The 62982-nt window shown below is 33.5% G+C and overlaps 3 protein-coding genes across 3 annotated transcripts; 1 reads left to right on the top strand and 2 right to left on the bottom strand.

Moving 5' to 3' along the window:
* Positions 1 to 4067: 4067 nt before the first annotated feature.
* On the bottom strand, positions 4068 to 20540 carry LOC139863453 (uncharacterized). Its single transcript, XM_071852088.1, has 4 exons — positions 20351 to 20540; positions 18625 to 20251; positions 7940 to 9702; positions 4068 to 4237 (listed from the first exon to the last, which is right to left on the bottom strand). Exons 1-4 carry the CDS (start codon positions 20538 to 20540, stop codon positions 4068 to 4070), a joined length of 3750 nt encoding a protein of 1249 aa, XP_071708189.1.
* Positions 20541 to 23531: 2991 nt separating this feature from the next.
* LOC139861984 (uncharacterized) lies at positions 23532 to 26329 on the bottom strand. Its single transcript, XM_071850521.1, has 2 exons — positions 25629 to 26329; positions 23532 to 24200 (listed from the first exon to the last, which is right to left on the bottom strand). The coding sequence occupies exons 1-2, from the start codon at positions 26322 to 26324 to the stop codon at positions 23745 to 23747; spliced, it is 1152 nt and encodes a 383-aa protein (XP_071706622.1). The 5' UTR covers positions 26325 to 26329; the 3' UTR covers positions 23532 to 23744.
* Positions 26330 to 45052: 18723 nt separating this feature from the next.
* On the top strand, positions 45053 to 46639 carry LOC139863452 (uncharacterized). Its single transcript, XM_071852087.1, has one exon. The coding sequence runs from the start codon at positions 45053 to 45055 to the stop codon at positions 46637 to 46639; it is 1587 nt and encodes a 528-aa protein (XP_071708188.1).
* The last annotated feature ends 16343 nt before the right edge of the window (positions 46640 to 62982 follow it).

Below are 62982 nucleotides of genomic sequence, written 5' to 3'. Positions count from 1 at the left end.
AATTTTTTGAAGTAGCCATAATAGTTTTAATCGAATGGTATGTCACCGGCGCAACTCGAAGGAGATTATATAATCGAACGAACTGCAATTGAAGGTGAAATATAAACTGAAGGAGATGATAGCATGTAATGGGATGCAATCAACTGATCGATTTTCTCGGATTGTTGTCTGGTGGAATCGTTTGAGGTTTAGGGTTTATAGTAGATGGGTGGTAGAGCCGCTGCAGGAGAAGAGAGCGTATTAATGTTTTGGGCGTATTAATTAGTTTTAATTGTGATTATGTTAGAGATTAACACGTCAGAATACAAGATTAAGAGGAGATTATGGAGTGACACATCAGCATAATCTTCACGATTTATATAGAAGATAGAATAGATAGATAGAATAATAGAATATATATATATATATATATATATATATATATATATATATATATATATATATATATATATATATATATATATAGTGAAAGGATCCTAGAGAACTAGAGTATGTAGAGAACCTATAGAACTCATAGATTGAACTTCAATCTATGTGGAGATTGAGCTTCAATCTATGAAAAAAAATACAATCTGGAAAAAAAACTGCAAAAAAAAAAACAGCGAATCTGCACAGAAAAAAAAAGTGAATCTGCAAAAAAAAAAAACTGCAAAAAAACGTCAATCTGCACGCAGATTGACTCAATCTGCACAAAAAAAAAGTCAAATCTGCACAGAAAAAAGTCGATCTGCAAAAAAAAAAAAAAACTGCAAAAAAAAAAAAACGCAGATTGACTCAATCTGCATAAAAAAACTGAAAAAAGTCGATCTGTAAAAAAAAATTAATAAAAACTGGAAAAAATCGTCAATCTGCACGCAGATTGACTGAATCTGCAAAAAAAAAATCTGAACAGAAAAAAATCTAAAAAAATAAAAAAATATGTGAATCTGCACGCAGATTTAGTGAATCTGCACGAGTTCCATGAGTTCTCTACTACCATGAGTTCTCCATGGATCCTCACCATATATATATATATATATATATATATATATATATATATATATATATATATATATATATATATATATATGGGATTCTGATCTCACAAACTGATCAAACATCCTTTTATTCAAAATGCGATTTATGTAGGGAATTAGTTATTTACTCTACATAAATGTTGTAACTTGTATCTAGATTAAACTTATCGAGGGTGGTAAAAAGGTGATTAAAACACCCATTTAATAAGACGAAGTCTGACTGAGGGAACATGGAGGTTGTAATACTATTTGACGTCATCTCTAGAAGTTATCCTTTTATAAATTGAGAATAGTTAATTATAGAATTTTAGTTGAAAAAATGAGATACGATGTCACAAACTATGGTATTAAATAGAGGGACTTAAAACTGAGAAGGTGGAAAAACTACAGCAACTTTAGATTTTCATATAAATAAATCTCAAATTCTCAATGCACAAAACTTGAGTCTATATGTTCTTAACCACATATAAATAAATTATAATTATCATAATTATAAAGATCCAATGGTTAATGAATCTATGACTTCGCAAAATATTATGAAATTGGACGAATGTTTTCTTGATTTTTTTGGATTAACTTTTTATAGTGGTGCGGTCTATTCAAGCAAATGTAAAAGAGAATTGTATATTCGCGGATAGGGACGTGGTGAAAAGAAATGAAAGACATAAATTAGAAGGTTAGAGAACTTGACTCTGATACCATGTAAAATAATATGAATCGTGTGAATTGTACGGTATTTTTTTATTTTATTTTTTTGAAAAGCATTGTATTGTATTATTAATCAACTATATTGTCACTTAATTATTTATCGATTACAAAATGATTAAATGGCTCAAGTAGATCCATCTTTTTAATTAAAAAGCAAGTGATCTATTAAATTAATATAAAGTTGTTACAATGAGTACACTAGAAATTCAATTATTACGGAGTACAATAATAGTATATGGCTATACTATAGCCAAACCAAACATACGCAAACTCTAAATCAATAATACATGTCCACGAAAACTCAAGTGTATCCATTGCAATATGGATAGACATCTGATCGCGGGTCGGATTGAATTATTATCGACCTTTAATAATTTTGGCACAAATGATCAATTTAAAGATAGCATAATCATTCGTTTATTGATATTGTGTTATACATAAGTATAGTTGTGACATAGGTGAGTGTTAATAAATTTTGGTTAGGGCATGTTACATAACAATCGACTCATATATGCACATATACATTACATTCCATTAAAGGTTACAAAATAAAAGTGTGTATGATTTTGGAACATAGCAGGGCCCTGAAGTGGAATGAATGAAGAAAGAAGCAAGGTGTATCTAGATGGAACAGTACAAATATACATATATATCTGCAATGTATGATCTGAAGCTGCTATATATGCATTGACATGACATATCATTGCAATTTGCAAAACATCCCTTTTGACCCATCCACCTACAACCAACCCATGTATCCACTTTCCCCTGTATCCCCTGACCTATCTATCCATCACACACATTTATAATTTTTACTTTTATTCAAAAAATTATTCAAAAAATCATGAAACTATTTGACATCAAATATCTAATACAATGTGTGTAATGCAAATAAATATTAAAATGTATAAAACTATTTGTAATACAAGTATTAATACTTGTATTTTTTTAAAGCTTATTTTATTAATCTGCAAAATGACCAGTTATATTTAAATACTCCAAAGGCCCACAAGATGAAGGCCTTACAATAGATTACTCCAAAGTAAATTTTTTTTAACAATATTGATATATGGGGTTGATACGTACACAACCAATTTTTATATGTACACAATCAAATATGTTTTACAGGTTGTACTGTACAACACTGTAAAGCAAATTTGGTTGTGTACATATAAAAATTGGTTATGTACATATCATTACCCTTGATATATACTTGTATACAAACTTATTTAAGATGGTGGTTGCAGAAAATATCTTAAATATTAATATCTCTATGGTTATAGAGTAAGTATCTTTATTCTATATTTGAATGACTTTTTTATTATTATGTATGATGTATAATGAATAAGTACCCATATAAAAATGTAGATCGTCAGAGATACCTTAACCTTGTGGTACATATTAATTGAAACCCACCAAGATCACCCAGTTTGGGATAGGGATGGCATCGGGCCGGGTTTGGGTCGGGTTTGAGTAATCCCGGACCCGGACCCGATAAGGAAAACTAGTCCCAAACCCGGATCAAATACCCGACGGGTAAACGGGTTTACTAACTAGCGGGTAAACGGGTTTACCCGCGGGTAAACGGGTACCCGTTTACTTTTTTTTCTAGCAAATAAATACATTACCAAAAGCATATATAAATCTATAACTCTGTAAATTATCTGCTTTATTTATATGTGTATATTTGTACAGTATATATTATTTTCTATTTCCAATTATTATCACTATCAATTTTTAAATATTTTTATAAATCAGATTCTTGATTTGAATGCAGATGAAAATGTGAAGTTGATAGATGATAAATAAATATATAAATTCATATTGACCTTGTAATCAACATATTTTTTAATTTAATTTTTGTTATTATTCATTTTTAATTATTATTGTTATTATTATTATTATTATTATGCGGGTATACGGGCCGGGTAAACGGGCCGAGTAGACGGTTGTTTATTTAAACCCAGACTCGAACCCGAACCCGAACCCGAATATTTTTTGAAAATCAATCCCATACCCGGCCCGAGACCCGTAGACCCGAACCAGACCCGGCCCAATTATGTCGGGTTTCGATTTTCCCCGTCAGGTTCGGGCTTTTTTGCCATCCCTAGTTTGGGATTGATGCCTATAAAATAGTCAAAATTCATATGCATAATACAATAAACTTCTGGAATAGCAGAAAACTTCAACTATTAGCCAAAATTACACAATCCTTAATCAGAGAACAAATCAAAATAAATCTCAAGATGTTTGAGATTTAAGAATACACAATCAAAGACTGATAAGAATGAAGTAAAACTGAAACAGAAGAATCAAAAGAACTGATTCTTCACAAAGTATGAACTAGGGTTTTCCTTTGAGAGAGAATAATGAAGCAGATGATGAAATCGTAAAAACTGTTGAAACCCTAATCATATTCTCTTCTATAATGAAGAAAATAGCTGATACATCCTTGAATCTTCTTTGCACAACCTCAGCAATCCCTCTACTTTTGATAATGTCAAAACTAGTCCCTTGAGAATCATAAGAATGTTAAAGCCTGCATAAAATACTAGAAAACACCACAAATAAGGCAAAATAACATAAACATACCAAAAATAAGTTTGATTGTTAATAAATTTAACACCCTCCCTCAAACTTATTTTTGGTACATATCATATAAACCAAGTATACTAGAAAGAAAGCCATGTTGAGTGACACTTAATGAAATGTCCCGTTCATATTGATTATAAACGTTCCATATTAATTGATTTCGTCGCGAGGTTTTGACCTCTATATGAGACGTTTTTCAAAGACTGCATTCATTTTTAAAACAACCGTAACCTTTATTTTATCGATAAAGGTTTAAAAAGCATTACGTAGATTATCAAATAATGATAATCTAAAATATACCGTTTACACACGACCATTACATAATGGTTTACAATAAGAATATATTACATCAAAAATAAGTTTCTTGAATGCAGTTTTTACATAATATCATACAAGCATGGACTCCAAATCTTGTCTTTATTTTAGTATGCAACAGCGGAAGCTCTTAATAATCACCTGAGAATAAACATGCTTAAAACGTCAACAAAAATGTTGGTGAGTTATAGGTTTAACCTATATATTATCAAATCATAATAATAGACCACAAGATTTCATATTTCAATATACATCCCATACATAGAGATAAAATTCATTCATATGGTGAACACCTGGTAACCGACATTAACAAGATGCATATAAGAATATCCCCTATCATTCCGGGAAATCCTTCGGACATGATAAAAACAACATCGAAGTACTAAAGCATCCGGTACTTTGGATGGGGTTCGTTAGGCCTAATAGATCTATCTTTAGGATTCGCGTCAATTAGTAGATCGGTTTACTAATTCTTAGGCTACCAAGCAAAAGGGGCATATTCGGCTTCGATCATTCACCCATATAATGTAGTTTCATTTACTTGTGTCTATTTCGTAAAACATTTATAAAACTGCATGTATTCTCATCCCAAAATATTAGATTTTAAAAGTGGGACTATAACTCACTTTCACAGATTTTTACTTCGTCGGGAAGTAAGACTTGGCCACTAGTCGATTCACGAACCTATAACAAATATGTACATATATATATCAAAGTATGTTCAAAATATATTTACACCATTTTTAATACGTTTTAATGTTTTAAGTTTATTAAGTCAGCTGTCCTCGTTAGTAACCTACAACTAGTTGTCCACAATTAGATGTACAGAAATAAATCGATATATATTATCTTGAATCAATCCACGACCCAGTGTATACACGTCTCAGGCTAGATCACAACTCAAAGTATATATATTTTTGGAATCAACCTCAACCCTGTATAGCTAACTCCAACATTACTGCATATAGAGTGTCTATGGTTGTTCCAAATAATATATATACATGGGTCGATATGATATGTCAAAACATTTGCATACGTGTCTATGGTATCCCAAGATTACATTAGAATACATGTATAATACAATATAAGTTAGCTAGGATATGATTTGTATAGAATTGTTACAATATTTCCCATAGCTACAACAATAAAAAAAAATCCAATCTTGTTTTACCCATAACTTCTTCGTTTTAAATCCGATTTGAGTGAATCAAATTGCTATGGTTTCATATTGAACTCTATTTTATGAATATAAACAGAAAAATTATAGGTTTATAGTCGGAAATATAAGTTACAAGTCGTTTTTGTAAGAGGTAGTCATTTCAGTCGAAAAAATGACGTATTGATGACCATTTTGAAAAACATACTTCCACTTTGAGTTTAACCATGATTTTTGGATATAGTTTCATGTTCATAAGAAAAATCATTTTCCCAGAAGAACAACTTTTAAATCAAAGTTTATCATAGTTTTTAATTAACTAACCCAAAACAGCCCGCGGTGTTACTACGACGGCGTATATCCGGTTTTACGGTGTTTTTCGTGTTTTCCGGTTTTAAATCATTAAGTTAGCATATCAAATAGATATAGAACATGTGTTTAGTTGATTTTAAAAGTCAAGTTAGAAGGATTAACTTTTGTTTGCGAACAAGTTTAGAATTAACTAAACTATGTTCTAGTGATTACATGTTCAAATCTTCAAATAAGATAGTTTTATATGTATGAATCGAATGATGTTATGAACATCATTACTACCTCTAGTTTAGTAGGTAAAACTACTAGAAGTGACAATAAATGATCTAGCTTCAAAGGATCTTGGATGGCTTGAAAGTTCTTGAAGTAGAATCATGACACGAAAACAAGTTCAAGTAAGATTATCACTCGAATTAAGATAGTTATAGTTATAGGAATTGAATCAAAGTTTGTATATGAGTATTACGTTGATTTGGAATGATATCTTACTGTAAACAACAAGGATTTCTTGAGGTTGGATGATCACTTTACAAGATTGGAAGTGAGCTAGTAAACTTGGAAGTATTCTTGATTTTATGAAACTAGAACTTGTAGAATTTATGAAGAACACTTAGAACTTGAAGATGAAACTTGAGAGAGATCAATTAGATGAATAAAATTGAAGAATGAAAGTGTTTGTAGGTGTTTTTGGTCGTTGGTATATGGATTAGATATAAAGGATATGTAATTTTGTTTTCATGTAAATAAGTCATGAATGATTACTAATATTTTTGTAATTTTGTGAGATATTTCATGCTAGTTGCCAAATGATGGTTCCCATATGTGTTAGGTGACTCACATGGGCTGCTAAGAGCTGATCATTGGAGTGTATATACCAATAGTACATACATCTAAAAGCTATGTATTGTACGAGTACGAATACAGGTGCATACGAGTAGAATTGTTGATGAAACTGAACGAGGATGTAATTGTAAGCATTTTTGTTAAGTAGAAGTATTTTGATAAGTGTCTTGAAGTCTTTAAAAAGTGTATGAATACATATTAAAACACTACATGTATATACATTTTAACTGAGTCGTTAAGTCATCGTTAGTCGTTACATGTAAATGTTGATTTGAAACCTTTAAGTTAACGATCTTGTTAAATATTATTAACCCAATGTTTATTATATCTAATGAGATGTTAAATTATTATATTATCATGATATTATGATATATTAATATATCTTAATATGATATATACACATTTAAATGTCGTTACAACGATAATCGTTACATATATGTCTCGTTTCGAAATCCTTAAGTTAGTAGTCTTGTTTTTACATATGTAGTTAATTGTTAATATACATAATGACATGTTTACTTATCATTTATCATGATTAAACATAGTGTATCAATATCTTAATATGATTCATATGTATTTAGTAAGACGTTGTTATAACGATAATCGTTATATATATCGTTTCGAGTTTCTTAAATCAATAAACTCAATTTTATGTATATAACTCATAGTTAAAATACCTAATGAGATACTTACTTATCATAATATCATGTTAACTATATATATAATCATATATATGTCATCATATAGTTTTTACAAGTTTTAACGTTCGTGAATCACCGGTCAACTTGGGTGGTCAATTGTCTATATGAAACCTATTTCGATTAATCAAGTCTTAACAAGTTTGATTGCTTAACATGTTGGAAACACTTAATCATGTAAATATCAATTTCATTTAATATATATAAACATGGAAAAGTTCGGGTCACTACACTTAACCCTTTAGTTAAGATGTCAGCATATTGTAAATCAGATGGAACTTTAACAGTTTTAATCAGACCAATTGAAAATTTTTGCCTTATAAAATGAATATCAATCTCAAAATATTTGGTTCTTTCATGAAAAACAGGATTTGCAGCAATTTGAATGGCAGAATTATTATCACAGAATAAGTTAAAAGGAAGTTTGAGATTAATATTCAACTCTTGAAGCAAATTTTTTATCCAAACAATTTCACAAGCTGCTGCTGCCATAGCCCTATATTCTGCTTCAGCAGAGGACCTAGCAACAATATCTTGTTTTTTACTTTTCCAAGATATTAAAGATCCACAAAAATAAACTAAGTATCGAGAAACAGACTTTCTCATAACCTTGCACTTACCCCAATCAGCATCACAGTAAGCATAAACATCAAGACCATTACCTTTAACAAACTGAATTCCTTTTCCAGGAGCACATTTAAGATATCTAAGAACTCTAAAAGCTAAATTCAAATGAGATTGTAAAGCAGCATGCATGAATTGACTAAGAACTTGTACAGCATAAGAAATATCAGGTCTAGTAAGAGTAAGATAGATTAATCTACCAATCAGTTTTTGATACTCAGTAATATTTGATAACAAAGGATCTTTTTCACTTGGATCACAAGCAACATAAAGATTTGATTCAATAGGAGTATTTGCAGGCTTACAACCAAGCATACCATAGTCACTAAGAAGATCAAGACAATATTTTCTTTGATTCATACAAATACCTTTTTCATTATTTAAAATTTCAATTCCAAGAAAATATTTCAACTTCCCAAGATCTTTTATTTGAAATTTTAACTTCAAGAACAATTTAAACTTCTCAATTTCATTCAGATTATTACCAGTTACAACAATTTCGTCAACATATACCAAAATAGCAATAAACACATTATCAGAAGACTTAACATATAATGAGTAATCACATGTACTTTGTTTAAAATCATGTTCAACAAGAGCAGAGTTTAATTTTTCATTCCATTTCCTAGGAGCTTGTTTAAGTCCATAAAGAGACTTGTTAAGTTTGCATACTCTATTATCATTTTCAGAAAAATATCCTTCAAGCAAAGTCATATAAACTTCTTCATATAAATCACCATATAGAAATGCATCATTAACATCTAATTGAAACATAGGCCAGTTGTTATTAACAGCAAGAGTAACAATGCATCTAATAGTAGCATGCTTTACAACAGGAGAAAAAGTTTCTTCATAGTCAATACCTTCTTGTTGACTATACCCTTTAGTCACAAGCCTTGCTTTATACCTTTCTATTTCACCATTAGACTTATATTTAATTCTATAAACCCATTTATTACCTATAGGTATTCTATCAGGAGGTAATTCAGTAATTTCCCAAGTATTATTTCTATTTAAAGCAGCCATTTCAAGATTCATAGCATCTACCCAATTTTGATCACATGCAGCCTGTTTATAAGTCTTAGGTTCAACAGATTTATTCAAGTTAGACACAAAACACCAATTATCAGAATTAAGCATAGAATAATTCACAACTCTTTCAACACCATATTTAACTTTTCCTTCAATAACATAATCATCAAATTTCTTAGGAATATTAGTCTCTCTGGTTGATCTCCTTAAGTTTTGATCAACAACAGGTTCAGAATGACTTGTGCCCTCAGGAGATGTAGAATTGTCCAAAGGTGTTGCCATAGGGCACTCATCACTTGAAGGACAAGTGTCACTAGCATTACCATCAGTAGGACACTCATCTCTTAAAGGACAAGTACCACTACTACCCTCACCATCACTGATGTCTCTCTCCTCATCATTGGGACTTATGAAACAACCCCAAACCGTTTAACCAAAAACGGAGTACTTTTTTTTTTTTTTTTTTGTTAGGTCCCAATATCACCCAAGTATACAAACCATTTCGAAATAGTTATCCATATACAATTTATCATAATAACACGTTAAACATTTTATCTCGACTCTTGGTTTACAATGACACCATACATCCTTACGAGAATGTATTTCACATACAAGGTTTGACTCGACACAACCAAACGATGCGACCTCGAAACATTTATACAACACCACGGTTAAGACACAATAGCCCAACCCGATACCAAGAGCATAATCCCGAGGATCTACAAAATCCCCAATCCACATCCATATCCGAAAGCTACCCCATAGAGCCCAAGCGCTACTACGCAACTAGTCTATCAACTAGCTAGCTTCACAATCACAATACCTGTAAAAAGGTAAACAACGAGAGGGGTAAGCTAACGCTTAGTGAATGCAATAATTATACATATACATATATAATCTACTTACTTGCAAACACTTACACAATACCGCATACAAGCTAGCAATTCGACAGCCATGCAAACATCATGCATAAACTACTATCCACAATTCACAAGAAGCTAGCAACAACAATAGCATATAGTTCACAATTTAATATGCTAAATACAAATTCACTCAACCATGGTTAACCAATCGTACAAGGGAACGGTACTTGAAAGACCATCGGAGTTCATAACATCCATTAGTGTTACTTAAACACCGCGTAATCACTAATCCCCCGGGTGATGTCTTGAACACCGCGACTAACTCACCCCCATGACAATGTGGCGTCTTGAACACCGCGACGATTCCACATGTCAATCAAAACAATGAGTGGTGTCTTGAACACCGCGACAATTCCACTCCCATGACCATGTGATGTCTTGAACACCGCGACAATACCACATGTCAATCAAACAATGAGTAGTGTCTTGAGCACCGCGACAATGCTACTCGTTACTTAGAATGTGGTGTCTTGAACACCGTGACAATTCCACATTCATATCACACAAATAAATACATTATATACGTACACGCATAATTATTCCACTCACCTCGAGATGCATGCACAAGTCATGTATGTAAAGTCGCCACCAAACGCAACCGAGCAAGCTTTTACCTATAATATACATATAGGTATTCACACAATCAATACACATTCCCTTCAAGAGAATTTGACGCAAACACCCTTAACCAAGGGTTTATACCTACCTCCACAATTCACCCATTTAGACACCTAAGTGCAAAATACACCTTTTTATACATTTAACGACACCCGAAGGTCCAAAACTAACGAGACTAGTTCTCGCGTTCCCGAAATACCCAAATACATCAACTTTAGCCATTAAATGCATACTATCTTGTATATTGCCCAAAAACCCGTTTCATGGTTGACCAAGTTTGACTTTATGGTTAAAATACCAATTTCAACCCGAAATCATTTCTCACGTTCACTTTCATTCAAAAATGCCATTTAACACTTAACAAAAAGTGTTTAACATCCATTTAATTCAATTTAGTGTCATTACCAAATTTGACCCAATCAAAGTCGACCCATTTTGACCTAAGTCTCAAAAACGCCCAAAATCACTAACGACTAGTGATTATATTACCAAAACACCAAATAACACCTAAAACAAGTATTTACATACTTAATTCACCAAAACTTGACTCAAAACCCATTTTGACACATAAACCCTAATTTTGACCCATTACAAAATTAGTCAACTCAAATACACCCAAAAAAGGTTCCAACGCTTCCAAAATCACTAAACTAAGTGAGTACACCCAAAACCAAAGCCTAATCATGGCCAAAACGTCAATCAACCCAAAACCCGCCATGTATAAAAAATAACTAGTTTCCATAAACCCACTTCATCATCTAAATGGGTTTTACAACTAAAAATCTAAAAACCCTAACTTGAATATTAAATCATAAAGATGAATTTCGGAATTAGAACATACCATTACTACCACAACGTAGCCGTGAACGAGGAGAACAACTTTAACTCTTGTGACCCGACCCAAAACACTCTTCTTCTTCCCCGATTTGAGCTTTCTCTCTCTAAACCCTTTACTCTCTCTCTAGGGTTTGGTGTGTGAGTGGGAGGGAAGGAGAATGAAGAGAATGAGGTTTGGATAAGATTGGGATCAGTTTTATGGCCAAAAACCCGTCCATATGTGAAATACCAACTTTGCCCTTCATTTAACTCATTAAAAGGCTGAACAGCACCAGATCGTGCCTATTGTCGCGCCGCGGAGCAATTTGTCGCGCCGCGGCCCAAAGGGTGATTTTAGAACATGTTTTTCAAGCTTTCTGACCTTCAACATAGGCATTTATCGCGCCGCGGAGCAATTTGTCGCGCCGTGACAATTGCCTGTTTCATCCGAACTTCAGCAAACTTGTTTTGGCCATAACTTTTTGACCGTAACTCCGTTTTCGATGAATCAAATATCGTTGGAAACGTAATAAGATTTCCTTTCTAATGGTAAGGTTTTGAAATGTCAACTCAAACTTTATTTGGGATCGAAAAGGTACGTACACATCATGTAACTCAAACAACGTCCAGTTTTTCTTCGACATTCGAACAAGCAACACGTGTACGCTTGGTACACTTCATGCACTCATCGTACAATCATCTTTATACTATTATACAACCAAGTATGAACATTCTAAAGATCAATCAAGTACCTCAGACATGTATGAAGAAAAACGGGATGTTACAACTCTCCCCCACTTAAATTCAATCACGTCCTCGTGATCCTAGTCACTTAACTAATCCGAACCTACACTCTATAGTCCTCCGACACACATCCAAACTCGATGTCTGCAACAATTCCATTAACAATTTCCATTAATCCGAAGTTTTCACCACACGCTAATAATCCCTAGCGTGCATTACCGCAACAAGCGATATTTCACGCGCTCAACGTTCAAGCTGCCTCCATTAAAACTCTGCACTTTAACAGTCCATAACGCAACACTCAACCGGTCAATCAAGTATGTTCTCTATTTCAAGAACCAACCTCCCTCATTTCCGCAACCGGATTATTCCTTCAACGAAGAAATTTCGGTATCACCAAAATAATCACTCTAGGGAACACAAACTTTCCCATCGATCGATCCGCACACGATCACCAGTCTCTGGATTAATCCAGGACGACAATAATACACCACGAACTAGGAAAATCATCAACACTCGACACAGGGTTTCTCCTCCAAACCCTACAACGCATCCATACCCTACGGCTCCTTAGTACTAGCATGGAAACTATTCGTGTACTAGAATCCTGTCAATGGCGAATTATTATCCCGACAATTCGCAATTCGTCACACGACCCTTAAAATATTCACCGACGTCGGGTGAACCCTACTACCTAGACCGTCCATAAAGGATGGCCTTGACATTTCCATGCAACCAACGGGTCGCATCACTAGGGAACACACTCTCGCAAACAAACAACAACCGCGTGTCTCGACGTGAGACAAACAGAACCGGCGCTCCCCGCCTCACAACCATCCACAAAGTGGAATAATCCACTGAAAATTCTCACGATCACGTTTCCCGACAGGGAAAATACAGTATTCACTGTCATCTCGAACTCGTACTCACTTGACAGTACTATCCGAGTTTCACATCTACCCAAATTATTATCACGAGAGCACCCACAATAACAATTACATTCTCTCACTTCCGTGATCTCAAACTTCACACTTGGTCTCATACTGCACCTTGGTACTACACGACCACCTTACTTAAGAGGTCTTACACTTCACTTGATCTAGTACCACGGGAGCTTCCTCGGGTGGCAGTAAAAACTCCCCCACTTAGGATCTAGCTCCACATTCTTACCGCAAAGATGATAACATCCCGCGGAATTACCATTCCACAACACACATGATCATTCTCATCACTAATCATAAACACCGAATCACTGCAAATTCACTTTAGGCTCTCAGAGCCGTCATACAAAATTACCGGAGGTGTCGTACACGCGACGACTTCGCACCTTCATACCACAAATCACAATCGACTGCCTTAATCGTTCGCAAGGCGAACTCCGCCAAAGTCCCACATACGTCTCTATGCCTAAGCATACGTCATTCCGATTAATCAATCGTACATCTCAGTCGAGATCGCCCGACCTTCCACGCAACGAACCCTTACCAACAATTGCTCACTCCCATGGAGAAGAGTGACCAATCCGACACAATAATTGCATCGACCGCAATATCAACACTTCATCTTAACCTTCGGCCTAACCGTCCATGAACTCCATTACCAGCTCACCGGTTATCTTCACCCATATAACACTTAAGAGCAACAAGATTCGCTCATCAGTCACTTCCCAAGAAGTATTTACCGAAATGCTCTTAAACTCCGACTTTCTTAACCGTCGAATTACAATCACTCGTCGATCACTGTTGTAATCTCCGCTACTTCTAAGGGCATCTCACGGGCACCCTAAGCACAGAGTGATCACACCATCACCGGAGTTGAACATTACACTAGCAGGTATAAGAAGGCACCTGACGCAGTGTCATGCAGACTCCCACCACAATCTACCGAAATTTAGAAACTCGATCTTTGGGTTTCATACACCCGATGTCACCCATTTTACCACAATAATAACTCGAAGTCACACCTATCCGACAAACCTTACAGTTTATTGTCTTCTTGAAAGTTTCTAGCGATCACACGCTACACACACCACAAGGCCAAAACAACATAGCCTAACGAAACCTTTCATCCAATCACTAAGGGGATGCTTGGAAACACCAAGTCTTACATCCTTTCTACACCTCGATAAAACCACTACTACAAGGGGTATTCCCTTAAGAATGTTGCCCTATAATCAACAACACACTAACGCAACCATCGTCATACGGGTCCCACTCCCATGAGTTTAATGACCCAAGGACTCCCCGATTCGCCAATTCCAAGGCGACACACACAACAAGAATCCTAACACGATTCTCTAACCACACACTCTACCGAGTGTAACTCAAAACTACAATCATTAAACTTGTCGCATTCCATTATGGAATTCAAGTCCTCGTCGCACACACACAAGAGTAATTTCGTCATCCCAGTTACGATGGGTAACTAAAACCAATAACAATCTCAACAGTGCACCCACTACCCAGGGTGACTAAGCACGCACCAAAGTCGTGAGTTGGCTCGCTCACTTAACTAACCGAATCCATCGTACACTTCCCGACTCACAAAGAACCTGATGTGACAACAAGCACATCACTCGAGACTACTATACCCTAGGAACCAATAGAAGATTCCTAATTCGTCCCGTTCTACCCCAACCATGCCACGTTTCCTCCGTTCGGTACTTGTCATGTCATGCTTAGTGTCAAGATACACTTTCGTAATAATGGTGATCGGTCATTATTACAAATGTGTACCTTACCATTTCCACACGGTCACGCAAAGTACTTTACCCGGACTGACGCAACATTCACACAAAATAACACGCGATAAATTCTAGTACCCGAATGACCAAAGCCCTTACGTGAACTTGATCACTCAAAACCGTCAAACATACGAATCTCTCTAATAGATTCATTCCTAGGATACCACACAAAAGATACCTGTATATATATATACACCTATATACAATATAATAATAAATGTACACAAGTACACTGCAACCACAAGTCAACCTACATCCTAGGTGACTATCACTAAAACAATGTCCACGTTCGCCTACTTACATTAGGCACTAGCTATCTAAGGCACTAATTCACACACGAAATAAGGCCCCACATAATCACACTTTTGACAAAAATAAGTCCTAGTTAGTCACCTACTCTAAGGCACTAACAAATCTCAATCCGACCCGTATTCCTACAAGTCCCGCAAATAACGCACATCCGTCAAAAGTCTAAGACTAGGCACCTATTCCAAGGTCACCTAATTCCCTTAGACTATGCTCTGATACCACTTGAAACAACCCCAAACCGTTTAACCAAAAACGGAGTACTTTTTTTTTTTTTTTTTGTTAGGTCCCAATATCACCCAAGTATACAAACCATTTCGAAATAGTTATCCATATACAATTTATCATAATAACACGTTAAACATTTTATCTCGACTCTTGGTTTACAATGACACCATACATCCTTACGAGAATGTATTTCACATACAAGGTTTGACTCGACACAACCAAACGATGCGACCTCGAAACATTTATACAACACCACGGTTAAGACACAATAGCCCAACCCGATACCAAGAGCATAATCCCGAGGATCTACAAAATCCCCAATCCACATCCATATCCGAAAGCTACCCCATAGAGCCCAAGCGCTACTACGCAACTAGTCTATCAACTAGCTAGCTTCACAATCACAATACCTGTAAAAAGGTAAACAACGAGAGGGGTAAGCTAACGCTTAGTGAATGCAATAATTATACATATACATATATAATCTACTTACTTGCAAACACTTACACAATACCGCATACAAGCTAGCAATTCGACAGCCATGCAAACATCATGCATAAACTACTATCCACAATTCACAAGAAGCTAGCAACAACAATAGCATATAGTTCACAATTTAATATGCTAAATACAAATTCACTCAACCATGGTTAACCAATCGTACAAGGGAACGGTACTTGAAAGACCATCGGAGTTCATAACATCCATTAGTGTTACTTAAACACCGCGTAATCACTAATCCCCCGGGTGATGTCTTGAACACCGCGACTAACTCACCCCCATGACAATGTGGCGTCTTGAACACCGCGACGATTCCACATGTCAATCAAAACAATGAGTGGTGTCTTGAACACCGCGACAATTCCACTCCCATGACCATGTGATGTCTTGAACACCGCGACAATACCACATGTCAATCAAACAATGAGTAGTGTCTTGAGCACCGCGACAATGCTACTCGTTACTTAGAATGTGGTGTCTTGAACACCGTGACAATTCCACATTCATATCACACAAATAAATACATTATATACGTACACGCATAATTATTCCACTCACCTCGAGATGCATGCACAAGTCATGTATGTAAAGTCGCCACCAAACGCAACCGAGCAAGCTTTTACCTATAATATACATATAGGTATTCACACAATCAATACACATTCCCTTCAAGAGAATTTGACGCAAACACCCTTAACCAAGGGTTTATACCTACCTCCACAATTCACCCATTTAGACACCTAAGTGCAAAATACACCTTTTTATACATTTAACGACACCCGAAGGTCCAAAACTAACGAGACTAGTTCTCGCGTTCCCGAAATACCCAAATACATCAACTTTAGCCATTAAATGCATACTATCTTGTATATTGCCCAAAAACCCGTTTCATGGTTGACCAAGTTTGACTTTATGGTTAAAATACCAATTTCAACCCGAAATCATTTCTCACGTTCACTTTCATTCAAAAATGCCATTTAACACTTAACAAAAAGTGTTTAACATCCATTTAATTCAATTTAGTGTCATTACCAAATTTGACCCAATCAAAGTCGACCCATTTTGACCTAAGTCTCAAAAACGCCCAAAATCACTAACGACTAGTGATTATATTACCAAAACACCAAATAACACCTAAAACAAGTATTTACATACTTAATTCACCAAAACTTGACTCAAAACCCATTTTGACACATAAACCCTAATTTTGACCCATTACAAAATTAGTCAACTCAAATACACCCAAAAAAGGTTCCAACGCTTCCAAAATCACTAAACTAAGTGAGTACACCCAAAACCAAAGCCTAATCATGGCCAAAACGTCAATCAACCCAAAACCCGCCATGTATAAAAAATAACTAGTTTCCATAAACCCACTTCATCATCTAAATGGGTTTTACAACTAAAAATCTAAAAACCCTAACTTGAATATTAAATCATAAAGATGAATTTCGGAATTAGAACATACCATTACTACCACAACGTAGCCGTGAACGAGGAGAACAACTTTAACTCTTGTGACCCGACCCAAAACACTCTTCTTCTTCCCCGATTTGAGCTTTCTCTCTCTAAACCCTTTACTCTCTCTCTAGGGTTTGGTGTGTGAGTGGGAGGGAAGGAGAATGAAGAGAATGAGGTTTGGATAAGATTGGGATCAGTTTTATGGCCAAAAACCCGTCCATATGTGAAATACCAACTTTGCCCTTCATTTAACTCATTAAAAGGCTGAACAGCACCAGATCGTGCCTATTGTCGCGCCGCGGAGCAATTTGTCGCGCCGCGGCCCAAAGGGTGATTTTAGAACATGTTTTTCAAGCTTTCTGACCTTCAACATAGGCATTTGTCGCGCCGCGGAGCAATTTGTCGCGCCGTGACAATTGCCTGTTTCATCCGAACTTCAGCAAACTTGTTTTGGCCATAACTTTTTGACCGTAACTCCGTTTTCGATGAATCAAATATCGTTGGAAACGTAATAAGATTTCCTTTCTAATGGTAAGGTTTTGAAATGTCAACTCAAACTTTATTTGGGATCGAAAAGGTACGTACACATCATGTAACTCAAACAACGTCCAGTTTTTCTTCGACATTCGAACAAGCAACACGTGTACGCTTGGTACACTTCATGCACTCATCGTACAATCATCTTTATACTATTATACAACCAAGTATGAACATTCTAAAGATCAATCAAGTACCTCAGACATGTATGAAGAAAAACGGGATGTTACAACTTAGAGAATTTGATTGACTCAAAACATAATCAAAAAAATTAATTTGATTCAAATCACTACTACTATCACAATTATCAGAAAACTTTTTAATTTTGAAAGGAAAAACTGTTTCATTAAACTTAACATCTCTAGAAAACAACACACTTTTATTTTCAAGATTAAAAAGTTTATAACCCTTTTTTTGATTTGAATAGCCAATAAAAACACACTGCACATACCTACTACTAAATTTATGTTTAGGTTTTAAATCAACAACATAACAAAGACAACCAAAAACTCTTAATTGAGAGAGACTAGGAGTTTTAAATCCATCTCTACTTTGAACTTTGAAAGGTCCCCACAAATCAAGATGAACCAATTCACCTAGACTTGTAGTTTTATGATCACTAAGAGGAAAAGAATCCCTTGTCTGCTTTGCCTTATGGAAAATATCACAAGGTTCAATTAACTTTTTATCACAATTAGTTATAGCAATTTTCTTTTTCAAAATATCTAGAACATGATTAGAAGGATGACCAAGTCTATAATGCCATAATTGTTTAGATATATAACTTTTATTTTCAGATAAACAAACATTCATACACACAGAATTGCTTACATCAAATACACAGAGACCATCATACATATCACCGGTCCCTACAATTGTCCCTAGCTTCAAGTCCTGAATGTAACACTTAGACTTATCAAAACCAACAAATAAATCATTATCCTTAGAAAGTTTATACACAGAAAGCAGACTTACACAATATTCAGGTATAACTAACACATTGTGCAAAACAATATTTTTGGTTAAGTTTAAATCACCTATTTTTCTAATAAGAGCTTTTGTACCATTAGGATGTCCAACAGTAAGATTTAAATGAGTTACATCAAAAACATTAGTTAAACCTTGAATAGAATCAGTCATATGTTGATTTGCACCAGAATCTACAATCCAACTTTTACTTTTATTATTTTTTAAACATCCATTTGCATTAAAAAATGTACCAAAATTTTCATTAAACTTCTTACTCCCATTAAAAACAGTACCTGCCATATTATCATTAGCAATTTCATTTACATGATTCTTTTCATTTATTAGAGATAGGAGTCTCATCATTTGATCATTTGTAAGATTCATATTGCTTGAACCTGAAACATCAGAACTACTACTAACAGCATTGTTGTTAGTAACACTTTTATTATTATTATTGAACTTATTAACAAAGGGTTTTCTCTTCCAATTAGATGGGTAAACCACAACTTCAAAACACCTATCAATAGTATGACCAACCCTATTACACTTTGTACATTTTAAGTTAGAGTAGACATTTCTATTAAAAGTATTTGTGCCTGCATTTCCTCTATTAAAGTTATTATTTCTATTAGTGTTACTATAGTTAACAACAGTACTATTAGTATCAGATTGAGATAAAAACACAGAATTCTGAGGTTTACTAGATTCACCATTAATAACACTTCTATGAGTCTCTTCTCTAGAAATCACAGAATAAGCAGTTTTAACATCAGGCAAAGGATCTCTAAGAAGTAAATTACTCCTAACAGCCATATAACTGTCATTTAATCCCATAAGAAACTGCATCAATCTTAACATATTATTATGAGTTTGATTAGTTTGAGCAGCATCACAAGTGCATTTAGTCAATTTGATCATGGCTTCATACTGAACCCATAAAAAACTCAACTTATGATAGTATTCAGCTAATGTACTATTACCTTGTTTAACAGTATTTATATTTTGATACAGATTAAAGATAACAAATCCATCTATTTTATTATAAGTATCTTTTAAATCCTTCCACACAGTAGCAGCATCCACAGAATAAATAGAACCAGAATACAATTCTTCACTTAAAGATCCAAGTAACCATGTTAACACAACAGAATTACATCTATCCCACTGTCTAGCAAGTACATCATCAGTAGTATTTTTTATTCATGTACCATCAATAAATCCAACTTTATTTTTAGTACCTAAAGCAAGCAAAATAGATCTACTCCAGATATTATAATTTTCAATTCCTTTTAATTTGACAGAAACAAGTGGTGTACCAGTAGTATCACTAGGATGCAAATAAAGTGGATCACTAAAATCAAGTTTATTAATAAGAGTAAGAGCAGTTTCATCACCCATAATGAAAACAATAATAGAAACACACAAATAATCAACAAGAAACCAAGTAACAGCAAGACAAGATAAAAATTCAAAGAAGAAAACAAATAAACACACAAGGAATAACACGAATAAATTCGAGACTCCCCTTTGTAGATCAATCAGAGTTGAGAACACAAGAGAAATTTCAACGAAAGACAAGAAGAATTACAGCAGAAGAAGATACAAGAACTTTCAAGCGCCAACAGATCACCACTTTTAAACCAGAAAACCCTAACCCTAAAAATTAGGGAATCTTCAATACAGCAACAATAAACCTTCACAAAACCTTTAACAATTGTGATAACACAATATCAACAGAAACAAGAACCGTTCTAGAAGAAACCCGTCAAACCCTAGAATGAAGAACAAAATCACCAATCGATCGTATTCCGCTCTGATACCATGTCAAAATTCATATGCATAATACAATAAACTTCTGGAATAGCAGAAAACTTCAACTATTAGCCAAAATTACACAATCCTTAATCAGAGAACAAATCAAAATAAATCTCAAGATGTTTGGGATTTAAGAATACACAATCAAAGACTGATAAGAATGAAGTAAAACTGAAACAGAAGAATCAAAAGAACTGATTCTTCACAAAGTATGAACTAGGGTTTTCCTTTGAGAGAGAAATAATGAAGCATATGATGAAATCGTAAAAACTGTTGAAACCCTAGATCATATTCTCTTTTATAATGAAGAAAATAGATGATACATCCTTGAATCTTCTTTGCACAACCTCAGCAATCCCTCTACTTTTGATAATGTCAAAACTGGTCCCTTAAGAATCATAAGAATGTTAAAGCCTGCATAAAATACTAGAAAACACCACAAATAAGGCAAAATAACATAAACATACCAAAAATAAGTTTGATTGTTAATAAAGTTAACAAATACATCTACCCACACCCCATATTTGACGTGAAAAAGGGTCGAATGCGGGCCAATATTTGACAACATTTTGTTATATGTGGCTCAGCTTCAAAAGTAACTAATAACAGTGAGCCACTGACTCGTTGGTTATAATGAATAATTATCAATTTTGAAAGATGAAGCTTTTATTGATGAATTAATACTTGCAAATATAAAATATATAATAATAATAATCTAATAAAATGATTAAAAAGACAATTTACTTTATTTTAAAGTAGTTATTTTGACCAATTATTATGTTTAATTTTGTTTTTGGTGTAAGAAAATTTCTAATGACAGCCCTAAGGGCTGTCTTTAAGCCATTCAGACATGCATTAAACAATTGTACACTCAATATAACTACCCACTTCCTGCAGAAAACTACCTCCATATACTACTTATTTATCCATATAATTATTTCTTAATGACAACCCTTAGGGTTGTCATTAGAAAAGTTCTTGGTGTAAAGCTAATTTGTTAATATAACGAAATTCATATAAGAAAAGAATGGTAACAGAATTGTAATGATTAATTTAACAGGAAAACATGCACAGGGACAAAAATTAAACACAAAACAGAGAAAATCAATCAATATATTGTTATGTTATATCCAATCCATCAACAGAACAAGGAAGGGTCTCTCCCACTTTACCATAAGTCATATCAAAGAGCTGATTACAACAACTCCCTCGGATGCCCAAAGGAAGATATACAAACTGATTAACGTACATACACTGTTTATTTCTTCATTATATCACATATACTACTATTAGCCTAGTTTTATTCTAGGTCTGTTAAATTTAAGGGGTTTTCTCTAATGACAGCTTTTGATGTTATCGTTACTGTGCATCAATGAGTTATACATCCCAGTTTAATTTGACTTTTGTAAAACGCTTATTGAAATTTATAAGTTTTTTTGACACGTTAACGATAACCCTAAAAGGTTGTTCGCAAAAATTTTAAATATAATTTGTTGTGACTTTTTTTACTTGTTCACTTCTTAATGACCATTCTTGAATTTTTAGAACAACAATTCATGTAAACAAGAAAGTTCCTTTTTTTTATTTAAAAAAAAGCACTATTCGATTTATGACTGTACTTTTTAAAGTAAAGAACTTTTACTCTTAAATAAATAAATAAATATACTGTATTTTTTTATATATAGTAAACTAACTAATAATTCAAATGTTTGAGTCACCACAACGGCCATGTTTGGCAACAAAGGTTGTGGAGCTTTTAGAAACCTTTAGCTTTTATGAAAAAGCTTATATCAAATAAAAAGCTCTAATTAGTTGCAACAGCTTAAAGCTTTTTGAGTAAGATAAAAAATTAAAAACTAATAGAACTAGTGTTTAGCTTTTTGTCATTTACTCTTTATTTTAACAGTTTCAGCTACTCTGTTAAATAACTAAATACATATAAAAAAGCTAACTGCTACCAGCTATAAACTACCGGTTAAAAGCTATAAACTAGTTTTACCAAACATACACAATCCCTTTGTCTTAATCAGTTGCCAAAAATCATAAAGTGCGTTTAAGTAGTCAATTTGATCAACACAAGAGACTTATTGATTTGGGGATTTCTTTAGCAAAATGTGGATATATGTAATTATGTGCTCTAATGTAATTCATCAATGTGTAAACATAATGTATAATTTCCATTATATTACCCAAGAATTATAGTATAAACACCAAGCTATAATGACAGATAATAACTTTTTTCATGTTTATAAAGCTTGAAGCAGATTTAATCTGATATATTTTTTTTTCGTACTCTTGGAGTTTTATGGATCAGGATTTGATCCTCAAATATCTTTATGATAACAATCTTAAAATCTTAAATCGTACAATACGTAGTGAGCAAAAGGAGATGGGTAACGTACTAACGTAATTAGTGTTTGTGTTCACTTCTGAAATTTTTATCAAGTTATTATTACATTAGGATCTTTTTCCTCATATCTTTAGAATTTTCTCTAACAGGACATTAGGGTTTTAAGATAATGAAAGTAATTAATTACAGTAATAAACTAACAGAAACAAATTAAGGGACTTAAAACTTGAAAGAGAATTTACAAATCTTGATTTAAAGTCTCATCAAATTGAAAATAAAAAACCTAAACAACAAACAACAACAACAAAAACAAAAGCTGCAAACCAAATTAAAAAAAAAAAGTGAACATGCAAGTAAATCAAAGAGGGTCCTTCAAAAGTGATTCTGATATGATCTCTATAAACAGTAGAGACACAACATAACTTTTGATTAATTAATCATACATCACCATGAGATGATTCATTATCTTGTTCAATCTCAGAAGCAGCTTCTTCTTCTTCTAATTCAAAGCAACAATCATCAATACCATAAGCTGCATGCCCATTTCCAAAAGCCTTTATATGATCTTTCAAAGACCTCTTATGTTTAAAATCTGATCCACAACTACAATACCACAATTTCCCACAATTCTTTTCGTGTGTTCGCCAATCGCCTCGCACCGCAAACGCCTTACCGCATTTTCGACACATAAACGGCTTGATCCCATGCTTCCTTTTGTAATGTGTCTGAAGGGTTCTGAAATCTTTGAGCGGTTTAGCTCGTGGGTGGTCGATATTGTTTCGACAACCGGGTGCACAACAATAACATGGTAGCCTTAACATGGCTGTTGGTTGTGTTCCCCTAAGTGATTCTGGACCTCTTCTGTATTGTGATCCATGCCCCCACATATGCATCTATTTAAACGTCACAAAAATGAATCCGTTACTTATTATTCGATTAAGTCAAAATCAGTCAACTTTTTCTTAAACTGTGTGTTTTTTATCTAGAGACTATTAAATTGGAAGGTAAGAATTCATTTACATGCAATAGTGAGACTGCATTTTGCATGCTAATTAAGATCTGGAATTAAACAAAATTCATTTTGTAACAAATTTAAATTGCAATGCATGTGAGCATGATTATCATGAATTGAATTGAAAGTTTGAAACCACTAAAATCTAGGGTCAGATGCATTGGAGACTAAAACTTTGTAATTAAAACTTCAAGTTGCTAGGTATATATTTGTAACTACTATACACAGGTTGATTAAAATCAAACAAAGACATTAATAACTCTTGATTTTATGGTTTCAATCTTTTAAATCATCTTGGATCTGTTAGATTTTAAATATTAAAAACTACTACTTTATTTGTAGTTAAAAGCATTATGAATCTACTGCTACCATAATAAATGTAAGTACTGAAAGAAGAAATTTGCACTAGAATGATATTAAACAAAAGTCATAGTACAAAAGCAATTAAAGGCTGTACATACACATCATCTGTTCTCTTTAATGAGAAATCAAAGCAAAATACTACTATTTGAGGTTTTTAATGAGATTATAACATAGAATCCCCCAACCACAAAATAAAGGGATATGATGTTATGTGGGGTTTAAATTATGGGTGGGAATTTATATGTAAATAGCTTCTTTTTTTTTTTTTTTTTAACCAATTCAAATGTATATGATTCATGAAGATCATATATGAATAGAACAAGAGAAAGATATATATCAGTATTATCATGACACAACTGCCAATAAGTTGAATAAAAGAAAAAAGAAAAAATGAAAAAGAAGAAAAATACAAACTCCAAGGAACAAAAAGCATAATCCTTGTCTAGTTCAATCACAGAAAAAGAAGAAATTGTTTTTACAGCACTATTTCTGACTAGTGTTGGACCTTATGATCAGTTGGACCAAATTCTTGATTTTTTCAAAATTCTCAAAAACCCACAAATCATGCACAGATTGATGCAAGAAAAAAGTTCATGGGACTGAGGATTAATTAATTCTTAATTAATGCATGTATATATTAAAAAAAAGATTATTTCCAAACTGAAAGCGAAGAAAAAGAGGTAACTAACCCTAACCCTAAAAAAAAAAAACCAATATTATACGTACATACTTTCTTTCAAAATGTAAAGTGAAAATTAAACAAAAAAGAAAGTTGAAAATTAACAATAAAAGATGTGTACAAGGAAAGAAGAATATATATCAGTTTTGACCTTTTTCTTTTTCTTTTTGTAACAAAGATGTATGTATGTATAACATGTAATAGTATAATTATATAGGCTTATAGCTATATAAAGATGAAAGCTTTTAGGGTATCTATAATGCATACCTGCATGTTATTGTATCTGTTGAAGGTTTTAAAACAAAGTGGACAAGAAAACTGAGTTGGTCCAATCAGAATCTGAGCTGGTGTTGGGATCCAATACTGACCCTTGTTGAGTGCGCTTGTAAGATACCCATTGTTGTTTGTACCTTCTTCTTCTTCCTCCTCCACCTGTTTATTATCATCCACTAATTCTGTTATATTAATATTCATATTATTATTGTTTGAATTAGTGGACAACCTTGGGACTAAATCAGCTTCTGAAAAACTAGGGTTTGGTAGGCCAAGATGTAAAGCTACAGTCACACTTTCATGATCATCATGACCATGGCCATCATCAAGATCAATAATAGTGGTGGTGGTGGTGGTTTTGTTATTGAGATTATGATCTAGTCCCATGGTGGTTGTACAAGATGCATCAGTGGTTGTACTATTAGGGTAATCATGATTATGATTATGATGATCTTGATTTTGGTTGTGGTTTGGTGATGATCTTCTGGTTGGACTTAAACTAAGTAAAGGAAGAGCTTCTCTTAAGGGTGGAGATGGTGGTGAAGGTTGATAATAGTGAGTAGCATAAGAAATAGGTGGAGGTAGAGATGATGATAAGTAGAGATAGTTATTATTATTATTAGGGTTAGGGTTAATAAAATTAAACCAAGATCCATTGAAGTGAGTGGAGTAAGGATGATTGCTGCTCATGTTTACAAAAGTTAGGATATATTCAAAGATCAGATGAACAGCTAAGCTAAGCTATATGTATATATTATGCAGAGAGAAATAGATAGATAGATGACCAAAAAGGTGAAAAGTTGAAGACTGAACAAAAACACCAAAGCTAAAAGAAGTGCAAGATGTGTTTTATTAACAAGAGAAATCAAGGTTCATAAAGTATTTAAAGTTGCTCTTCAGATTAAAATATTATTATAGATAGACAAGATATCACTAGCCTTGTTTGATGTGACTAAACAACACATCTAACATATATAAATATATAAATATACATATAATATATACATATACATACATATATACACATGATGAGAGAGATGAAAATGTGAGAGAATCAGTTAAGATTAATGGGGGGCAGTGAGAGAGATAATGTTGGGACTTGAAAGAACAAAGGTTTGTTTGATAAAAACTTTCCTGCTTTGTGGAAAGGGTAAGTTTGTAAATATAGAAAAGTACTAAAATGATCCTTGTACTATTCATATTTGTCAATTTCTGGCTTTTATATTAAAAGATGGAAGGCGGCCTTCATTCACATCATATAATGTCGCTCGGGAACTCGTCACTCATGAATTTTAATTGCTAGTGAGGACCAAATGTGGTTGCTATTAGGGACGTTCTCTTCTGCGAACTCAAAAAAAGAATATAAAAACAGTGACAGATCTAACACAAAATTCTAGTCACTAGTGTCATTAGTAAGAAGTTCAAAGAAAAATTACAATATGTAATGATGTCACTTAATTTTTTATATATATTAATCTAACAGTGTCACTCAAAAAAAATTTATACTATGTCACTTGTTAAAAATTCAAAAGATTTCCACCAAATATCGTATTCTACTGTTATATTCGCCCCTGTATGAAAGTACGCTTCTAAAAATGTTTTACTTCATTTACTTTTGTTTTTCTTTTCTAAATAAACGATAAAATTAAAATCAAGGACCATTCATTCTAATCGATTCGATGAAGGACCCTAACACAATCGATGTTATACTTCATTTACTTATGATGGTTGTACACAATGTGTCTTTACGTTCTAGTTTATATGTGGCAGCTGTAAACTCAACATGATATCTAAAATCACATGCATGTACATCAATCTTCATGGTTGGTGAAAATGTAAAAGTACTTTAATGTTTGTTTTATAGATGCAATAAAAAGTTTACACCAATGTTTTACATTACAAAAAGGGGAAACAAACTTTCTTTTGATTTATTCTTGATATTGATAATATATTTTTAGATTTTAGATAGAATAACAAGATGATAAAACAATATTAACAGATCACACGTGTGCGTTTTTTCTAATAGTGTCAAAACCAAAATTAATGATATTACCCAAAATTAATTAATATTTATATTTATATATATAAATATATTAATGAAAATTAACTTTTTTTAACAACAATTAGCTTCTTATTTAATTACTTTAATTTATTTATTTATGCGATCCACTAATCCTCAGTAATTGAGCACCCATCTTTTGTATATAGGATAGGAGTATATAATATAATATATTGCTATTTAACTGTGGATATTTAAGAATGTCCTACTAATTGATTTTTTAATTGTTCCCAGCTCCAAATATAAATGAAACATAAAACATATAACTAAGATGGGGCTAGGGAGAAACCATCAACATTAAGCTACTACCTACCAGAAAATTAATTCACAACTAATTAATATTAATATTAATATACTCTAATTAAAATAAACACAAAAGCCCAAAGAAAAAACACCCAAATAATAAAGGTCATATATATACTCACACCTATATACATTTCATCTATTTATTAATTCTCTCATTTTTATGTATGATATCTATATTCCACATGATATATGATTTAACTTGAGAATATAACTGAAACTATCTCAAAAATCAAAATAGTGAAGTGGCTAAAGTCTTTAGTTCCTCTTAATAAGTTTTAGGTTTAAACCTCATTTGAAAGCATATTTTGGAATGACCACGAAAAAGGGTTACAAACTGTCACGGAATACCTGTGTATATCAGCATAAAAATATTCATCTTCTCGAGTAACCTGAGCAAGATAACTTTATTTGTTTAACCATTTGATATAATTGAACTTGTTATTAAATGCATAAACTTAACTTGGATTTATATTCTCCTGCCATAAACTTAACTTGGATTTATATTTGTTATTAAATGCATAAACTTAACTTGGATTTAAATGCATAATCTTCATATAATTGAACTTGTTATTAAATGCATAAACTTAACTTGGATTTATATTTGTTCAACAAATTTATTAACGATAATGGGCTAATTGAAATCCCTTTAACGGGTCGCAAGTTCACAAGAATCAGCGACGATGGTCTTCGATTCAGTAAGTTAGATCGATTTCTAGTATCGAATAATTTTGCGTTACTATGGAATGATCTTTCTGTTACTGCACTTGATAGACAGTTATCTGATCACACACCTATTTTGCTTAAACACGGGTCAGTGGACTTCGGGCCCAAACCCACGAAAATTTTTGTTTGCTGGTTCGAATTAGATGGCGTGACAGATATTATCAAAGAAGCATGGTCTGTTCCGGTTGGCCCTTGTAGGCCCGACACTCTATTCAGGTTAAAACTCAAAAACGTTAAGTGTAAACTCAAAGACTGGGCCTTCAATACATACGGTAATATTGACAAAGAAATTAAAGAGCTTAATGAATTGTGCAATTATTGGGATAATGAAGCAGAAAACAGGAGCCTTACGGATATTGAAAGAGTTGAATGGCTTAATAATAGAAACAAGTGGGTCGAGAAAGATCGGGTAAAACGAAACATGCTAAAACAAAAATCACGAGTCAAATGGGCGATGGATGGTGATGAAAATACAAAATACTTTCATGCGGTAATTAAAAGGAAAAATAACAAAAACAATATTCGGGGTCTACACATAAATGGATTATGGCAGGAGAATCCGGGTGACGTAAAGGAAGAAGTGTTTAGACACTTTAAATCATTTTATGAAGATTCGAATTCGAGTAATTTTGATTTTGGTGGTTTTGAGACTTCAAAGATTCCACAAGATGAGGCTACATCATTGGAAATTCCCTTTAGTGAAGAAGAAGTGTGGTTAGCCGTTAAAGAATGTGATGGTTCGAAAGCGCCCGGGCCCGATGGTTTTAATTTTGTTTTTTATCACAAATTTTGGGAATTGATTAAAGGTGATTTAATGAAGGCAATTCATTGGTTTTGGAGTAGTGGTGAAATCACTCTAGGGTGTAATGCTTCGTTTATCACCTTAATACCAAAGAAAAATGATCCGGTTAACTTGCGTGACTATAGGCCAATAAGCCTCATCGGAAGTTACTACAAAATCATCTCAAAGTTACTTGCCAATAGAATTCGAAACGTGATTGACAAGTTGATTGGGAACGAACAAAGTGCATTCATACGTGGAAGATCTATCCTTGATAGTATCTTAATCGCAAACGAGTTAGTGGGGGATGTCAAAAGTAGGAAATCTAAATGCTTTATCTTCAAAGCCGACTTTGAAAAAGCATTCGATAGTGTACGATGGAATTTCTTATTGGATATTATGAGAAAAATGGGTTTTGGTCCAAAGTGGCTCAAATGGATGGAATCATGTTTCAAATCCGCATCCATATCGGTTCTAGTTAATGGGTCACCCACTAGAGAGTTTCGTTTACAACGAGGAATTCGCCAAAGCGACCCACTTTCACCGTATCTTTTCATTATCGCAAGCGAAGGGCTTAACATTCTAACAAAAATCGCGGTAAGAAACAAGATTATTCGGGGAGTCGAAATCGGGCGGGATAAAGTTAATGTTTCACATCTTCAATTTGCGGACGACACGATATTTTTTGGTGATTGGGCTAAAAGAAATATTTTGAATGTCCACAAAACCTTAGAATGTTATGAGAAAGTATCGGGCCTTAAAATTAACATGCAAAAGAGCCACATTTACGGAATTGGTGTAACCCGGGGAGAAATTGAACACATTGCTAATAGATTGGGTTGTATTACGGGCTCCTTCCCTTTCACCTATTTAGGGATGCCGATTGGTGAAAAAATTCACAAAAAAGAAACATGGAAACCCGTCATTGAGAAATTCTCTAAACGTTTGTCGGATTGGAAAGCAAGATCGATGTCGTTTGGTGGTAGATTAACACTTGTTAAGGCGGTCCTTAGTAGTCTCCCTCTATACTTCTTCTCGTTGTTTCGTGCCCCATCTTGCGTCATCAATCACCTCGAAGGTATGCGTCGTAAATTCTTTTGGGGCGGGTCGGGGGATGAAACAAAACTTTCTTGGGTCAAATGGGAAACCATACTTTTACCTTATAATGAGGGCGGGTTAAATATCGGGTCGTTAAAAGCAAAAAATTATTCGTTACTTTCCAAGTGGTGGTGGCGTTTTCGTACCGAAAACAAGTCACTTTGGGTTAAAATAATCAAAAGCATTTATGGGCGGGACGGGGGGTTGGGTTCTAACGATGAGAATGTTTATTTGAAGCAGAATTACATATGGAGGAATATCATTCGATTGCGGATCGAGCTGATCAAAGTAAATATCAACATAAATGACTTATTCGAAAGGCAGATCGGTAGAGGCGATGATGTCGCCTTTTGGCTCGAACAGTGGGCTGATCACAACCCCTTTAACGTCAGATTCCAGCGACTTTTTCGACTAGAAAGACAGCCTAACACAAATGTTCGGGACAGAATTCAGGTCGACAACAATATATGGCGGTTTAATTGGGAATGGACACGAGAACTTACGGGTAGACTACACGGGGAGTTAGACAATATGATTGAAATCATCAAAACAAGTTCAATCTCGGGTAATGGTGAAAGCTCATGGAAATTTTTGGGTCATAAAAGTGGATTATTTGTTACAAAAGCAATGGCGAAATTGATTGATGACAAGATTATTCCAAGAGAATCCAATTCTATAGCTACGTTAAAAAACAATCTCGTTCCTCTAAAAATCGGGATCTTCATTTGGAGAGTGCTAAGAAGGAGAATCGCGGTTAAAGTGGAGCTTGATAGGAGGGGTATCGACTTGGACACGTTGTTATGTCCAATATGTGACAACGTGGTTGAATCGGTAGATCATGCCATTTATTCTTGCAAATCCGCCCAAGACATTTGGATTGGCATTTTTAAATGGTGGGATCTTTCCCTTCCTTCGGGCTACACTTTAGAAGACTTAATCAAATGTTCAAACTCGTTCGGGATGGAACCATTCAAAAAGAAGGTTTGGCAAGCGGTTATATGGTCTACATGCTACATGATTTGGAAAAATAGAAACCTCAAGGTGTTCAAGAATGATGCGGACTCATCTCCAAAAATAGTTAGTGACATTCAAGTGAAGTCTTTTGAATGGATCAAAAATCGTTCAAGAAAATCACTCATCACGTGGCAACAATGGCTCATATCCCCGGCATCCACAAACATACTATGCGTGAACATGGACCCGGGTTGAATCTCATCGTGTATTTTGTTTTTTTCATCGTGTTGTTTAGCTCTCGTGTATTATACTTGTAATTATCGTGCGTGTTGGTAGCTAATTCGGCTTCCTCACATCTCTGTACATTCTATTTAGTAATATAATTTGCCTTTAAAAAAAAAAAAAATATATTTGTTATAGATATAAGATGGGGGACTATTTAGACATAGAATTAGGCAAAAGAGGACAAGTTCATGAAATTAGGGTTAATTGTTGTCTCCCATTATCCTACTACTTACTACTAAACTCCAAAATACATCAAATATATATGTACATTTGTGTGTGTATGTAATGTATATGTGATCTTTTCGCCATTCATTGGGAAGCAAATATTTCAAACCCCAGTACTCCGGCAGTGAGCTTTGGTTCTAGTGATACGGTCGCTTAATATGGCTCCATACACACACAATCTTTCACACACACAAAAAACTTGAATCAATTCATCACCTTCTTCTTTCTTATTCCATGAACATTTACTATACATATTCTGCTTTAATTATATATCGTAGAGAACCAAACACATCAAGATTATATTCCGTGGTTAGTACTGTATTTTGTGAAGATATATAGTGGAGTCTTAACATTAACTCCTAAGGCAGTTGAAACTGGATATATAGTGGAGCACTTAGTTTCGAATGTTTTGATGCAAATCAAACTATATACTCGTATATCAGTATATGCATAGTCTTATTATAGTACGATAAATTTTCTTCTTTATAAATGCTACACAATGGACTTGCAAACATATATTGAATGTTAACACTTTCAGTTTGTGTCACTGAATCTTTTAAACAAGTACAATCATTAACTTAATTGGATACTCAGATCCTTACAAACTTACTCACTGGATTTACTACAATACTACTTTAGATAATAAGCACGTACATTTTAACCTAACAGTTTAGATCACTATATCAATGTACTTTTCATTGTACATATATAGAAACTTAATCGCATTAAGGTTCACGGCGTGATTGTTAAACCGATCATAAAGACTCGGAAAAGGAATGGTAAAGGCAAGGTTGGAGAATTCGGATCTCGGGGAGATCTCGTTTGGACTTTTTAGGGGGATCTCGGCATCTTGGAATAATCTCGGGGAGATCTCGGACGTTGACTTTATAGTTTTTTAAATAAAAATATACATAAAAACATAAATATATGTATATTTATATACATTTTTACGAGATTTTACAAAAATATCCGAGAAATATGCGAGAAAATCTTAGAAATTATGAATTTTACAAGAAAATCTTACAAATTAGCAAGAAAATACGAGAAATCGATGTTTTGACTAAGTTTGACCTCGTTGACCGAGAAATCTCGGGAGATGAACATCTCGTCTCGGTTGCCTTCTAAAAACGAGATCTCGGGGGAGATCTCCGGAGATTTACAACACTGGGTAAAGGTAAAGAAGTTGACGGCTAGTTTTGAGCGGTTTTGGATAATGTCCTGTTTGTTGGTTTTCATTTTGAATTGGTCATTGCTATGCTTCTTTTGGTTGTGATTTTTGAATGTGTACCATGTACGCTTTTGTGGTAAGGTTGCTCAAGGCTCGGTTATAGTTAATTTAGACCACCTCCAATCAGGCGTTTCTTTGCTCCTCAGTCCTAGTTGGCAACATCTGACGAAATCTGATGGCCCTAACGGGGCGTCAGTTAGTTCCTCCATATTTCGTTAGTCATGGGGGTGACGAGCTGTTTTTGTCCGTGAGTTCCTCCCTCATCCAATCACATAATTTTTAATTTTATTTAATATATATTTATTATTATTAATTTATTTTTCCCCTCCTCATTTCAAATCAAATTTTATCACATCACCCTACTCAATATTTGACACAAAAAACTGACACACCGGTTAAAAAAGGTCAGTGCCTATTCACAGTCAGTTTGCACTTTTTTGCACTTTTTGGCAAATCTGCGAGTGACAGAGGATTTAAGGGGCTGGGGGGCCATGGTCCCCCCAAAAAATTTATGTCATTACTAACAATTTTTATAGTTTTAAGGACTAAATAAGAAAATTTCAAATTTTGGCCTCACCAAATTAAATTTAGAACAATAAAGACTGTTATTTTGAACTCCATTGACCATGTTTATATATAAGAGACTACATGTTTTGAATGAGTTATTTTGGCCCCTTATTGTCATTGTTCAACCTTCGTCGCTTTAACTGCATGTGATATATATATATATATATATATATATATATATATATATATATATATATATATATATATATATATCACCGTGAGGGTTAGAAATGGTCCTAGGCTCTTTGTTTAATCTTTAGGGTTCATTTTCTTCTATTAAGCCTTAATTTGCGTTTGATCTGATTGTAAATTTGTTCGTCTTTTTATCGATTGATGAAAAGACTTTGTTATATGTTATCGTTTTTTTAGCCAATATATATACACTACAAGAAAACAGCCTATTCGGGACGACATCTTCCTCCAATCCGGGATGACATATCGTTCCTAATAACCTTTAAGGACGACATGTCGTCCCCAACACTCCGTCCTGAAAAGTTTTTCGGGACGAACGTTTTTTTTCCGAGACGACAGTGCGTCCCACTTTGACTTTCCTGTCGTCAAAAGGGAAAAACATTATGTATGACGTTTTGGCGAAAAGTTTTTGGGGACGACATGTTGTCCCTAAATGTTACGCGCCAAAAAGTTTATCTTTTTGGAGCCAATTTTTTTGTAAGGAAAAAGAAAATAAAAAAGTAAAAATGCCAGTTTTTTATGGGTATTAACTATTTGGGATGACATGTCGTCCCTAATCAATTGGCACGAAATTTTTTGCATTTTGTAGTCAATTTTTTTCACGAGAAAGAAATAAAAAAGAATATTTCTTTTTGGGATGACATGTCATCCCAAAAGGTCGTCCAGAAAAAGTCAAACTTTTCTGAAGAACTGACGCATTTTTTGTCGTTCAGCAGTCTTTTCGGGATGATATTTTGTCTTGTCGTCCGACTTTTATGGTTTTCTTGTATATATATATATATATATATATATATATATATATATATATATATATATATATATAGAGAGAGAGAGAGAGAGAGAGAGAGAGAGAGAGAGAGAGAGAGAGAGAGAGAGAGGGGTGGTAGTCAAAAATATTTATCCCTTTACAGGGAACAATAATTGCTAAAAATTTACCTCTTCGGTAGATTTGTAAAAAAAGATAGGGAATACTGAGATCTCAGTAGTACCAATTACTTCACTTCAGTAGTACCAATTACTTCACTTTTGACTCAAATGGTGGTGTTTTTTTCTAGTTCCATAATTAGTCAGCTTTTCAATTTTTGACTGTAATTATTTTGGTTGAAATGAATTATGATGAGGAATTTAAAGGAAGATAATTAAAGGTAGGTTCCATATATCGTAAAATGACATGAACATTGGGAGAAAGAATCGCCTTGAAGTGATTGATGTGATGATATATGAAATACACTAAACTCCTTTCTTTTGATTCCTTTTCCCTTTGCCTAACGTGATTCTTTGCTTTTTTAAAGATACCTACAAATTAATTGTATTGTATATGTATACTTGATTCAAATTAATTTTACTAGAACATTAAAATTTATAGGCCAATAGTTATTAGACCTTGAGGTTATGTTTAAGTTAGCGTTTAACCAGTGGCGGAACTTGAATCCGGATACAGATGGTGCGACGGTAAAAGTTTAATAAATTTTTCATTGTCAGCACGAGGTAAACACTAAAAAAACCTAATCTTTTGGTTAAAAAAAAAAATTATTGTAAAAATTTTTTTCCCGTAAAATCCAGGTGGGGCGGATACCCCCGTTGGGTATAACTATGTTCCGCCACTGCGTTTAACAGGAGTAAAACATACAGAGTACTAATTAAGTGTTAATTGAATAATTTATTGGATGTGTGAAGGATATCAAAACAACAAGAAAAAAAAAGGCTGATTCGAAATTACACCTTAAGGTGCGATGTGGCCCTTTATAGGCGCGACGCGACCCAGGCCCGACGAGCTGAAAATTCTAGAATCAAGTTTTTTTGTTCTCTAAGTTGTTTCCTTGCCTATATAAACATCTCATTGTAACCTGTAAATGTGTGCACGAAAATAATAGTGAAGATTCTCTGGTTTGCGCCCGTGGAGTAAACCCTTCTCCGTGTTTTGGAGTTGAGATATAACCACGTTAAATCTCGCATCGTTTACATTTATCGTTATGCTTTATTTTATCGTTTATCGTTCGTGGGTTTGGTGATTGGTTTAAATCACCGGTCTTGTTTGGGTCCATAATTCCTAACAAGTGGTATCAGAGCCAGGTTTCGAGTGAGAGCGATGGCGATTTGAAAGCATGGTGAACGAACGACGAATTTTGTACAACATGTATCGAGATCAAAGGGCTTAGTTGAAGAGATCGCGAAGAACTCACTAGTATGTCTATGTACTCGTGAGATAATCTATTAAAATTGGTCTATGATTATGTAAGATTATTGTGGTGATTTGCGGTGATAACGGAGTCGGTGGTCAGATCGATAGTTTTTTGTTGTGAAAGAGATTTTTCAAAAGTTCGAAATTCTGGCGCAGCTGTGGTAGAAAATTCATAGCGGTTTCGTTAACCGTTGGATCTCCATGATATTTTAACCGTAGGTTGAAGACTCATAGATCTGGTCGTGTACCAAATTTGAAAGTGATTAGACGGCTGGATTGGGAGATATAATTTTCCGAAGTTGCAGTAACTCAATTTAGGGTTTAATTGCAGAGCTGTGGTCGAAAACTCATAGATATGTAGGTCTAAAACATATCCAAAATTCGTAGTGATCGGACCGTTCAATTTGGAGTTATATTTTTTTCGAATTTTGCAGCCGCCAGGAAAAACCCTTTTGGGGTTTGTTTGCGTAGCTGTGCGAGAAAATTAATTGTGGGTTCGGCTACCGGTGGATCGACTTGATTTTTGGACTGGTGATTCTACACACATAGATCTAGTTGTGGTAAAAATTCGAGGTTGATCTGACCGTTGGATTTTCAGATATGAATTTTCGAATTTGGGCAGTTTCAGGGTTGAACTTTTTCGGGATTGATGACGCGAGTGCGCGACGGTTTTTTATCTCGTGAAACTCGAGCGATACGACCTGTGTTTTTCGAGGATGTGGGTTTGTTAGAGCACAAGGTGTCCGTGTCTATTTCAGTGTCCATTTTTCAGTGTCCATTTTGGAAGCTGAAATTGACTGACAGTGTGTAAGATGGAGGTGTCCACCGTGTCCATTTCAGTGTCCATTTCGGTGTCGATTTTCATATTTTGTATTTTATTTTTATTTTTTAATACCTTTTTATTCTTAATTATTGTTTTTTATTAATTGTGAAAAAAAAATCATTAATAAAAAAAATGATTAAAATTATTGCTTATTCCATACTCAAAATTATCTTCATCTTCTACCTACAGCCAAATTCAACCTGCAGCAGAAAAAAAAAAAAAAAAAAACCTGCTCTTTCTTCTTCATCTCAACAGCAGCTAGCAAACCTGCAAAAAAAAAAAAAAAACCTGCTCTTTCTTCTCCAACGGCTCTTAATTTGAATTTGGACCCCACAATCACACCCTAAAATCACCGTCGGTTTTTGGTGGCTGGAAATCGACGGCGAGATCGACGCCGTCACGGTGTCGACCGACGGTCGATCTCACCGTCGATTTTGAAGGACGGTGAAAAAATTAAACGGGCACCGTGTGCTCTTATGGGAGCTCAGGAGGTTGTTTTTATGGGAGCTCAGGTGGAAGTTCGTGCTTGCGTGTTATGAAACTGGGTGACCAAGCGTATGGTCGGGTATTCCAAGATGATTGGGATATTATGGAACTTGAGCTTTCTATGATCGTTGAGGGTGTCGGAAACTCGGTTGAGTTTAGTAATCGACGGAAGTTATCGAGCTAGTGGGAGTTAGTCAACTAGTAGAGTGGTGGAGATAATTATGCAACGTTGTTCTCAAAGTTCTCAAGATTAGTGTGATGATTCCGGGTAACACTAGGGCTTCGAGAACTTGTTTTACTCTCCGATGGCAAAGAAATTTGCGACTGACTGGTGGTACGAACCAAGTTTCTTCTCCAGTAGCCGCGGTTTTATTTCTTACTCGTACAGTGGGAGCGTGCTTGGGGTGAGAAGATAGGTTTGTGAAATTCATAGCTATGAGGAAGTCAGTGTACCAGCGAGAAAGCAGAAAGTTGAAAAGTTAGTAGATTTCGAGGTTGTGACTGTGTTCTCACTAGAGCCTTGATGAAGAGTCCACGAGGGCGTTTGCTGGAAAGAAAAATCATAGATAGACGGTGAAATCCTGTACGAGGGTGATCATTGACATGTGTGTTCGGGATTGGACATGTCTAGAGTGATTGGTGAGGCGGTGTAGTCTCATGAAAAATCCTATAACTGAAGAGTCGCATACTTCAGTTGGTCTGCTAGTGTAAGAAGATGATCTTCGTGTTAGAAGATGGTGGCGATAGAAACAAGGATGACTCAAGCTAGTAACTAAGAGATTGGATTATCGCTCAGCGGTGTTTTTGGTGTCGAAAGACTTCACTTGATCGTAGGATAACGAGTGAAGTGCGGCGTGATTCGGGTGTCTCATCCGGCAATATCAAAAAGAGTTGGTAATCGGCTAATCTGGAGTTATTGTGGGTTGTTGAAGAAACATAGTGACAGGTTGGCGAAGGTTGTGTTTAGATCATCCTTCAAGTGGGAGATTGTTGGATGTGTGAAGGATATCAAAACACAAAGAAAAAAAATGCTGATTCGAAATTACACCTTAAGGCGCGACGCGATCCTTTCTAGGCGCGACGCGGCCCAGGCCTGACGGGCTGAAAATTCTAGAATCAAGTTTTCTTGTTCCCTAATTTGTTTCCTTGCCTATATAAACATCTCATTGTAACTTGTAAATGTGTGCACGAAAATAATAGTGAAGAATCTCTGGTTTGCGCCAGTAGAGTAAACCCTTCTCCGTATTTTGGAGTTGGGATATAACCAAGTTAAATCTCGTGTCGTTTACATTTATCGTTATGCTTTATTTTATCATTTATCGTTCGTGGGTTTGATGATTGATTTAAATCACCGGTCATGTTTGGGTCCATAATTCCTAACATAATTAATTTGAACTGGAAAAAAATTCGACCGCGCGTTGTTGCGGTTATATTCGACGCGCGGTCGAATTTGGATATACGTTGTTTGGTACCTAATATATTTAGTAGGTTGGGTTGTTTGTTGGGAGTGTATGTGTATGTACGTAATATAGCCCGAAATATTTAGTGTTTTTTAACGATGTCCGTTTCGCATATAGTTAGTCGCGTTGTGGTTGTAAAATTATTCCGAGTTAAACGGTGGTCTCGAAAAAATTTAACTCGCACCGAGCGAGAATATAGGGCCCGTTATCTAGTGTTATTAACGATGTCCGTTTCACGCGTAGTTAGTCTTGTTGTGTTCATTAGATTTTTTCGAGTTGAACGGTGGTCTCGGAAAAATTTAACTCGCACCGAGCGAGAAGATAGGGCCCGTTAAAAATTAGGGTGGAATTAGTTTATTTTATTTTAATAAAATTATATATTTACGCTTTCTACCCCTGAAAAAGTGTAAAGTTGAGGGGCCGTTGTGTAAATTGAGCCGAAGTTGAGGGACCGTTTGTAGTGTGAACGCAAACTCAAAACGACAATTCGATAGAACTGAAATGACGAAATCTGGCACGTGTTTTAGTATATAGGGATAATAATAACTAGTTTTCGAACCCTCGCTTCGCGCCGGGGGTTCGGTTTTCAATGTATTTTATTGCGTTTAGTTTGTAAAATTATTTCGTGGCTAACGATGACGTCGTTGAAGCGTAACTCGAGTCGAACTAAAAGGTATAACCTGTGAAAGATTTAAATGTTATTTTAAATTAACAATATATGTGCATCTCCGCGTTTCGCTATGGAATCGTCGACTTTTAAAAATTTAACGCAAAATCAACGTGTATGAAAAGTACCCCAAATATTTAGCGTTTTTTAAAAAGAATCCGTTTTGCGTATAGTTAGTGACATTGTGTTTGTAAAATTATTTCGAGTTTAACGATGATGCCGAAAAAATTTAACTCGTTGAGAGCGAGAAGATATGACCCGTTGAATATTTGAGTGGAGTTTATTTAAGATTTTTCATGAAAATGTTGATTTGGCACTTTACCCCCTGTTTGGGGGGCCGGTTTTAATGTTTGAACAAAGTGTGAGGGTTTTTTTTTGACAAAGTGAAAGTTAGTACTCCCTCCGTCCCTAAATTATTGTCCAGTATTCCATTTTGGGATGTCCCAAATTAATTGTCTACTTCCATAAATAGAAAGGAAAGGAGATATTTCATTGGTGGATCTGGAGAGAGAAGATATTTCATTGGTGGAGAAATAAAGTTAGTGGGATTTTCTAAAACTGTGTGTTTTTTGTCTGGGGACAATTAATCTGGGACGGAGGGAGTAGTAAAAAAAGAAAGGAAAAATGACGAAAATACCCCTGATACTATTTATTATTATATCTATATATCTAAAAGACATCTTCGACATGAATAGTAACTTTTATGATTTTCACAAACCTATCCCAAACTTTTTATTTTCCTATAAAATATCTAAAAGACATCTTCGACATGAATAGTAACTTTTATGATTTTCACAAACCTATCCCAAACTTTTTATTTTCCTATAATTCACGCACACTCTTTCTAATATTTAAGTTTATACCTTTTATAAACATACCACAAACTTTTCTCATTTTATAAGTTAACCATTAAACTTCTCATTCATTATAAATCGACCACATAATTTTTCCTATCTAATAACCATTCATTATTATTATTATTATTATCATTACTATTATTACTCTATATACCTAAAAGACATAAGAGAAATGAATAGTGAATTTCATAAGGTTCACAAACTTACAACAAATTTTTTTTTTAATTCAACCACACCCTTTATAATAGTTAACTTTATAGCTTTTATAAACTTACCACAAACTTTTCACATTTTATAATTTAATCATAAAACCTCGCATTCATTATAAATCGACCACATAATTATATTATACCTATATACTAAAATGTAATACTTTATAAATAGTGAACTTTATGGTTTCTATAATTTTACAAAAACTTTCAATCTTTCGTAATTCAACCACAACCATTATTATAGTTTAACTTTACGTTTATTAGAAATCAAACAAATAACATTCCATTTACTAAGAATCAACCACATAACTTTTCACTTATTACAAATCGTTAATGTTGCTACTATTAATATAATTGTTATTGTTACGTTATTGTTATTATTTGATTTTTTTTTACTTTGAGTTTTTTTACCCATTTCAGTTTATGTCATTTGCTTCTATTTTTTTTTTTTACTTTTCATAATCGAATTTAGCTAACGTTCTTCCGCCGCATCGCGAGGGCGCCACAACTAGTTTTTATCTAATAGTTAATATGGTAATAATGAGTCAAAAAGAATTTAATTAAACCTCATTTAGAACTCAGAATGATAAAATATATGTTGATAATATTCTATGTAAACACTTTAAATGATGTAATATTATCGCATTACTCGCATAGTGGTCAGTGGCGGAACTTGAACCCGGATACAGATGTGGCAGGTGTAAAAATTTAATAAATTTTTTATTGTCAGTAAACACTAAAAATAACCTTGTTTTTTAGTGAATTTTTTTTTTTTTAGGTGTAAAGTTTTTTTTCCGTTAAATCCAGGTGGACAGATACCTCTTTATAACACACTATCTTCCGCCACTGATAGTGGTTAAGATATATTTTTGATTCAACGCATATCTTTGTTTCAGTAATAATCATTTGTTATTTAAAAGTTACAAACAAACATGTTAAATGATACATTTGTTATTTAAAAGTTACAAACAAACATGTTAAATGATACAGTAACAAACATCTTAAATGATGAACGATTCATCATTTTAACACTAAACCCTTACTTTAAAAGGCAGTTAAACACAAATTTACTATAAACCTATTGATAAAGTAAACAATGTATAAATTTCTATTAGCTAACGTGATATCATCATCATGAAGTCATGATATCGAAGTCATATAGTTTGATTCAAGCATATGAAGTCTGATCGAACTGGTGAACTTGTATATATATAAATATATTCTCAACGAGCAATTAAGCAAACATCATTAAAAAACAATTCTAAAATTAAAAGTTTTTGGTAGCTTTACTATATATGATTATGACTTTTGTTTTTGTCAAACGTTAACTCTTTTCTCTTTCCACCCACAAAGGCTTAACAACAAACACATACTCATGAATCATGATCACAACGAATACTCCCTTCAAATTAATATATATATATATATATATATATATATATATATATATATATATATATATATATATATATATATATATATAGGCAGGATCAATGGGGAAGTAAACAATCGGGGGGAAGCAAAAATTTTTTTTTTTCGTTTTTTTTGAATTTTTTTTTCCGGCATCAAGATCACACGAAAATATGAACATTTAGAAGAGACACTTCGTGATGAATGTTATTATTTAGGCGGGAAAACGATCGACAAAAATAACATTCAAGATAATATTGTTCGTGAAGAATATGAACGTTTTTTTTCTCCATGTTTTGTGAAGTAAAATTTAGCCCGATTTAGAGTTTAGGGTTTAGGGTTTGGTGTTTTGGGTTTATGAAAACCCTAAACCCTAAACTCTAAACCGTTCGTGTTAAAAACTCAATCTAAATCCTAAATATAAACCCTAAATCTAAACCCTAAACCCTAAATTTCTAAACCCTAATATCTAAACCCTATAAACCCTAATATCTAAACCCTAATATCTAAACCCCAATAGCTAAAATCTCAAAATACGCTCGAAAAATACGATAATTGTTATATATTACTTCTTCGAGCGGTTTCCCGCCAAAATAAAAACATTTATCACAAAGTGTCTCTACTAAATGTTCATATTTTCATCTCATCTATAATGAAAAAAAAAAGTTTTTGCTTCCCCCCGCTTCCCCCCGAATGGTTACTTCCCTCTTGATCCTGCCACTATATATTGGTAGGATCAAGAGGGAAGTAACTATTCGGAGGGAAGCGGAGGGAAGCAATAATTTTTTTTCGTTTTTTGAAAAAACTTTGTTCACGAACATTATAGATTGGATGAAAATATGAACATTTAATAAAGACACTTTGTGATTTTTTTTTTATTTTGGCGGAAAAATGCTCGAAGAAGTAATATATAACAATCATCATGTTTTTTGAGCGTATGTTGAGGTTTTAGATATTATGGTTTAGATATTAGGGTTTATAGGGTTTAGATATTTGGGTTTAGATATTAGGGTTTATAAGGTTTAGATATTAGGGTTTAGATTTAGAATTTAGATTGAGTTTTTAACACGAACGGTTTAGAGTTTAGGGTTTAGGGTTTAGGGTTTAGGGTTTAAGGTTTGCTATTTTGGGATACTATTTAAAGTATTTTTAGGATTAGATTACATGCATTTTTGTTTTACGTTTAAACACAAGTGAAAATTAAATTTAAATTATTCATTATGAGTTGAACGAAAATATTCCCTAGTCTGGTAACTGTAATCACTGGTTTCTACTGGTGAATGCAAATCCTATGGATAGATCTATCGGGCTTGACAGCCCCATTTTGAGCTAGTGGCGCTAGCAATTTATAATCGAAATGTATTAGTACTTCGTTATTTTTGAAGATACACATGTTCAGTGTTTTATATTGTGTTTGATAAGGGTATGGAAATGGTTAAATGGTTACCAGGTGACTCATGAATTAATGGAATAATAGTTTTATGTTTTCTAACATTTGAAATCTTGTGGTCTAAAGTTTATTCGTTTTTAAAAACCTATAATTCACTCAACATTTTTGTTGACAGTTTACTCACATGTTTTCTCAGGTACTTGATTAAATGGCTTCCACTGTGATAGAGGGTGTGCATGCATGTTGGCATATTTTTGATAAAACATTAAACTTTGCATTCTATTTTGAGTTTGTTACATTGTGGGTGTTTGGTTGACTTGTTTTTGGTCAACTTTGGTTATTTTATATATGTTGGGTTTGTTTAAACTACATATTTTGGTAAATTTCCTTTATAGGAAATTATTTTAAATAAAGAATGCAATGTTGTTTAATAAATTCATTTAGAGTTATGATCAAGCTGTGGGACCAAGTGACGAAGCCGTTAAGCGTACTTGACGGGACGTCTCATACCAGCTGATTCTATCATTATCCATGGCAACTAATGCGAAACAAGCAAACAGCTCCGTGAATGCTGATGTGCTGAATGATGATTTGCAGCATGCTTTGCCAATAAATTTTCAGGCAAATGTCAATGCTAACGCGAGCAATTCGGTTCATGAACCGCTCGCCAAGATATCTATTGCCAATGTTACTAATGTTGAACCGCAACTAAAGGTTACTGCTGATAAGTTGATCGCGCGCAGAAATTTGCAAACGAGCCGTGACGAAACTACTGCAGAAGGAAAACGCCTCAGAATTTTATCTGGGAAAACAAACTTGAAAGCGGATAAAGTTGTTGCCACTGCTGTCGAACAAGCCAAAAAAGATGCTAAGCAAGGTCGCGAATCTCGCGTACCGCGTACTTATCTATGGCCATTGAATGATTCAGGATCACATGCTGATCGCTTAATTGTTGAACATCGTTATAGTGACAACGATGATGCAGAACAACGCATTGTTTTCAACTCTATTTATAATTCCAAAATTGCAAAAACCTCAAGAGAGGAAAGCGAGTATTCTGATGACTCAGAAAGCGCAGAAGAAGTTGTAAAAATTCCACATGTTAAGCGCAGACGGCCACCAACACCTTTTCCCCGCCATGGGGATGAGGGCGAATCTTCTGATGCTGTGCGCAGAGCAAATGCTCAAACTTTCTTAGCGGATGCTCTTAAAAGCATTGTGCCTAAATCAATGCAGCATAAGTTCGAACAGCAGAATTTTTTGCAAGATATGATAACCAAGTATTGTGCGGAGAATACTGATACCCGCACAAAGAAGGCGACTGAGATCACTACTGCTACAGAAAAGTTTGTCCAACACATTTTCGACTATCCGATTGTTACACCGCCCATTGTGCCTACAATGTTGGATGTTTATTCTGGCTTAACTGACCCGCTAGATTTCTTACAACGGTTTGAGGGAGTTGTAAAGCACTTACAACTGGGATGAACCGGTTGCGTGCCCTGTATTCCCCATGGTTCTGCAAGGATCAACAAGAGAGTGGTTCCATAGCCTGCAAGCTCGCAGTATTATCGGATTTATTGATCTTCGTGATAAATTTCTATTGCAGTTTCAGAATCTTTTACCACAAAAGAAGACGCACATTGAGTGCCATGATATAAAGCAAGGCAACAGAGAAACTTTAAATGTGCTGCTTACGCGATATATCTACGAGTACCAAAAGATACCAAGTTTGAATGAGGATCAAAAGATTTCTGGTTTTTTGCATGCCATCAATCCGCAAAGACATCCAACGCTTGTGCGGCGTTTGAGAAGGGACGTTCCGCCAACTTTTTCAAAGGTTCAACATGAAACATATGATTACATCAGAGGTGGCGAAGATAGTACTATAACTACCACATGCGGATGGGGTAAAGACAAAAATTGGCGAGATGATAATGATTCCTTTCGTGATGGAAACAATGATAAATTTCGTAGTTTGGGTTATTCAAGGCGAAATGGCGGCGGTAATTACCCGCGTAACGACAGACATCAGGGTCAAGGTGATAATCAAGGATACAACAGGCGCGATCGTTATTCATCACGAAAATGGAATAATGAATCTTTCAACATTATCCAAATGCTAACAAAGACACCTAAGGAAATTATTTTACAAGAAAAAGTGGCGCGGTCTTTTCCTGATCCTCAGCCTTTAGTGGAAAATAGCAGGCGTGATAAGTCCAAGTTTTGCATTTTTCATGACGATTACGGTCTTGATACTAGCCACTGTCGAGATTTAGCAGAATTAATTTCGGAAGCATTTGAGCAAGGCAAATTGAATCACTTGTTGGCTCAAGGAGCCGCGAGTACTGCAAACTCGATGATATTACCCGCGGGATATAATACTCTAAAAATGCCAAATGCTGGTGCGATAGTTCAAACTGAGCGAAAAGCCCCCGCAGTAAAAAAATTAGGTGTTAAGACGGTGAGCAAGAAGGAAAATTTGCATGAAATACAGGTTATTAATATGGTGGAAATTCAAAGAGGAATGTCTATGCTTCAAGTATCTGAGCAATTTGCAAATTGGCAATGCGCCTCTATTACTTTCCCTCCCATAAATTTGAGCACGGATCTTGATAAACCAGTTGTGGTTTCATGCCGAATCGCCAACATTGGTATTATAATAATGAAAGTGCATGTTGACACTGGCAGTAGTGTGGATGTCATGTACGAACAGTGCTTCAACAAATTGCCTGAACATGTTAAGACTTTACTAAAATCTACTGCGGTTTCGCTAGCTGGTTTCTCAGAGGAATTAACTTGGCCTATTGGTCAGTTGGAATTACAGATTGAATTGGTAGACGACCATGATGAACTGCTAAAGCCACAAGCCTTGTTAAACCTTTACGCAATGCGTAATCAGTCTAGGTTTAACATGATCCTTGGGCGCACTGCTTTGCGCATGTTTGGCGCAATATCATCAACATTGCATGGAATGGTAAAGTTTTCTACTCGCAATGGTGTTGGTACGCTAACTTCGGCGGTAATTGAACCAATGTGTGCGATGATTACTACACGCAAAAACATTGGTATTGAAGGGCATACGGTGCTCGCTGAATAGTGTAAATATTTGATATAGATAAATTGTTTTAGCGAATGATTACTAAATCAAGTTTTAGTGTACGTGCACTGCGTTGCATTATTTTTATGAATGGTTATAATTTCCTGAGTTTTATGAATAAAAGTTATTAATTTGTTGTGTTTTAGCGAATGTTTCTATACAAAGCAGAAAACACTGTGTGTGACCACGCGCAGTAATAATCTTGAAGAATACAAACGCATAAGTATCATAACACTAACATTCTTGAGCAAAATTCAGCTAGGTGTTAATAAATATTTTCAGATATAAGGTATTATTTCGCTAAGTAATGATAAAGCATACTTATGCGCTAACAATGCGGATGTTCATCAAATACTACCTTTAAAGCCGAGTGATGAAATTGCCCATTTGTGCTAAGTAATAAATGTTGCGAAAGGATAAAATTTTCTAAGTATTTGATCTCACCATACTTAGATGCTTCCCAATGCTAACAAATTACCTAAGGATCGTTTCAGTGGACTTGGAAGATTCATAATATATAAATTTATACAGATACAGTTTGTTTCGCGAAAGTACATACTTATTATGTGCACAATAATAAAAGTTAGAAATTGCAAAGGACAAGTCTAGATTATGAATATATTAAGTAAATCGCTATATAAATAAACAAATTGCAACTGCGAAACAAAAAATTTTATTAATAAAAACGCTCTGCGAAGCGTGCTAATTTACAAAGAACGCAATATAAGATTGCGAATACAGGTACATTAGTAAAGCGAAAAATACTATAATTTGAGTGCCTTGATTTCTTCAACAGTTACGTTTTCCCTCCGGCTGATCTCCTCCAAAGCTGGAATGGTAACATTTGCAACTTCTTTTTTGGCCTTTGCAAGTGCTTCCAACGCTTCTTCTGTTGGACAAATCTCATTCGCAATGTCAGAAGGAATCGGTTGGGAAATATCGCCAAGTTGGCAAAGCAAGTCATACCATTCGCAACGAGTGGCGAGTTTAGATGCTTGCGCATACGCTCTTGATAAGGCTAAAAAGGAACATATATTTCATAGCAATATCCCTCCTAAATAATAGGTTTTCATATGTAATTGTATTATATTTTTATTGTAATTGTTTAAATAAATAAGTGCGAAGACAAAAGGCGAAAACGAAGATTTGAAGACAAAAACGTCCAAAAAGCTCAAATGTACAAGATACAATTCAAAAGGTTCAATTTATTGATGAAAAACATCTAAAAATGACAAGAGTACAAGTTACAAAATGCAAAGTACAAGATATTAAATTGTACGCAAGGACGTTCGAAAATCCGGAACCAGGACATGAGTCAACTATCAACGCCCAACGCAACGGACTAAAAATTACAAGTCTACTATGCACAAGAATATAATATAATATATAAATAATTATATTAATTATTTATATTTTATATTTATATATATAAAACGTCGGCAAAGAAGATCCAAAGGGGTGTGAGCTGTATTCCATTTCCCCGCGACTCGCGGAGTTCTCAGGCATAAAGTGCCGCGACTCGCGGAGCATAGAAATTTCAGAATCCCTATAAAAGGTCGCGAATTCTGCCGAGTTTAAAAAGATAATAATAATAATACTCCCTAGTATAATATAAATAAATATATATATGTATATATATTATAGATTAGTGTTATATTAGATTAGTTTGGGTTATGTAAAAGTTATTTTTACGGGTTTTTAAAGTCGGAGCTCTGTCCGTGTAACACTACGCGATAAATAATCAATGTAAGCTATGTTCTCCTTTTTAAATTAATGTCTCGTAACTAAGTTATTATTATGCTTATTTAAAACGAAGTAATCATGATGTTGGGCTAATTACTAAAATTGGGTAATTGGGTTTTGTACCATAATTGGGGTTTGGACAAAAGAACGACACTTGTGGACATTAGACTATGGGCTATTAATGGGCTTTATATTTGTTTAACTAAATGATAGTTTGTTAATGTTAATATAAAGATTTACAATTGGGCGTCCCTATAAATTACCATATACACTCGATCGGACACGATGGGCGGGGTATTTATATGTACGAATAATCGTTCATTTAACCGAACACGGGAATGGATTAATAGCCACTAGAATAATTAAAACAGGGGTGAAATTACATTCAAGGGTAATTGGTGTAATTGTTAACAAAGTAGTAAAACCTTGGTTTACACGCAGTCGATAACCTGGTGTATTCATTAAACAAAGTATTAAAACCTTGTTACAATTCGAATCCCCAATTAGTTGGAATATTTAACTTCGGGTATAATAATAATTTGACGAGGACACTCGCACTTTATATTTATGACTGATGGACTGTTATGGACAAAAACCAGACGGACATATTAAATAATCCAGGACAAAGGACAATTAACCCATGGGCATAAAACTAAAATCAACACGTCAAACATCATGATTACGGAAGTTTAAATAAGCATAATATATTTTATTTCATATTTCCTCGTACTTTTATTTATTGTCATTTTAATTATGGTTATTTATTTTATTGTTATTTAAATATCATCATTTACTATACGCTTCGCTTAAAATATAAATCGACAAACCGGTCATTAAACGGTAAACCCCCTTTTATATATTATTATATATAATTATAAATATTTTGTACAAATATAGTTGTTTAAAAATATAGTGTGCAATAAGCCCGCTCCCTGTGGAACGAACCGGACTTACTAAAAACTATACTACTCTACGATTAGGTACACTGCCTATAGTGTTGTAGCAAGGTTTAGGTATATCCATTTTGTAAATAAATAATTAAAACTTGTGTAATTTGTAACGTATTTCGTAGTAAAATATAGTACTATTTCGTACACCCCGCTGCACACATCAAGTTTTTGGCGCCGCTGCCGGGGAACTTGGCGAAACGCTATATTTGTAATATATATTTGTATAAATATATTTTTAGAAAAACAATATCAAATTTAAAAAAATAAAAAATAAAAAATAAAAAATAAAAAATAAAAAATAAAAAAAAAACCGAAAAAAAATAAAAAAATAAAAAATATATATAAATCTAGTTTTACGATTTTTATTTATAAAATTATAAAGTAGTTCTATTTTTATTTTAGTTTTTAAAATATAAGTTTTTATTATATAAATATTTAGATTTTAAAATATAAAAACAGAAAATAAAAAAAAATAAAAAAAAAAATAAAAACGTCAAATTTTGAACTGCACCCGAGTTGAAATTTGGAACCCCGCGACTCGCGGGGTTTGCTGCCTTGAATACCGCGACTCGCGGAGATACTCTGACACGGGTACACAGAACCCTAATCTGCATTAATTACGGAGTATTATTAATTATTATTAATTAATTTTTATTAGGGTTAAATATTTAATTAATTTAGTATTTAATTAAAGTTTTAATTAATTTGTATATTTAGTTTATTAAGTTTAATTAAATTGTAAAATTAATAGTTTTAATAAATAAATAATATAAAAATAATATTTTTATAAAAATTGTACTTTTTACAACTTTTTGTATATTTTTATATTTTGTCCCTTTTTAATCGATTTAGCGTAATATTTGTATTTTTTTTGCTCATATTTAGTTTTAAACTTAGTTTTTGCCATAGTTATTTTTACTTCTAGATTTTTAGGCTTTGCCGTAAAATCCCTTAAGTGCTTTTTCTTTAGACTAAGATTTAGGTGCTTTAGAATTTTGCGACGCCGTTTTTATATTTTAGTACCTTTTTAAGTTATTACCATTTGTGATATAGTTTTTCTTTTAAGCTTTAATATTTTTAGACGCAACTTTTAATTCTTAGTTTTTAATTCTTTTTTAAGTTACGACGCGCTATTTTCTTATTTTTATTTTTCAACGTTTTTCGACGCGCATTCTTTTTCTTTCTTATTTCTCGACGCTTTAGTTTTTAGGACTTAGAAATTTTCTCTATTTCTTATCTAATATCTCAAACGGAAAGAAAAATTATTTAAGTGGTTAAATTAATGGACGTTGACAATTTTCTGCTTCGTAGTAATAGTTGGATTTGTTAGTGGCTGAGTTGTGAACTTCCGATTTAAAGGGTTCTGGCTCCCTGCTGCATCTTTTGGCTATTCGAAACGTGGGCAAAAGCAGAAAAGTCTATTAATTGGACAACTTATATAAGTTTTTCTATTTTTATAACTAATAGGATAATTAGTAAATGCACCACATTGTAGCTAAAAATTTGGCCATCGCAATAAAATGGAAAATTTTGAAAACAGGGCCTTGGAAACTCTTTTTGAACTCCAAAATCAATTAAATCAATACTCTCAAACGAGTGTTGATAAAAATTCATTCGGTCAATCTTGGATCGCGAACGACGAAACAATAACTGGTTGTGAAATCTGTGGAGATTATCACTCAACATGGGAATGTTACTATTACGTTCCTATGGAAAATTACGCACCCACGGAACCTGAATGGAACGATTACGAAGAACACAATTCAAATTGGGATTATTCCCAAGAATATATCCAAACTCAACAACCAGAAGACGAGGAAAATTACGTGTCCGAAAATTCTTTAAACATTATAAAAATCAAACTCGAAGAACTCGATGCTCAAAATGAACAAATGAGAGAGTTTGTAAACCGGCAAGCTGAAACTCTATCAAATTACACACCTGTTGATCTGAGGAGACATGTTCAAAAAAATCCCATATCATCGAATTTTGATGAATTCGAGAGCTCCGAAATCACCAACTACCCCGATGATACTTTTTATTCAGTCTTACCAAATTCACAACATATCGACACATTAGCCTCTACCGACAAAATCATCAATCCATCAATGAATGATGAAGAAGAAATAAGGGTGACAAATTGGTACTCTTGGGAAAACGATAACGTTGAAAATTTTAACCCCGAGACCAAACCGAACTTCACCATTCCACAACCTTCCAACCCAATATTCTCTATAGAAGAGTCATCTACCGAAGATGAACTACGAGCTGTAATAGATAATGACACCTCAGATTTCACCCAATTGGGTAATAGAGGTGAAAACTTTGATCCCGAGAATAAACGGAAGGAAATATTAGGAATTGTCCACCCTATAGAAATATGTATGTCGGTATATATCGATCCATTTGACCAAGAACCAGAAAAGAGACATATCCATTTACTAAAAGCTACACTTAAAAAAGAATTAAGTAGTGACGATCGGGTGAGTCTAAACTCTAAACCTATTGATATAATATATACCACCCGAGATGCAAATAACTGGCTCACTATTTTAATTCGTGGAACTTATTCCACCGACTTCACATGTCGTCAGCTAAGTGTGGGGAAGTCTAACCCCACTTAACGTTAAAATAGGGGTTCGGGTTAGTGCATAACTCGTTAATAAACATGCATAATAAATTAGGGTAAAAGACGCATTTTTAAAAATTATCAAACAGTTCAGAAAAGCAACCGTTTTTGAAAAAAAAAAAAAAAAAAAACATGTGTGATAAAACAAGAAGGAATGAACGATGAGGTGCACCATCTATCATCCTGCAATTTTATGGTATCTTTAACTACTTTCTACACTAATCACCCTCATGAATTTATATTTATAGTCTGATTTCATGCAAATGAGGGCATTGCATGATCTTAAGTGTGGGGAAGGGTTATAAATTCTCTCGGGTTTATACTTAGTTTATTTGCCAAATTTTGTGAAAATTTGAAAAATTTTCAACTAAATAAATTTAAAATCATGTATATACATATTTATGAACGATGAAAACTAGGTGTTAATACCGAAATTATCGTTACCTAGAAAAGGACATAAATTGAGAAACAACTAAAACGCTTGAATTTATTTATTAGGATATAAAAAGACGCATGAAAAAAACCAAGTGTGGGGAGAATATACCAAGTTATTCAATAAAAAATTATCTATCACATGTTTCTGTAAAGTTTATTGCAGGTGCTTTTGTTTTGGACTAAATTAACTATTTTACCCGAGTTACTGTAATGAAAGATGGATCTACACGATGAATCAATTCCATCATTAAAAGGAAGTAAAGTCTTCCGAAAAAGACACGCGCTTCTTGATTTAGGTCAAGAAGTTGTCGTCCAGACCAGTTGTAGGTTGACGAAAAATCTAGAAAAGTCATCACTAAAATCAGCAGGAAATCCACGGACCTCAGCATCAAACAGGGTCGCCAAGTGGTCAGATTTATCCTAACCATGAGAAGGATTTATCTCGTACAATGGGGGGCACCGTGCAAATTAGCTTGATAAGACTAATGAATCAGATCCCCAGAAAGGATAATCTCCTTAAAGATTAAAAATCAGCTTTTAAGACTGATATAACTCAATCCTTGAGATTGACCTTAAAGATTGAGAATTCAAACTCATGGAATTCAATGATATCTAAACTCGAGCTTGAACGAGAAAATATTTTGATCAAATTATAAACCGATTTGTTTTCTGAAAATCCATTTTCAATGCGTTCATTACCATTGAACGTAAAATCCTAGGAATTCACCTGGAATTCATTAGGTCACCTGAACCAAATCGGGTGTCAACCGTAAGAACGGTGGTTGCATAGCATGGTCGAAGACAGGACCTTGTGCCAGACCGAAAAAATTATAAGGGTGAGCTTTACTATTGCTCCTACAAAGGATAGTAATTGCGTCCGACACGTTATAGACCATAATTAAAAGCATGTCAGGGGACATTGCCTTAACAGTTGCTTGTTCAACGCTTTCCTTTACAACCGGACGGTAGTTTATCGAAAGGTAATATACGGAGCAAGTATACTGAACGTGTTGCTTTCCTAATACAAGGTTAGCAAGTGGGTGACACAAAACCACAAGTGTTGAGCTAAAATTTTCAAATCTGAAACCCACACAACCCACAAAAATATTTTGCAAACACCGGTGAAGGGTTATTCCGGAAAACGTGTCTAGGGTAAAAGCTAGATTGAATTTTTAAAAGATCAAATGTTTTCATAAAGATCCAATTTCCTAACGGATCTAAATTTTCATAGTCATGTGGGACTGTAAACCGCCTTTCAAAGGTGCACTTTGCTTTGGGAACCGAAAGTAAATCGGCTATTTGATTGCAAGTGTCGTTGACCTAAACCCGAGGCAACTGTGGATGACACACCCACCTTTAACCATGGTTCTATCGTTATTATCATTGTTTATATCACCATATCAAAATCACTGATGTACAAAGTGTGATGAATAAAAAAGTGATTCATGTATGTTTTTATTTCAAGTTCTGTATTGCTTGAGGACAAGCAACGCTCAAGTGTGGGGATATTTGATAAGGCTAAAAAGGAACATATATTTCATAGCAATATCCCTCCTAAGTAATAGGTTTTCATATGTAATTGTATTATATTTTTATTGTAATTGTTTAAATAAATAAGTGCGAAGACAAAAGGCGAAAACGAAGATTTGAAGACAAAAACGTCCAAAAAGCTCAAATGTACAAGATACAATTCAAAAGGTTCAATTTATTGATGAAAAACATCTAAAAATGACAAGAGTACAAGTTACAAAATGCAAAGTACAAGATATTAAATTGTACGCAAGGACGTTCGAAAATCCGGAACCAGGACATGAGTCAACTATCAACGCCCAACGCAACGGACTAAAAATTACAAGTCTACTATGCACAAGAATATAATATAATATATAAATAATTATATTAATTATTTATATTTTATATTTATATATATAAAACGTCGGCAAAGAAGATCCAAAGGGGTGTGAGCTGTATTCCATTTCCCCGCGACTCGCGGAGTTCTCAGGCATAAAGTGCCGCGACTCGCGGAGCACAGAAATTTCAGAATCCCTATAAAAGGTCGCGAATTCTGCCGAGTTTAAAAAGATAATAATAATAATACTCCCTAGTATAATATAAATAAATATATATATGTATATATATTATAGATTAGTGTTATATTAGATTAGTTTGGGTTATGTAAAAGTTATTTTTACGGGTTTTTAAAGTCGGAGCTCTGTCCGTGTAACACTACGCGATAAATAATCAATGTAAGCTATGTTCTCCTTTTTAAATTAATGTCTCGTAACTAAGTTATTATTATGCTTATTTAAAACGAAGTAATCATGATGTTGGGCTAATTACTAAAATTGGGTAATTGGGTTTTGTACCATAATTGGGGTTTGGACAAAAGAACGACACTTGTGGAAATTAGACTATGGGCTATTAATGGGCTTTATATTTGTTTAACTAAATGATAGTTTGTTAATGTTAATATAAAGATTTACAATTGGACGTCCCTATAAATTACCATATACACTCGATCGGACACGATGGGCGGGGTATTTATATGTACGAATAATCGTTCATTTAACCGGACACGGGAATGGATTAATAGCCACTAGAATAATTAAAACAGGGGTGAAATTACATTCAAGGGTAATTGGTGTAATTGTTAACAAAGTAGTAAAACCTTGGTTTACACGCAGTCGATAACCTGGTGTATTCATTAAACAAAGTATTAAAACCTTGTTACAATTCGAATCCCCAATTAGTTGGAATATTTAACTTCGGGTATAATAATAATTTGATGAGGACACTCGCACTTTATATTTATGACTGATGGACTGTTATGGACAAAAACCAGACGGACATATTAAATAATCCAGGACAAAGGACAATTAACCCATGGGCATAAAACTAAAATCAACACGTCAAACATCATGATTACGGAAGTTTAAATAAGCATAATATATTTTATTTCATATTTCCTCGTACTTTTATTTATTGTCATTTTAATTATGGTTATTTATTTTATTGTTATTTAAATATCATTATTTACTATACGCTTCGCTTAAAATATAAATCGACAAACCGGTCATTAAACGGTAAACCCCCTTTTATATATTATTATATATAATTATAAATATTTTGTACAAATATAGTTGTTTAAAAATATAGTGTGCAATAAGCCCGCTCCCTGTGGAACGAACTGGACTTACTAAAAACTATACTACTCTACGATTAGGTACACTGCCTATAGTGTTGTAGCAAGGTTTAGGTATATCCATTTTGTAAATAAATAATTAAAACTTGTGTAATTTGTAACGTATTTCGTAGTAAAATATAGTACTATTTCGTACACCCCGCTGCACACATCAGCTCTAATCTTTTCTGTTACCGGTGAAATTTCCCGTTCATATTGATTATAAACGTTCCATATTAATTGATTTCATTGCGAGGTTTTGACCTCTATATGAGACATTTTTAAAAGACTGCATTCGTTTTTAAAACAAACCATAACCTTTATTTTATCGACAAGGTTAAAAGGACACCACCAAGATTATCAGAAATGATAATCTAAAAATATCACACTTACACACTACCAATACATATTGGTTTACAATATTAATATGTTACAACAAAGTAAATCTCGAATGCAGTTTTAAACAATATTATACAAGCATGCTGACACCAAGTCTTGTCCATATATTAGCATGCAATAGCGGAAGCTCTTAATAATCACCTGAGAATAAACATGCTTTAAACGTCAACAAAAATGTCTGTGAGTTATAGGTTTAACCTATATATTATCAAATTAATATAATAGATCACAAGATTTCATTTATTCAATAATCCTACACTCGCAAGTGTATAAAAATCATTCTATGATGAACACCTGGTAACCGACATTAACATAATGCATATAGAATATTCCCCGCATACTTTCAAGTATGTCATAAATTGGCAATCGCAATCACCATATAAATCGAAGTATTAAAGTATTCCAAATTCCAGAATGGGGTTTGTTAGACCCATAGATCTATCTTTAGGATTCGCGTCAATTAGTGGTCATTTCCCTAATTCTTAGGTTACCAGACTTGAAGGGGCAATATTCGGTTTAATAATCCAACCATAGAATGTAGTTTCGTGTATTTGTGTCTATTTTGTAAAACATTTAGAAAGCTGCATGTATTCTCATCCCAAAAATATTAGATTTTAAAAGTGGGACTATAACTCACTTTCACGGATTTTTACTTCGTCGGGAAGTAAGACTTAGCCACTGGTCGATTCACGAACCTATAACAAATATGTACATATATATCAAAGTATGTTCAAAATATATTTACAACATTTTTAATACGTTTTACTGTTTTAAGTTTATTAAGTCAGCTGTCCTCGTTAGTAACCTACAACTAGTTGTCCACAGTTAGAAGTACAGAAATAAATTGATATATATTATCTTGAATCAATCCACGACCCAGTGTATACACGTCTCAGGCTAGATCACAACTCAAAGTATATATATTTTTGGAATCAACCTCAACCCTGTATAGCTAACTCCAACATTACTGCATATAGAGTGTCTATGGTTGTTCCAAATAATATATATACATGGGTCGATATGATATGTCAAAACATTTGCATACGTGTCTATGGTATCCCAAGATTACATAATATATTAGAATACATGTATAATACAATATGAGTTAGCTAGGATATGATTAATATAGATTTGTTACCAATTTTCACGTAGTTACAACAAGCAAAAAATATCCAATCTTGTTTTACCCATAACTTCTTCGTTTTAAATCCGTTTTAAGTGATTCAAGTTGCTATGGTTTCATATTGAACTTAAGTTTATGAATCTAAACAGAAAAAGTATAATTTTATAGTCGAAAATACAGGTTACAAGTCATTTTTGTAAAGGTAGTCATTTCAGTCGAAAGAACGACGTCTAGATGACCATTTTGGAAAACATACTTCCACTTTGAGTTTAACCATGATTTTTGGATATAGTTTCATGTTCATAAGAAAAATCATTTTCCCAGAAGAACAACTTTTAAATCAAACTTTATCATAGTTTTTAATTAACTAACCCAAAACAGCCCGCGGTGTTACTACGACGGCGTATATCCAGTTTTACGGTGTTTTTTGTGTTTTCAGGTTTTAAATCATTAAGTTAGCATATCATATTGATATATAACATGTGTTTAGTTGATTTTAAAATTCAAGTTAGAAGGATTAACTTTTGTTTGCGAACAAGTTTAGAATTAACTAAACTATGTTCTAGTGATTACATGTTCAAATCTTCGAATAAGATAGTTATACATATATGAATTGAATGATGTTATGAATATCATTACTACCTCAAGTTTAGTAGGTAAACCTACTGGAAATGATGAAAAAATAACTTGAGCTTCAAAGGATCTTTGATGGCTTGGAAGTTCTTGAAATAGAATCATGACACAAAAACAAGTTCAAGTAAGATTATTACTCGAATTAAGATAGTTATAGTTATAGAAATTGAATCAAAGCTTGAATATGAATATTACCTTGATTTAGAAAGATAACCTACTGTAAATAACAAAGGTTTCTTGATCTTAGATGATTGCTGGAATGGATTAGGAAACTTGGAAGTAAACTTGTAAACTTGGAAGTATTCTTGATGTGTTCTTGAGTAATTGTTTTTATGATGATTATAGGTAATAACCAAAGCTTGTATTTGATAAATTTTGCTGGAAAAATAGTAACTTAGACGTTCATGGAAGAGTGTGTGTGTTTTGAGAGAGAATTGGGAAGAAAATTAGAAGTGAAATGGAGTAGGTGGTGAGTGGGGTTTAAAGGAGTTCTTGTTTTTGTTTCCTTGCTCATAAGTCATGCTAGATATTAAATGATGGTTCCCACATGGTTAGATGACTCACATGGGCTGCTAAAAGCTGATCATTGGAGTGTATATACCAATAGTAAATACATTTAGAAGCTGTGTATTGTACAAGTACAAATACGAGTGCATACGAGTAGAATTGTTGATGAAAATGAATGAGGATGTAATCGTAAGCATTTTTGTTAAGTAGAAGTACTTGGATAAGTGTCTTGAAGTCTTTCAAAAGTGTATGAATACATATTAATACACTACATGTATATACATTTTAACTGAGTCGTTAAGTCATCATTAGTCGTTACATGTAAATGTTGTTTTGAAACCTTTAAGTTAACGATCTTGTTAAATGTTGTTAACACATTGTTTATTTTATATAATGAGATGTTAAATTATTACATTATCATGATATAATGATGTATTAATATATCTTAATATGATATATATACAGTTAAATGTCGTTACAACGATAATCGTTACATATATGTCTCGTTTCGAAATCCTTAAGTTAGTAGTCTTGTTTTTACATATGTAGTTCATTGTTATTATACTTAATGATATGTTTACTTATCATTTAACATGTTTATATATAGTGTATCAATATCTTAAAATGATTCATATGTAATTAGTAAGACGTTGTTATAACGATAATCGTTATATATACCGTTTTCAAGTTTCTTAATTCAATAGTCTCATTTTTATGTATATAACTCATTGTTAAAATACTTAATGAGGTACATACTTATTATAATATCATGATAACTATATATATATATATATATATATATATATATATATATATATATATATATATATATATATATATATATATATATATATATATATATATATATATATATATATATATATATATATATATGTATATCCATATGTATGTCATCATATAGTTTTTACAAGTTTTAACGTTCGTGAATCGCCGGTCAACTTGGGTGGTCAATTGTCTATATAAAACCTATTTCAATTAATCAAGTCTTAACAAGTTTGATTGTTTAACATGTTGGAAACACTTAATCATGTAAATATCAATTTCATTTAATATATATATAAACATGGAAAAGTTCGGGTCACTACAGTACCTACCCGTTAAATAAATTTCATCCCGAAATTTTAAGCAGTTGGAGGTGTTGACGTATCTTTCGAAAATAGGTGCGGGTATTTCTTCTTCATCTGATCTTCTCATTCCCAGGTGAACCCGGGTCCTCTACAAGCATTCCATCGAACCTTAACAATTGGTATCTTGTTTTGCTTAAGTCTTTTAACCTCACGATCAATTGGAGTTTTTTGTTGATTTGGATTTTGTCTAACGGAATAGTGAGATCTTCTTTAGCAAAATATTTCTTCAAATTCGAGACGTGAAAAGTGTTATGTACAGCCGCGTGTTATTGAGGTAACTCAAGTCGGTAAGCTACTGGTCCGACACGATCAATAATCTTGAATGGTCCAATATACCTTGGATTTAATTTCCCTCGTTTACCAAATCGAACAACGCCTTTCCAAGGTACAACTTTAAGCATGACCATCTCTCCAATTTCAAATTCTATATCTTTTCTTTTAATGTCAGCGTAGCTCTTTTGTCGACTTTAGGCGGTTTTCAACCGTTGTTGAATTTGGATGATCTTCTCGGTAGTTTCTTGTATTATCTCCGGACCCGTAATCTGTCTATCCCCCACTTCACTCCAACAAATCGGATATCTGCACTTTCTACCATAAAGTGCTTCAAACGGCGCCATCTCAATGCTTGAATGGTAGCTGTTGTTGTAGGAAAATTCTGGTAACGGTAGATGTCGATCCCAACTGTTTCCGAAATCAATAACACATGCTCGTAGCATGTCTTCAAGCATTTGTATCGTCCTTTCGCTCTGCCTATCAGTTTGTGGATGATAGGCAGTACTCATGTCTAGACGAGTTTCTAATGCTTGCTGTAATGTCTGCCAGAATCTTGAAATAATTTTGCCATCCCTATCAGAGATAATAGAGATTGGTATTCCATGTCTGGAGACGACTTCCTTCAAATACAGTCGTGCTAACTTCTCCATCTTGTCATCTTCTCTTATTGGCAGGAAGTGTGCTGATTTAGTGAGACGATCAACTATTGCCCAAATAGTATCAAAACCACTTGCAGTCCTTGGCAATTTAGTGATGAAATCCATGGTAATGTTTTCCCATTTCCATTTCGGGATTTCGGGTTGTTGAAGTAGACCTGATGGTTTCTGATGCTCAGCTTTGACCTTAGAACACATCAAACATTCTCCTACGTATTTAGCAACATCGACTTTCATACCCGGCCACCAAAAATGTTTCTTGAGATCCTTGTACATCTTCCCCGTTCCAGGATGTATTGAGTATCTGGTTTTATGAGCTTCTCTAAGTACCATTTCTCTCATATCTCCAAATTTTGGTACCCAAATCCTTTCAGCCCTATACCGGGTTCTGTCTTCCCGTATATTAAGATGCTTCTCTGATCCTTTGGGTATTTCATTATAACAACCCTCACTTTTCGACTTCCGATTTTACTAAAATACCTAGAGTTGTTATATACGAATAAATTTAACGTTGACCGAATAAACGTACGCTTAAAATAAATAATATAATTATAAATATTATAAATAAGGTTATGTTATATAATATAACATAATTACATCAATGAATATATATAATATTTATATTACTTTTGTTATTTAGTTAATAGAATATATAATTAACTAAATAATAATCAATATTATAACATTTATAAAACTAATAAAAACTATAAAGTAATAATCATAAATTTTAATTTTAATTATAAAAACTAAATATAATAATAATTTTTATATAAAATTCGTATTTAATAATTAAACAAATATAGAAATAAAATGTTAAATGTTCTTAGAAATGTATTAAACGATTTTTTTTGAATTTTATAAAAAAAATCAAAACTATATCTACTTTTAATAAATAAATACAAAGATACAAACTACTTTTTCTTATTTTAACTTTTAAGATTTACTTTTAATAAAAATACAAACTACTTTTTCTTATTTTAACTTTTAAGATTTACTTTTAATAAAAATACAAACTACTTTTTTTTATTTTAACTTTTAAAATTTACTTTTAATAAAAATACAAACTACTTTTTCTTATTTTAACTTTTAAGATTTAATTTTAATAAAAATACAAACTACTTTTTATTTTAACTTTTAAGATTTACTTTTAATAAAAATACAAACTACTTTTTCTTATTTTAACTTTTAAGATTTACTTTTAATAAAAAATACAAACTACTTTTTCTTATTTTAACTTTTAAGATTTACTTTTAATAAAAATACAAACTACTTTTTATTTTAACTTTTAAGATTTACTTTTACAAACTACTTTTTCTTATTTTAACTTTTATGATTTACTTTTAATAAAAATACAAACTACTTTTTTTTATTTTAACTTTTAAGATTTACTTTTAATAAAAATACAAACTACTTTTAATATTTTTTTTTTACCTAACATTTTCAACTATAAATACCACATACACTTCTCATTTCAAACTTGCACCTTAATCTCTCATTTCTCTCTTGAAGAACTACTTCTAGTTGATATCCCGGTTACTTACTTGCTTTACTTTCCTTTCTTGCGTGGAATACTTTAACTACTATTTAAGGTGATTTTCATAGCCCCACTTTTACTGTTTATTAAACTGTTTATAACTTTTGGGGTGAGACACATGCTGTTTTTTTACACTTTAGACACAAGTACCAAACTGCTTAAACTATGCTATACTCGGATTTGTTCGGCTAAAGTCCCTACAGTGATATTTTTAAGTGCTCAGCATGCTAGGTTATTGGGGGTAGGCCTATCGGGAGTAACGTCCCCGATACATTTGACTATGTCTTTGTATTACTTGATAATGAAATTAAACCGACAAGTAGAACTAACTTGTCATGGGGCATACTATCGTTTAGTTTAAATATCACGAATTGGCATAACTATTTCTTTCGATCTTTCGAGATCAACTTTACAAACTAAATCTTGTGGTCTAAAACAACGGTCAAACTTTTTGTTAAACCTATGAACTTCACTCAACCTTTTTGGTTGACACTTTAAGCATGTTTTGTCTCAGGTGACGAATAAGATGATTGCCATGACTACTACTTGATGAATTGAATGCTGCTACATGGAGTCTTCATTTCATTACATTTACTTTACATTAAGACTACTATTATTATTTTAGTTTGAATTTGATGTAAAACTTTTAATGCTTTCGCTGTTTTATTAATAAATGTTTTATTCAAAACGTCTCATATAGAGTCGTTCTCTTTTATACAACTGTGATTTGATATAATTAGTCACAAATACCCTAGGCCCTATTTGGGGGTGTGACAGATTGGTATCAGAGCAGAGTTGTTGTAGAGAACCAGGATTGCATTTTATGTATGCCTTATACAATTAGGTACCTTAGCAATGTAGGACTACAACTTTCCTTGACTATAGTGCCTTTAATTGTTGCTTTTAACTGTTAAATGCTACACTATACTTTAGAAACTTTACTTATCTTAGAATTCCAAGCCAATCTAAGAATTTTCCTAAGTACTATCCAATTACGCCACCGCATTTAAATGCGACACCATGATTTCTGAAATTCTTGACATTCCTATGTCATCTATCATGGTTTTGTGTATTACATATGTATTACATAAAATATTATCCATGATTTTTGAAACTCCTATATTTGTTACTA

The sequence above is a fragment of the Rutidosis leptorrhynchoides genome, chromosome 8 (assembly GCF_046630445.1).
Source record: "Rutidosis leptorrhynchoides isolate AG116_Rl617_1_P2 chromosome 8, CSIRO_AGI_Rlap_v1, whole genome shotgun sequence".
In the NCBI taxonomy this organism is placed as follows: domain Eukaryota; kingdom Viridiplantae; phylum Streptophyta; class Magnoliopsida; order Asterales; family Asteraceae; genus Rutidosis; species Rutidosis leptorrhynchoides.
This window is presented reverse-complemented; position numbering and strand designations above follow the sequence as displayed.

Bases quoted from the DNA above. Each gene is read 5' to 3' on its own strand.
- LOC139863452 (XM_071852087.1), top strand. From the start codon at position 45,053: ATGGTTCTGCAAGGATCAACAAGAGAGTGGTTCCATAGCCTGCAAGCT.
- LOC139863453 (XM_071852088.1), bottom strand. From the start codon at position 20,540: ATGGGTGATGAAACTGCTCTTACTCTTATTAATAAACTTGATTTTAGT. The intron at 20,252-20,350 runs GTACATGAATAA...CTTTAAGTGAAG, and splicing joins TAAAGTTGGATTTATTGATG to AATTGTATTCTGGTTCTATT. The intron at 4,238-7,939 runs GTCTGATTAAAA...ATGATTCTCAAG, and splicing joins AAGGCAAAAATTTTCAATTG to GGACTAGTTTTGACATTATC.
- LOC139861984 (XM_071850521.1), bottom strand. From the start codon at position 26,324: ATGAGCAGCAATCATCCTTACTCCACTCACTTCAATGGATCTTGGTTT. The intron at 24,201-25,628 runs GTATGCATTATA...ACGTTTAAATAG, and splicing joins ACAGATACAATAACATGCAG to ATGCATATGTGGGGGCATGG.